The following is a 72,089-nucleotide window of genomic DNA, read 5'->3' on the forward strand; positions in this document are numbered from 1 at the left end:
GTGTTTGGTAAACGGGTACCCGTTGGGAATCAGGTCGGTGATGGGATCGATTTTCATATTCGAGTATGGGTAATGGATTACCAAAACCTATCCCAAACCCACCTCGTTGCCATCCCTAGCAAGAAAGACCACGTGGCGCCCCATGGCATAATGGCAAGACTATGTATCAGCACATAGCATCTTATTTAATTATGATATATGAATAATATGTATGGCTCACGGTTATGTATGGTAGTATTGTAACTCCCCGACTTTTAGGTATTGGTTATGTGAGATTTTTCTTGATTTCAAGGTGTACTCGATGAGTTGGCTGCCCTAGTCGTCGAGTAGCAATGGGTTGGTCCGCGTGTTTTAGTGATCTACTCGTCGAGTCCAAGAATGGACTCGACGAGTAGGAGCTGGAAGATGAAACCCTAAATCCCGAGGTTATGCACCCTATTTAAAGGATCATTGGCCTTCCCCATCCTCCCCTTCACAGCTTCTTGGCACCCTTAAACCCTAATCGTGTGTGTGTGTGTGTGTTTCTTTGGTGTGATAGAGATTTGAAGAGAGATCTTGGTGAGGAACACTTGGGGAAACAAGTAAATCGAAGCTAGGAATTCGTGGGAAGCAAGGATATACATCGGTTGACATTCTCTGGAAGGTATTAAGTTGTCTCTTTGGCTCATCTCATCTTTAATCTCTGTTTAGGTGGGTTTTCGGAAAGGCTTTTGTGTTTGAGCCAAGATCTGAAGCTGAAACTTCAGATCTGGATTCCCTTTGGTATCTATATCCATAAAGGTATCAGTTTCGGCAAGTATGAGCCTTCCCTCGAGTTTTGGACTTCAATTCAAGCTTATTTTTGTCATTTTAGGGCCTTAAAGCTTTGCATGCACGTAAAGTTTGCAGCTTTACGTGATAAGCAGGCCTTGGAAGGTTGGATATACAATCTAGAGTCTTTGCATGGATTAAAAAGCATCTGTATGGATGAAGGTTTGAAGGGACTCGGCGAGTGGCAAGGTCGATTCGGCGGGTCCGATGAAGTTGGTCGTGGGCTCGGCGAGTCAAATGAGTAACTCGACGAGTCCGATGAAGATTGCCCTATACTCAACGAGTCAGTGAGTGACTCGGCGAGTTGGTAAAATTAGGCAAGAACTTGGCGAGTGGTTGAGGGTGCTCGACGAGTTGAGGTCAACATGGACTGTTGACCTTGACAGTTGACTTTGACTTTAACCAAGGGTTGACCAGTTGACCTCTGGGGGTATCTCGGGAATTTATGAACTTTGGATGTGTTGGATATAGGTGGTGGCGTTGGTGGCGGTGATCCGAGAGTTGAGCTTTCTATTTCTATTCGGTAGTTGCAAGGTGAGTTATCCTCACTATACTTAAGGGTCTAAGGCACCAAGGCCGGTTGTAACATCCCAAAAATCAAGACCAAAAATTTCTTTTAAAAACATTACTATTCCATAGCATTAAGTCATTCAAACATACAAAAATGGGCTATATGACAAATCAGAGTATCTTTTCCAAAACACTTAGGGGTCGTTTGATAGTTGCTAACTAGGTTAGAACTGACTGAGTTAGAAATTGACTGGGTTAGAAATTCTGATTGAGTTACCTTCTGACTGAAACCACGTTGCTTGATTATATGTCTCACTATCTTTACTAAACGATAAAAATCACTATTTTACCCTTTTATGTGCAACACGTTATTTTATAATATTAATTTTCATAGTTCTATTTTTTTAATTTCCTATTTATCTTTTACCAATTTATTTTTGTAATTGTCATTCTTGTCAATTTGTTGTTTAATTAACTTATCATTTATTTATGAATGAAGAATCTAAATAAAAAATTGTCTAAAATCAAAGGACCATAAAATAAAATTATCCATAACGTCTCTTTTTGTTATAGCTACATGTCCCATTGTCTCCTTTGTATTTCCTTGAAATGAAATAAAATACTATTAACATGGATTTTATGAAAATAACATAAACATATGAGGGCTTTAATGAAAAATAAAAACTATTTATTTATTTACTTTTACTTCCTTATTATCGCCATATCTGGCTTTATTCCCAAGTTTTATCTCTTACCTGCAAGTGGGTGTGTTCGTGTAACAGGAAGTGACCAATGAGAATAATGACAAAATCAAAGATGAAATCGGCGATCATTTAGCGATTGCTTCATTATAAGGTATAGACTCAAGGTCTCGTTACTTTCTCTACCTAATATCGCTCTTTCTCAGTCTTCTTTGCTGCATTTTTTTAGCAGCATAAGGTCCTTTTTGGTTTTGTTTTGCTCCTAATTCAATGAAGAACTGCTTCAAGGACAAGGGGTAAAACGTGTAATTTGGGACCGACTGAAAGGCAAAACTCGGTCAGGAGGTTTTGAAATGAGGACCAAGTCATCAACTATTTTTGGACCGAGTCCTTTCTTTTGACCGAGTCCGACAATGAACAGGCAAAATCAAACACATCAACTTCTAATTGAGGACCGAGTCCCTCCTTCTGACTCAGTTAGCATCAATATCAAACAACCTCTTATTCATTTTATCAGAGTAAACATCCCATGCTAAACTTCATGGTGTGTGCCATGCGATCATCCCAAGCTCTTCATTCTACTATCGAAAATACCTGAAACCAAAACTGAAAACCATAAGCACGAAGCTTAGTGAGTTCCCCAACCTACCACATACCATACATATCTACTGATCCAAACATACCATATACAACTGTGAGCACATAACCACAAACTGGGCCCCCTCCCACTGCATTGGGCCTCCCCCATCATCGGACCCTGTCCGTCATCAAGCCCCGCCTGGCATCAGGTCCCACCTGGCATCGATCCCCTCTCGGTATACAGATTTGTTTCCCATAGACCCCGCCTGTCTCAGGGCCTCGCCCGCCATATACATACATATGATCAAATAATATAATGAAACATACATAAACATTCCCTAACCATACCCTGCTCTCAGGCCTCGCCTAACTTGGGCCCCGCCCCTGGTCTGCTACTGAAGTAGTGGAGCCCCGTCCACACTCCTACTAGTAGTGAGATACGGGCCCTCGCCCACACTCACATCATTCCTATCACAGGCCTCGCCCCTGCTATGCTAATATCGAGATATGGAACCCCGTCCATACTCATCTAGTGATGAGATATGGGACCTCGCCCACACTCACCTCCTTACTAGGCACATTCAAGTTTCACGAAGACAACAAGTATAATCTAACGGACTACATAAGAATCTTCCTCAGGAATACCCCGACATTAGACCCCCAGCCCGGAAGCATACTATTATCTAACGTACTTCGGGCTTACCCCGACATCGGACCCTCGGTCCGGATCCTATCATATCGACACATGCAAGAATCACAAAGACCTCTAGCATCCTAACATTTCTCGGGCCTCGCCCGACATCAGGTCGTAACCCGGAACATATATCAATAAGTGCCTAGGGCTAACCCCGGGTCTTCCTTTTATACATAAGCATAAACATGAACATGAACATAGTGGGCTAGCATTGTGGCCGTAGACCCATGCACATAGTTAAGAGACTCACCTGTATTACTGAACTCTGCTGATAACCCTCTGGCTGCTATCCGACAACTCCCCGAACTGCTTCTCCTCTAGCTCCCCGAGCTACTAATACCAATAACAACACTTAGCCTAACTGTCCTCAAGAAGCCAACTAAGTCAACTTTGGTCAAAGTCCTTCTCAAGGTCAAAGTCAACGGTCAGAGTTAACTTCCAGTTGACTCAACTCACCGAGTTGTTCTACCAACTCGTCAAGTCCATGCTCCTCAAATCCCAAAACAACCTCGACTATACTCGTCGAGTCTAACAACAACTCGATGTGTTCTCCTTCAACTAACATTCGGGACCATCTTCAACCGACTCGCCGAGTTGTAGAACAACTCGTCGAGTCCATCTTCATAAGCTAAGGAGATTGCCTTGGACTCGCCGAGTTCCTCCTTGAACTCGTCGAGTACCATGATCTTCATGCCCATTATGGACACAGACTGGTTGAGCCCTTCTTTAACCCCACTCATTGATCTGAATCACAAACAGAAGGGCTTGGGTTTGCGGCCCGACTCGTCGAGTCCATGAACTGACTCGCCGATTCGATCTTGTGAGATCTCTATTTTGTCGATTACAGACCATCCCAACAACTCCAACTCATAGATTTGGACTCCTTATGCTAGCATTGCACGTAAAGTTTCTAACTTTACGTACATGCAAGGTGTTATGGGGCTAAAACACTTAATCCAAGCTTCAAAAAAACCTAGGTCATGAAATGGGATCTTAGTTGGATAAAGCCAGCAACTCTGGGCTCCTAAAGCTCAAGAGTGTCTATATCTGTTGTCCAAATCCATCCTCAAGGGTTTAATACTCGGATTAACCTTGGAAATGATCCAAATGTGACCAAAAGCAAACTAGAAAGGGGATCTATCAATTGGAAGCTCAAGGTCTAGACTTTTTTACCTTCTAACAGTTGCCAAAATGATATGAAGGTTGGATCTACACTTCCTTCCTTGCTCCTTTCTTCCAAGCCTTCAAAATCCACTCCAATGGACCTTAATCTTCACCAAAAGCTCCAAAAATGAAGTTGGGTGGCTAGGGTTTTGGGGTTCTAGATGAGAGAGGCTGTAATGAACCCTAGGGAAGAGAATAAGATGCTTAAATAGGGTACCAAGTCCTGGAATTAGGGCTTTCCCAACCCAGACCAGACTCGCCGAGTCCACTCGCCGAGTTGGTCACTCAATCTGTGACACAGAGTCCACTTCGACTCGCCGAGTCATTCCTCAGACTCGACAAGTTGACCACCTTTTGACTTAGGATTTTCCTTTCCTTTCTTGGCCTTTCTGATTCTGGGTGTTACACTGTCCCTTTGGATTGTTATCTGGTTATGTTATGCTAGTATGATTTGTTAGATCGGTATCCTAGAGGGTAGGATAATATTATGTGGTATGTGGTTTGATCTGTTAGATCGATATCCTAGAGGGTAGGATAATATTATATAGTATGTGGTATGATATGTTAGATCGGTATCCTGGTAGATAGGATGGTATTATGCGTTATGTGGTATGATCCATTAGATCGGTTGTTGTCTATACACTGATATATGATTATTTGTTATATATATGCGCATAAGTTTGTTTGGCGGTTGAGGCTTATCTGCTTTGTGCGGAGGCCAATAGACCTGGGTATTCCAACCTGTTGGTTGTGGGCCGTGAGTATTCCATCCCGATGATGATTGGACTCATAGTATGTGGGCAAGGCCGGCCCAATGCATGGGCGAGTTGGGTTTCGACCCATGGCATCAAACAGAAGGGGGCATATTTTTATCCAGATATTAATAGTATATACATGTTATTTTGGCCCAAAAAGTAAGTCCAATTCTCCCGTCTAAGCAAAATAGCGTCCGGAGGCAAGAATGAAAGGCATGAACATCGAATTGAAACCTTGAGAACTGCAATTGTCAATCGTCAGATACCAATCCCTGCCTATGAAAATTGTATGAGTTGTGTGTGGAAATAGAGGAGTCGACACTTGACGGTCGAGGAAATATGAGTAGAAACACTCTAAATTGACGGATTTTTGAGTTCCATTTCTCTCTAAACCTGATGCTAATCGACTTTTTTCAACCTCTCCTCTAATTTCTATTTTTGAGTTCGATTTCAATCACCTCTCATTATTAAACTGATAAGACTGAGTTCGATTTATTTCAATCTGAAGCAAGAGATAACTAACAAAAGCATCCTCATCAACTGATTTTGGTAAGCTCTCTTCTCTTCAATAGATTTTGATTTTTCTTTAGAATTTGTTTCTTAATTTCTTTCCATCAATCATCACTTATGGACCGGTTTGCTTTAGCTTTTTAGGAGCTGGAATGTTGATATTTTATGGTTTTCAATGTGAAGTAGAGACAAGGAAAGAAAGGACTGATTTTTTATTTCTCTTTAACTGATTTGGGTGGGTTCTTTTCAGCTGATTTCGATTTTTCTTTCTAATTTATTTCTAAACATGTTGCCATTAATCTATCCTTTTTTATGGTTTGTTTTAGGAGTTGGAGCTCTGATTCGTCTCATGTTTGAACTCAAAATTTGTTTGCTTTGTATATAATATCTGTTGTTTGAAGTTGGCTTCAGGTAAATTTCCTGGTCATTGTGGTTTGCTTCTTGTAAAAATTTCTAAAGTTTATTTTTATACTTTTTTGTTCATGTTTCTGTGATAAAAATTTCTAAAGTTCCTTTCTATACTTTTTTGTTCATACTTCAACGATGTGAATTAGGAGGCATATTGTCTATTGAAGTTCTGATTTATGTTTATTTAGAAATATGGTTAGTGGCTACTAGTTCTTGTTCTTGTTTCTAGAAAGGTGTAAGGTTATTTTATTGTTGCTATTAGACAATACTTTTTTAAAAATGGATTCCTAATTCTAATTCTATGATTCGTTTTTCAGATATCATGACATCTTGGAAGTGGAAACGAGAAGAATGAATATGTTCCCTAATGTGTTGGTTACTTATATAATATTTTGGACGATGTCGATTATGTTTGCTTCTGTGAAAAAAGTTTTTCAAAATTGATGTTTTTAAAATAGGGAAATCTTCAGAAAAGTCCAAATATTTACAAAAAAGTTATACTTTAGTCCTAAGATTTTTTTTTGAACGAAAAAGTCCTGAAAACCGGCAAAAATTTGCAGTTTGACCCTTTTTGACCGGTTGAAACCGGTACCAAATTAATTTTGGACTATTTCGTAAACTAATCCAAAATATTAGGACTTTTCTGTAAACAAAAAATATTGGGACTTTTTTGTAAACAAAAATATTAGGACTTTTCTACAAACAGAACCCTTATTATTATTATTATTATTATTATTATTATTATTATTATTATTATTATTACTATTATTATTATTACTATTATTAAAAATATAAATAAGAATACTATTTTTTGAACTTGTTATTATTAATATTGTTACTAATACATATAAATGCATTAAATGAAAAAATAATATTAATGACATTGTTTAAGGGTGGATGTGGAGGAGATGGTGATGCTTTTAATATTGAATCGTGAATGTTTACTTGTATATTTTTACTTTGTATATGGTCATTTCATATTTGTTATTATTGTTTTCAATTCAGAATATTAATACTTAACAATTTGAAAGAAGTTGCATATTAATAGTTTAAGGTAGTAGAGTTTCTCACTTTGTATATACAATTGTTTAAGGTTGAAGAATTACTTTCCAAATCCAACAAATCCACTACAAACATCTGCATAGGTAACCCATATCAAAATTCAAAAGTATTAATTACAATATTTTGTTTAATAAAAAGTAATAGGAATAATTCAAAAATATTAATCAAAATTCAAAAGTATTAATCCAAAAAACATGTCCTATTACTTTTTATTAAACAAGATATTGTAATTAATATTTTTGAATTTTGATATGGGCTACCTATGTAGATGTTTGTAGTGGATCTGTTGGATTTGGAAAATAATCATTCTACTTTAATCATTTTTATATACAAAGTGATAAATCTTCTAGCTTAAACTATTTATAAACAATTTTATAAATACGCAACTTTCTTTTAAATTGTTAACTATTATTATTCTGAATTGAAAACAATAACAACAAATGTGAAATGACCATATACAAAGTAAAAATATACAAGCAAACATTCATGATTTCACTGTTAAAAGCATCAACATCTCCTCCACCTCCACCCTTAAACAATGTCATTAATATTATTTTTTTTCATTTAAATACATTTATATGTATTAGTAACAATATTAATAATAACAAGTTCAAAAAAAGTATTATTATATAAAATAATAATAATAATAATAATAATAATAATAATAATAATAATAATAATAATAAGGGTTTTGTTTGTAGAAAAGTCCTAATATTTTTGTTTACAGAAAAGTCCTAATATTTTTTGTTTACAGAAAAGTCCCAATATTTCGGATTAGTTTACGAAATAGTCCCAAATTAATTTGGTACCGGTTTCAACCGGTCAAAAAGGGTCAAACTGCAAATTTTAGCCGGTTTTCGGGACTTTTTTGTTCAAAAAAAAATCTTGGGACTAAAGTGTAACTTTTCCGTAAATATTGGGACTTTTCTGAAGATTTCCCTTTAAAATAAAGTATGTTTGCACTTCAAAAAATGTACAAAGACATCGTTTTTGGTGATTTTGGTAGGTTTTTGTTTGAATTATATGTTTGTTAGTAAAATTTACTTCATTTTGATTTTATAAGTTTTTATATATATGATTTCTCTATTTTACAATACATATATAAGGGCATAAATTTTTTATCTTGCCTCGGATAATAAAAAACAATGGACCGGCCCTGTATGTGGGCATTCCAACCTGTTGGTTGTGGGCCTGGGGTATTCCATCCCGAGAATGATTGGACCTATAGTATGTTGGCATTCCAACCTGTTGGTTGAGGGTCTGGGGTATTCCAAACCGATGGTTGACCGGATACATAGTATGTTGTTTATGATTCTATGTTTATTACTCTTAGTATGGGTATTTTGGGGGAGCTCACTAAGCTTTTGGGCTTACAGTTTTAGTTTATTGTTTCAGGTACATCAAGGGATCGCGGCAAGGCGAAGGCGTGATCGTACAGCTCCTCATATTTTGTTATGGATTCTGGGAAAAACTCTAGTATAGACTATTTGGAAACAAAATTGTAATAACTATTGGTTTTAAATGTTTTTGAAAAGTTTAAAATTGGCTTGAAGTTTTTGGGTGTTACACGTATCCAGTTGAAAGAGACCTAATGGGTAGGCCAGCACCCAGATATGCTAGGCAGTATGTTTATTGTATGGTATGTGGTATTTGGGGAACTCGCAAAGCTTCGTGCTTACGGTTTTCAGTTTTGGTTTCAAGTACCTCTAGTTTTCAAGTAAAGGAGTTCGGGACGATCGCAACGCATATACCCGTGTTTTCCGCAATATGTGATATCTGGGAAAGAACTCTGATAAATTTTTTATTTGAAATACTTTTCAATGTGTGAACCATGTTACAAATGTGTTTTAGTTATATTAAAAATGAAATTTTTGGTCATGAATTTTGGTATGTTACAAGTTGGTATTAGAGTCTTGGTTTGAGGGATTCGAACATACTTTTGGGTGTGTCTGAACTCAAACTGAGGAATTGGTATGAAATTTCTCAAAAGAAAATCATTATTATAAAAAAAATTCTAAGCAAAGAAAGGGGTGTGATGCATGCTATCGACCAAGCTCAAGTAAGTGGTTCCCAAAATACCAATACATGTTTGTTATGTGATATGATATGATTATGTGATTCGCATGCTAGATTAGAGCTAAGGATCCAGGAGAGATGCCTTTGTATGCTTATATGATCTTGTAAATTTGCATGCTAGAACTGATTAGCCAGTGGTAGGGTGGCTTGTTTAGGTTATACCTGATTGTATGAGCCTTCGAATTGCATGCTAGTACATATTCCTGATTAGAGGATAGAATGGTTTGATTGGAATATGTTGGTTAGTTTTTCCATTGTCCGAATGCTTCCTGCTTTGTGCTTTGTGGGACTCTTAGCAATGTGAGTTAGCTAATAAGTGAATATGCTAAGTCACATGTGGCACAAGCTGGATAATCTTAGAGTGATGGATTTGACCCTGTTGCACAACTCTCGTCTGAGTCCAACCGTTCTAGGGTTGAGTCTTTACTCGAAGGATTATCTGATCTTTGTTGCATGTGGATATATTCGTGAGGTAGCTAGTTGAATGGGAATCCTTCAGCAGCTGAGGATTGGGTGGGTTCGGGAACCTAGAAAATCCTAGGATATGATGCAATGGGTTAATAGTATGGTTCAGTGTGTACTGGTAAAATGGTTTGAGGAAGTGACTTAGAGGATTCAGTAGGATTGCTGAGGAAAGTATGGATAGGTGTGGAAGGTAGTATTAGGCCCGTACTGCTGAAAGTACAGGATCCATACTCGACTCGGTGAGACTTTTGGAGAATCTAAGAAGCTTATGGGAAGTGGATTCTTGAGTATGTTTTGATTATCAGTTTGTCGCTTTTCAGGTGGGAGATGAGCTCGCATGGAAATGGTTCAGGTACGGGTTCCAGCTCAGGTGCAGGTGCTGAGCGGATTAGCGAGCAGTTGCGGGAGTTCATCTCATCAGAGATTTCTCGCTACGTTTTGGAGATAGTGGATGAGCGCTTGGGCGTGTTCCGTGCGGAGATTATGGCTATCATTGGAGCTTGCACATTGACTTTCCAGGAGTTCCGTGCTTGTGGAGCTCCTGTGTTCCATGGGGAGAGGGACCCCATTGTCTATAGGAGGTGGTTAGCAGATATGGCTAATGTGTTCAAGACGAGTTTCTGCCCCGAGGAGGCAAAGGTCAGATATGCTTCCTGCCTGTTGAAAGATCAGGCACGTGATTGGTGGGAGGAGATCGGTAGTGAGTTGGGTGATGATGCGGTCGATGCTATGTCATGGGATGACTTCTCGACCAGGTTTTGAGCTGAGTTTGCACCGGAAATTGAGGTGCAACAGTTGGCGCGAGATTTCCTGGATCTCCGCTAGACTACTGAGACGGTGTCAGAGATCACTGCCAAGTTCCGGGAGAGGGCTTTATTGGTACCGCAATATGTAGCAGACGAGGAGATGAAGAAAGTGAGGTATCACACTATGCTGCGAGATAACATCAAGAAATTCGTGAGTATTTTAGGGTGCGAGACCCTGAATGATATGATCTCTAGAGCCCGAGAGTGGGAAATTGATTTGGAGCACATTGAGAAGAGGAGGTCAGATCAGGTGCATACTTTTGAGGGTCCCGGGAAGAGACCCAAGACTTCTGAACAGCATTTGAGAAGCTAGTAAGACCGGAGTCGGTGCAGCACGTGCGAGAAACTGCACGATAGAGTTTGTCACTCCAGGGGTTTGGGCTGCTACAAGTGTGGCAGGGGTGGTTACGTCAGCAGGGATTGCCCTCAAGGGGCAAGCCCGCTATGTTTTCACTGTGATCGGGTGGGCCACAAGAAGGTCGCCTGTCCAACGTTGAGGGGAGGAGCAGTGAGCGCGCCTGCTACGACTTCTTTGAGGATCACCGATGGACGAGATGGTAGGGAAGGAGCCCCAGCAAAGGGGAATTGAATTATGCATGTATGTATCTTTTGCCTTCTTTCAGTTTATTTATATATGTATTTATGGTTGTTGGAATCTTGCATCGGTTTGGGTAAAGAATATATCTGATTTATTTCCTTGCACATGTATGAGTTGTATTTTCAAATAGTGTCATATACCATTAGCATACCATGAATCTTTAGTGGTTTAGCGAAGGGTGTTTCTTTTATAATGGGTTAGGAGTGTTTAGTGTCATCTTGGTTTATGGTCAAGATCGGTTCGGGGGCATTATGTGGAAGGTTTGCGGTTAGGGTTCTACAGGGTGGTTACCTACCCTCGTCAGGATTCGGAGGGTGCAGTCATTATGCTCATATTGACTCATTGGGTCGTCAAGGGAAGTGGTTTACTACCAAAGTTTTGTTATGAGCATTGGTTAATTGGACTTCAAGATCTGAGTACGGTATCATTTCAAAGCATCTGGATTTATCAGTATTGCTGGGATTCAGAAAGTATTCATCTTGTCTTCAGAGGTTGTATGGTCTTGTAAGTTCGGCTAGTAATGAATCACTAGCATTAGTAAGCACTGGTTGTCACCGCATCGATCATTGGAAGGTAGGAAGGATCGGAAATCCTTCCATTTCTCGTGTGCCGTGGAGACTTAATCGCATCAAAGTAGGGGAGAACCGTTGAGTTACCCAGGACAAAAGCAAGCGTGAAATTGGGATGAGCTCGTATCCCCATCAGGAAAGGAAAGGTGGCCCGAGTGGCTGCCTGTATGGGGGATAATGTGAATTGGAAGTTCGGGAAACTTTCAGGGACCACATCTGATTGATGTGTAGTAGACTATGGGTAACCAGGTTGAGGTTCCATTCAGGACATGAGTTTAGTGTGGGATGTTAGACTGCGTGTGTGCTCGAATTTGGGTGTGTTCGGATTGGTAATCAGCGGTAAGACCATGGTCAACGGTTGAGTTAGCGTGAGAAGTGATGTAAGACTGCGGGATAGCCGTAGCATTCACCAGCAGCTAGATTTCATGGAAGGTGTTGTAAGACTGTGGGATAGTTGTAGCATTTACAAGCAGTCAGATAGCATGGAAGGTGTTGTAAGACTGCGGGATAGTCGTAGCATTCACCAGCAACCAGATAGCGTGGGGAATGTGGTAAGACTGTGGGGTGGCCCGTAGCATTAGTCAGCAGACAGCGTAGAAGTGTTGTAAGACTGTTGGGTGGTCTGTAGCATTCACTAGTTAGCAGGTAGTGTAGAAGTGTTGTAAGACTGCGGGGTGGCCTATAGCATTCACTAGTTAGACAGTAGTGTAGAAGTGTTGTAAGACTGCGGGGTGGCCCGTAGCATTCACTAGTTAGCAGGTAGTGTGGAAGTGTTGTAAGACTGCGATGTGACTCGTAGCATTCACTAGTTGGCAGATAGACTAGAAATGTTGTAAGACTACGAGGGTGGCCCATAAAATTCGTTAGTTAGCCCTTAGTATAGTGGTATAGTAAGACTGTTGGGGTGGCTCGTAGCATTCACTAGTGGTCAGTTAGTATGGGAGTGTTGTATGACTGCAGGGTGGCTCGTAGCATTCACCGGTCCCTACTCGACATTGAGAATGTGACAGATTTGTGATTCACTCACGGATTCCTTTAGATGATTTGGGCCAGGGCGGGCTAGCCGCACGAATGTGAGTAGGCCACAGTACGATCGGATTCGGGAAATGGTAGGTCATTGGAGACCAGACGTGATGTAAGACTACAGTGGTACTTGTATTATTCACCTTTCAAGTTTAGATTATTATTTCAAATCTTTCTAATAATTTTTTAAATCCTAGTCATTTTTTTCAATTTTTATTAGAATGATTGTATTCCTAAATTCAACCCCCTACCCTGCACTTAAATGATACAATGTCCCAATTTCATGCTAAAACAAAAAAAGGCATAAATTAAAAAGGAAGAACTGCAACGGACTCCCCTTGGGTAGTAGTGGCGAGATCGAATTTTGAAACTTGTGTGGTAAAGCTTGGACTTCTCGTATAATAGCTGGGAAAAGTACTGATGAACTTTCTTCTTGTGAGTGAAAATGTGTCAGATCAAAATAAATCAAAGAACTATTCTCAAAAAGTGTGATGAACCTCAAGTACGTCATGGGAAAGCAAAGTCGTGATGTGGTGTAGAACTTGAAGTCATAATGGTCGGGAAATTTAAAATCGCCATGACGTGGTAAAGTGTGCCACATCATGCTTATGGTCGAATGCATTTGCGATAAAATTAATTGCCACGACGTGGTGAAGATGTCCATGTCGTGGTGTGTTCTCAAAGAACTTTGTAAGATCTATAGTAATGCATCGCCTCTTCATGATGGTTAGGACCATTCCAATATTTCTTTCTATAAAAATCTTCAAAATGCTTCTATTTATCATCAAGTGGGAACCCCACACTTAGCCAAGAACATGGTCATTAATTGTAATCTTTACAAATAGCTTGACTTGTTCATCCATTAAGCTCCTTCACCGCTTCATGTACTTTCTTTCTTACACTACAAAATAAAATCAGAAGACTAAAGAAACATATGATTATTTGGTTAAAATAAAAACTTAAAACTAAAAACTAAAAATAAATCAAAAATAAAATAAAATGCAAACTCTCAAAACATCAGGTTGCCTCCCGAGAAGCGCTTCTTTTTAAGGAGTCATGAGTCAAACTCCTTTCCAGCTACCTTGAGTTAGGTGGAAGTGTAATCTCCCCGTTCTCAATCATCTTGAACCTTGCTCATTTGTAGGCAACCTTTCTTTTGAATAACTTTCTCAAACTTTCTGGCATTTTTAGGTTGACATCTTTACTATGCATCCTCTTGGGTTCTTTCTTCATTCTTGTATCTTTAGTTTTTGTCTTGTCTCTTTTCAGGTTTTTCTTGTCAAAATGAGGCTCATCACTCTCTTATTCTTTGGATTCAATTAGCTCCGAGGTATGATCTGGAGGTCTTGTAAAAGCAAACACCTCAAAAATCATAAGCGTTGAAAATGGAGGTATCGAATGATTTACTTATTCTTCTAATTTCTCTTTAGGTTCTTTATGCTCCATGAACTTTACGTTTCCTTGCTTCACAAGATTTTCCTTGGCAGAAGATGGGTAATGAAGTGGTGGTTGATACGACTCAACTACTAAAAAATCATAATCTTCTTTTATCGCCCATGACGTGGCACTATTGCCTCCACGTCGTGGCGACTGGATAGAATCACAAATCTTTTCTTCTTTTGCTTTTCCTTTGGGCGACTGTTTGGACTGTTGATCTATTGAATCAATAACCCCCATATGCTCTAATTTCTCCTCGTCTTCTATATAAACAGTCATGACTTGAGAGATTGGGATTGGATCAGTTTTTCTTGAAGGTGGATCCGGTAGCTTTTCTTGCACAAAATTTGTTAATTGCCCAACTTGTGTGTAGATGCTCATGATAGATGCTTGTTGATCTCTAAGTGTTGCATCATTGGCATCATGTCTTCACTGCTAGCTTCCATAAATCTAAGTAGCATTGACTTGAGAGCATGTATTTTGTCATATTGGACTTGTTCTATTTTGTAGAGATCATGTTTTAGTTGTTGAATTTATTTTGTATCTCAATCTCTCTTGTATTCCAATTCACAATCCCTTGTAGAATGGGATCCCCCACAAACTCCGCATCTATCTTGAATTGATCCACCCATTTTTGTGATCTTTTTACCATTGCGTCGAGCTTTGCAATTATTGAAGTGATAGCATCTTGACCTCCATCTTTACTTGATTTTCCTTTAGTGAAATCCTCCTTTGGGTTGTGCTACTCTCTTGAATGCTTAGCAAATTCTTCAATCAGAGCTTTATTTGTTTCCATATCCTTCTTTGGCATCGACCTTTGCGAGTCTAGAAGTTGGCGAGTGCACACATTGACTCCATCATAAATATCGAGATTTCTTGTTGCACATTGAAGTCATGTTGAAAGCAATGTTGTAACAATCTCTTGTAATGCTGCCAAGCTTTGTATAACGACTCCCCTTCTAATTGTTAAAAATTTTGCATGTTTCTTTTAAGCTTCGTCACTTTTGAAGGAGGGGTAAAGTGGTTTATGAACTAAGTCTTAAAATCAGCCCATATCGTGATTTCTTCAAAGGGAAGTGATTTTAACCATTCCTTAGCTTCACTCTTCAATGTGACTGGTAAAATTCAAAGCATCACCGCATCTTTACTCACGTTTGGTGCATTAAAATAATTTGAAATCTCCACCACCTCTTCCATGTGCTCGGAGGCTTCCTTGCGGTTCTTCTCATAAAAATGTAGATCTTTTAGCATATTAAAAATGTGCCCCGGAAGTTTAAACTTTGTAGTAACTGGGATTTTTGGTGGATCAAGCCCCCATCTGTTGTTGTTCCTCATATGTCGTTTGCACTCGTCCATTGTCATGGTTGTGATGTCCCCCATTTTTTTTTGCTAAGATAAAACTAGAAAACACACGTAAAACAAATAAAACAGAAATAAAATCAATTATAAATGTAATGTGACCACGACATGGTTGCTACTCTGACAGAAAAATAAAATAAATGCAGAAAAATAACTTTTTGTGGTTTTTACCCCACAAAAAGGACCGATTAATTAAAAACAATTAAATTATAACTAGAATAAGCCGTTCTCCAACAACGGTGTCAAAAACTTTGATGTGCACAAATATACCTATCAGTCTTAAATTTATAACCTAACAAATATTTACTAACTATGCACTTATAGGCAGTGTACCTAGTCATATTATAGAATAGCTCAGGTAAGTCGGGTGTCGATCATATGAAACAGAATTCAATTAAATAAACTAACTACTTCTAATTAAAATAAGAAACCAACTATGGTTTGGGGGGTGATTACTGATATTTCAAGATTAGAAGAACTTGAACAATCAACTAGCAATTAAGCAACGAAAAGAAACTAGCTTCAAGAATTAAAAGAATACTTCTACTTAGATCTGGTTTCCCTTTCTCATATGGTTGATTTCTAATGGATAGATTATATTTATTACCAATTTTCTAGATATTATGATCAAACATCTAGGCCTACCAATTTATGAATTAACAAGCAATGATCATACAATAGTTAAACACTAAATCGATACTAAGCACAATTTGGACTATGAATGATAAAAGTTACTTTCATACGATCAAGTTAAGCAACCAAGCACAAATTAAGAGTAATTATGCTATCTAACATAGTTAAAGTTACTAGATTTAATTACTTAATCTAAGATGTGATTAATCCTAGTTGTAATTATTTAATGATCATAAAAAATTATGAGACAAATTCATGCAATTAATATTATCAATTAACACACAAAATGTGAATTATAAGCAACATAAACTAGAACTAAAACATGATAGGGCTTGGATTTATCAAACACAAGTAAAATCAAATATGATCATTCAAATATCGACATCAACATATATGAATAAAGTTCATCTTCACCAAAAAAAAGTAAAATGTATTTAGCCTCTCAATTTAGCAGAAAAACACAATAGATCCATGTAAAATAAGCTAGACATAAATATGAAAAGCAAACCAACTAGATCAATGTTGAAATCTTCTAATTCTTCTTCAATCCTTAAGCTTCACTTGATTTTTGATATTCTTCTGGATTTCTAAGCATTTTTAGTCACAATTAACCTCAGAAAACCGATTGCATGCCCTTGATTTCGATCTAATGTTCGATATTTTATAATTGTCAAAATCTGTACAACATGTCGTGGTCTTTGAGTTTATCCCGTAATCGCCAAGGCATCTGATTAGTCGCCAACTTTCCTATCACCACTTCGTGTTGGAGATCACCACGACGTGGTCTTCAGTCCTTATTTATTCTTCTTTTATTTCAGCTCCTATTTTCTGCTGCCAGCTCCTCGTATGCTTTCTTTTTGTCCCGAGTAAGTCTTTCTTGCTACAAAACATATTTTAAACATAATAAACATCTTTTTCCCAAAACTAAACATGATTATAGCCAAAAGTATTAGAAATATGCATGAATTATATAGGTAAATATGCATACATCAGTTATCCTTAATATATCCTTGTTTTTTGATGAAGTTGTTGATAATGATTTCTTTTTGATTTCTAATAGATGTAGTAAAGCTAAGTTAGATTGGACTACTTGGCTTCATATCCCTTCTACTATTACCACGTAATTGATTTTTCTAGCTTCTTATTATTTTAATATAATCAGTCATTCCAAAAAACAATCATACATTATTCGAACTAAGGGTGTAAAAAATAGATATGGGGTCACCAATCCATAGGGACATGTTCCCAAAAAGTTAGTGTATTTGATAAATATCAGTATGGGGCAGGTCTGAGGGTGGGTTTAACCCACATTTGGGTGTGAGTTTAACCCATGTTTAGTTTTTGTGGAGGGAAAAGATGGATTTCATGAATTAGGTTGGAGGTAACCTCTTTCACATTGTTTGGCCACGTTAATATCCTTAATTCAAATAAATTAGATGATGTATATAAATTTATAACTCGATAAAAAAATCAATAATAATAATTTATAAAAAGTAAGAGATTGTATGTGGGGAATATTTTTATTCTGGTTTATGCTAGTCAAATCCATCTTATATAAAGTGACTTGACACCAAATCACAATTCAATGATTTTATAGAAAAAATAATTGATTAGTTATAATGAACACAATCCACTGAAACAATTCTATTTTATGTAGCAAATGTTATATAAAATTAGACAAATATTTGTGTATTAAGTAAGTTTTTAATAGGTTAAAATGTGTTTGTTGGTATTATGTTTTAATTATACATTGATATATCTAATGACAAACAACTTGTTTGTTTCATTATGAATCTTGTTCATATTTGTTACGATCAAACTGAATCCCAACATTTACATTAATTATTTACCTTGGGAAAACCAATATAGTCAAAAAAAAATAATTAGGACATTTATCGACTTATTGATGTTATTAACATTTATTCAACTATGGATAAGAATAACATTAAACTGTCACACTTATTTTAGGAACATACCAAGCATATTAGGATCATTAAACATATTATATCTAACTACGATATTGGTTTTGAATACTTTATCAGTTTTAATAAGGTATTAGGTTTACTAAGTGTTAGGCTTATTTTATAACAATGAACTCATCTGTTGGTGATGTGCTTATCTAACGTGTTAGGCCTATATAAATGAAAAGACCTTAATGTCATTGATGTTTAAACATGAATATTAACGGTCATTAACCAACTATATTTTGGACCTTTAATGTTGCAAAATTTTTGGTAAGTTTTATATAGATTATAAGGAGGGGGCATTTTCATTCAAATTTGAAAATGGTGAGAGCGTTAAATACTAGGTTTAGTATTACCTTATTTTAGACAAGCAAAGAAGGAGAATAAAATAAGTTGATTGATCCTTTGTCTATTCTTGCATCACATCCCACTAATGTACAATTATATCTTTTTTCAAGCTTTTAGTTAAATGTTTTAGCACCATTCATTGAGGATCACCACTTTGATCCACCTAAATTGAATTTATGGTGTATTTTGTGGTTTATTGTTGTTTAGGTGTGGATTCAATTTTTCCACATCCATTATAAAAAGGAAATTTCGTGCAAATGGTCATTCTAGAGGGTTTGGAGTTTGAAATGATGAGGATAGCGATTAAACATCAAATCAACGGATTAATATTGATAAATATGCTACTTATGATATAATTAGATGTGTGTACATAAATTTGAACTCAATGGATCCATCTTAAGTCATTAGGAATCGATTTGAAGAGTTTGACTCAGGTTAGATGAACTTCTAAAGCATTTCTTTTAGGTTTTACTCGTATTTGGTGTTGATGTCCAATTACACATACATTTGTTTCTTGTGTTTTAAATTACATATACAATGTAATTGTTTCATTTCACTCAAAATTGCTAACTTGATTGTTTTAGGTATGGTGGTCATTTGGTTGCTTCTAGTGCTTCCTTATGAATGTGTTAAGAATATCTAGAAGATGAAAAAGATTAATTAAGCCTAAGAAATCCTACTAATCATATGTGACATTAACTAGAGATTTTAATCCCTCTTACATTTATAGAAATTTTCGGGAGACTAGCTAGACATTTGAGGTAAGTACATTATCACATGGGCACAAGTCCCCTATTATAACAATTTAGTTGAAGTTTTTCTTGTATTATATATACTATAATATTTATTGATTAATTCCATGCAAAGTTTTATGAGAAATAGTATTTATATGATGACGTCTTTGAAATGTTTATGTAAGACGTTTATAATTTTTAAATCACGATATCAATGTATTTTAGAGGTTTGAGAGTAAAATGGATATCCCAACGGTGATCCTGTGAAAAGTTAGTGGGCTATATGAGAATATATGTAACACTCAAAATTTTCAAATAAATTTTTCATTTTTAAATCCATTCAAAACACAATTTAACATCTCTCATATCCAAATTAGAAATGTTCAAAACCCAAACATCAAAACTATTTGTCACATATCCCAGAATACTCAAAACGTAAAGCAACAAGACGGTGTGTACACTCATGTCGGCGCCTTCCTGTGATCCTGAGATGTACCTGAAACACATTTCACACAACACTGTAAGCATAAGGCTTAGTGAGTTCCCTAAAATACCACACACAAATAATTAGCCTCTTATGGCTATATCTCGATAAGGACCCTCCAGTCATATGTCTCTATGAAGACCCTCCGGTCTCACGACTCAGTTTACCCTCTGGTCCTATCACAATAAATACACAGAATAATATACAACATAAATCACAAAGACATAAAACATAATATCACATGTCTCAATATAAGCACATAAGACCCTCCGGTCGATAACACAAATAAGACCCTCTGGTCGCACAATGATTACCACTCAGGTAAGTATAGTGAGAAGACTCACCTCGTAAGTAAAGCAAGTATGTCTCGTACTCAAACTGTCGGTCTGGACTCCGCCTACATATATCACAATCATTTATAATTAACAATTTATATTATCACTCCAAGGATGTTAAGTTAACTCGTCTACTAAATCTCAGAAAGGGTGACAGACCATTTTACCCCTCCATGGTCTCCAAAGTCCACAACTTGACCAAACCCTAAAAGTCAACACTCAAGTCAACAGTCCATGTTCACTCAACTTGTCGAGTGCATCTATGCGACTCGTTGAGTTCCTTCTATTCTCAGAAAATCGGGAAAATTTGAGTCAACTCGCCGAGTTGTCTTACTAACTCGTCGAGTTTGCACAGTGTCCAGAATATTGGGGAAAACCATAGCCAACTCGTCGAGTTCATTCAGACCTTTCACTCATTCAGATGCCTTTAAGCGAGACTAAGGTCCCAAACTCTAGATCTAGCCCTCTAGGGCTGAGATACCATGTAAAGCTACAAGCTTTACGTCCATTCATGACATTTAGGGGCTAAGTTTGCCAAAACAAGGCTCAACAAGGGGTTTAAAGCATGAAGATTGGCCAAAGCTTGATAAAGCTTGAGTCTTTAGGCCTAAAGGGCCTAATAGTGTCCAAATCTGAAGTTTTTGCTTCAAAGCATGCTTAAAACCAATAATGACTCAAAAAGAAGCTAGAAATTCTCATAAACTCTCTAATGGAGAGATCTAACAAACAAGTGATCAAGGTAATAACTTTTTACCTTCAAATGACTGCTACAACTAATTGGATGCCAGATCTAAGGACTCTTTCTTGTTCCAAGCCCTTTACTCTTTAAGTTTATGGGAGTAGGGATGTTACAATATAACAAAGATCATGAATAGACACACGACAATTGTCATTTTCCATGTAAGAAAGAGTTTGGCTAATCATGGAACGGTGATAATATACATCAAAGCTTTAGTTTACATGAGAATTTGGTGTTGAGACTTCTCAAAGATGATTAGTTAGGAGTGATCAATAATGTATTTGAATCTGAAAGTACTATACTGTAATATGTGATCGGATCAAGATTAAAAAGATAAAGATGGGGTATAGTCCAAATTACGACTTCACATGAGAAAATGAAAATTACTGATATATATATATATATATATATATATATATATATATATATATATATATATATATATATATATATATATATATATATATAAATAAACTGATGTATATGATCAAGTTCGTTGTCTTGGTAAAAAAGAAACCAACTATACCTACGTAGATAAGGTAAGTTGAGTTGAATCTACATGGAGTTCGCGGTAAAACTTCGTGGTAAATATTCAACGAAAAAACTACCACTTGCAACTATCAAGGAAAAAAATTTAACTAAGATTTAAATAAAAAAGTCAGGAAGTTTGTATTGCAAACGATTACCAATGATAAATAAATGTTACTTTGGTTCAATGTGAGATGATTAAGACTCGAGTGTTTATTTCCCCTTAAATTCTATTTTATTTACAAAAACATAACCAATGTCAATTAACATGCAATAAAATCAATTGACATTAATGTAATAAAGTGATTGTAATTTTTACATTTGGCATAAAATTTAAAGCAATAGTTGCTCATGGTATTATAATAGAGAATTTAGTTACAAATCCTTCAAATGAGATGTTTGTCGGCAGGGTCGACTCAAGTCGATTTGAGGCCTTGGTAAAATAAAAAAAATAAGGTCATTTTTTTGCCTCTACATGCGATAACTTAATATCAAAAACTTTTTTATTTCTAAAAAATTATAAGTAGATATATAAAAATAGGTTCCACAAATTTAGAGGTATTGAGTTATCACTCATGTTGTCCTACCATTTGATACGAATTTATTTGTCGGAGGAATTCAATGTTAGAAATCATTCATTGTCCATGTGTAATGTAATGTGTATTTATAACTTGAAAATTTGAAATGGAGCAATCGACAAATTATGATTTTGGTTAATTTGTAACTAATATGAGTTTTATGAAGTTTTTGTTAGAAGGTTAAATGATTTTTTTATTTAACAGATTCGTTCAACAATCTTACCAAACAATATTTAAATCATTCATGCATCTTAACAATTCATCACTAAATCATTCCATTTCTACCAATATGTCATAACTGATTCCTTCACACGACTGATACTTACCTCGTTGTGGATCTTAAGACCAACTGGTGTACTTAGCACGAAGCCGCCCGTGGTCTAGTTGGCCACGAACCACGGCCGTGCACACCACCCCGGTGGTTCGTGGTGGGTCGTGGTCGTGGCCTTCCGTGGCCCGGACAACGCACTTAAACGACCAATGAGATCCGATGCAAAAGAATTCGACCGTTTCTTTGTGTAGCCGTTTAACAACGGCTAGATTTGTAAAAAAAATAAATAAATAAATAAACAATTTATTTACCTATAAATACCATACTTTTACTCCTTATTTTTTACACCATTCTTTTCTTTCTCTATACACAAACTACACACTACATCTTAACAACCAAAAATCATGGATCCCAACCAAAATACCCCTCCAAACTACCGAAATCGCAAACCCGATAACGCTTTTGCGTTAGACACAACACCTCGACAATTCCCGACGATGGAGTCACCTCAAGGCGGTTTTATCAATCTACTTCAAAGTGGTTCCCCTATCCAACAAACACCACTTTTCCAACAACAATATCAACCTTTTCCGGCTTTCCAACAACAACAAATGCAACAACAATACCAACAATTTCAACAATTCCAACAACTACAACAACTCCAACAACAATCGTCACAACAACAACAACCACCAAGCTCACAACCACCATTTTCGCCGGATTTTGTTCCGGAAACGCAACCTTCACCACCACCTCAACCAAAAAAGAAAAAAGGAAAAAAAACGGCCCGACCCACTACCAACCAAGAAAGGGTCCCATGGACAAAAGAAGAAGAAGAAGAAAAGTTAGCGGAGGCATGGGTGGCGGCTTCCGAAGATCCAATTGTAGGAGATAGCCAGACGTACGGAAGTTTTTGGGAAAAAGTCCGAGCCATTTTTTACGAGTTAATGGAAAGTCAAGCTCGAAATGCCGATCAAATTACGTCGAAATGGCGAGATATTCGATTAAAATGCACCGATTTTGGAGGAATCTACAACAATCTCCTAAACATACGCAAAAGCGGCTCGAACGATTTTGATGTTTTCAAGGCGGCCATGGACCAATATGAAAAAACAACGCCTACACGCAAAGCTTTTCCGTATATGAAGCCGTGGCTAAAATTGAAAGACTCCCCAAAATGGAAAGAGCAAACGGAAGGAAGTTCCCAATCTTCCGGTTCAAAGCGTTCGAGAAACCCCGATGGAACTTCTCAACAATCGGACGGCCGAACACACATCGACATCAACGACGATCCGATAGATCTTGAAACCGACCAACCTCTTCCTCGGCCCGTTGGAAGAAATAAAGCAAAAAAAGCGGCGTCAACATCTTCGAATTCTAGTGTTATGGATATGTTCGGCGATAAATTTGATCGATATGTGCAGCTTCAAGAAACGAAGGCCGAGGTGATGACTCGGATGGAACAAAAAATGATCGAAGCACAAACATCATTTCAAGAGGCACAAGAGACACTCCAAACAAAAACCGATATGGAAATCTTGAAAATGAAAGCGGACGACCTTGAGGGCGAAGACTTGGAACTTTTTCTAGCAATGAAAGAGTCGGTTGGAGCCCGACGTAGGCGTAGAGGGTAGTTTATTTTATGTATGGTTGGAATTTTTAGTTTTTTTAATGTTTTTTTTTTTTAATTTTTTTTAAATTAACTAATGTAATTTTTATTTTGATTGTTATTTTTATTTTATTTTTTAATTTCAATTAATTTAGTTTTTATTTAATGTAATTTGGTATTTTAATTTAATGGAAAAAATAGTATTAAAAAAATGTTTTTAATGTATTTTTGAATTAAATTTAAATAAAAAAATGAGGTGGAGTGGTGTGTTTAGTGGTAAGTACCCATGTATGTGGTAGTGAAATGTGGTGCTGATGTGGCACCCACCACATATGTGGTATGTGGTGGGTATAACGGATGGCCTAATAGCATTAGTTCATACAAAACAAAACAATTTATTAGATGGCTAGAAATACAAAAACAATTTTGTAATCAATATTACTAAAACACTATGTTAAAGGATATACTCATAATAAAAACTTCATAACAAACTAAATTATATGTTTTAAATAATAAATATAGTTAGATTAGGAAGGTTTATGATGATTTACAAGGGACCATGATCATACCATGAGGACAATGGAATATAATTTCTTATAAGTGCACGTCATATTGCCGTTTTTTGTACGCTCTATTTATCTCCTTCACCACTCCCCCACGATTCTCGAACTCCAGCAGCTTCTCTCCACACAAATCACACGAATCGGAGCAAATACAGCGATAATCGGAACAAGATGTCGTGGCAAGCATACGTCGACGACCACTTGATGTGCGAGATCGAAGGAAATCACCTCTCTTCCGCCGCAATCATCGGTCACGATGGGAGCATCTGGGCCCAATCATCCAACTTCCCTTCGGTCTAATTTCTCTCCATTACGTTTCACTTTTTACCTAGTTTCGCTTCATCTAACTCGTTTTAGGACGTTTGACTTCGATTTAACTTCGGATCTGATCCAAATCGTCGCTGTTTATTGTTAGAATAGTTGAATTTTTTCCGTGAGATTTTGCATGTGGTTGATTCGTTTGATCTGTTATGGACCTTGATGTGAATAGCTATACTGTTTGAGTTCTAGAGGCGCATGTGTTTTCATCGACGTTAAGGTGTAAAAACGCCGAGCCTCTGCTTATTTTGACCTAATTTATTTAAAATCAAATTCAACCAGTACAAAATCTTGACATGACGTATGATTGTAAACTTGATCTCGACATTCGATTAATTTGAATGATGTGAAATATCTGGATCGAAACAAGGCTGAATGAGAAACCATTATTGATTATTTGGTCACTATAAAGGGAGAAAAGCTTTTTGGATGAGAAACATCAACAACGAGAGACACATGACACATATTAACACCATGAAATCTTCAGATATTAGATTAGTTCGACTAAAAATCTGGTTATGGCAGAAACATATACAAATTCAATGTTTCTATATGCTTTTTTGTGTGGGCTTCAACCTTCAAGACATCACAAACCCATCTCTAGATGTTTATGATATGCCACTAACATTCATCTTTCATGCCTGATAATTTCACAGGTTAAACCAGAGGAAATAACTGCAATCATCAATGACTTCAATGAACCTGGTTCACTTGCCCCAACTGGTTTATACCTTGGTGGGACCAAGTACATGGTTATTCAAGGTGAAGCTGGAGCCGTGATTCGAGGGAAAAAGGTAATATCACTTCACAATTCACATCGATCTTGATTTCATAAATATCATATATAAAACACAAGGGTATATAAGTAATTTTGACTTGCAGGGACCAGGAGGTGTTACTGTTAAAAAGACGACAATGTCCTTGATCATTGGTGTGTATGATGAACCCATGACTCCAGGGCAATGCAACATGATTGTTGAAAGGCTTGGTGACTATCTCCTGGAACAGGGTTTTTAATTGATCTTTGGTATGTTTTTGTGTTTGCCCCTCTTGGTATTATTGATCTGTTGCATTTGGTGAGGGGTAGTTTGGTAAATTTGGAATATTATTTTGCAGGGAAGTGATACAATTTTAGTAATTAAAGTTGTGCAAAGATGTCCTGGAGTTGTAAGCCAGGTGGTTTGTGCTTGATACTTTTCACCTGTATTAAGTGTGATGATGGAAGTGGGACACTTGTTTAGTTCCTTATTTTTATTTTTTTAAAACTTTATGGAGTGATTTTTGATGGATGTTTTTAAATGATTTGGGATTATCTCATATTAATATGACTACACCTTTGCTTGTGTAACATTTTTTTGTGGTTTTATTCACCTCTTAATCCATTAATAATGGTAAAATGTGTGTTTTGCGTTTGAGCCTTGTGGTCCCCTATGTTAAAAAACATGATTTGACAAGACAGATTGTAATGGGTTTTAAAAAAAGTTGGATAAAAACTAGTATCCGATAAAAACTAGTATCAATCTCTTATGTATGTAAAAGACATGAATGTCTTTCTTATCGTCTTATTGTAAAAGTTTTGTGATTTTGTACCACATTTATCCTATATAGGCAGAATGTATAACACCGTTCTTCCTCGTAACAAAATCTGAATAAATATCTCCAATGTTTGGAGAGAGCAATGCAAAAAAACTATTTATTTTTATGTTATTAGGTAATATGCATTCAAGAAGAGCATGTTCTTAGTTGATTTAGTGAACATATTCTTAAAAAGTTAAAATCAATGTGTTAGGGAGGATGGAGTCCTACCCTCCTAACCCATTGAACCCACTCTCACATCAATTTTTTTCTTCATCTTTTTAATCCACAATACACGAAAATCTTATCTTTCTCAACCCACTCGATTAAAAAAAATATACAAAACAACTAAGGTATAAGTTTTAAAACATATGGTACAAGAGAAAATGAGAGAGAAAGTAGAGAGAGATGATGAAGTGGGTTAGAGAAACCAATTAACCAACCTATAGAAACGGGAGTGGTACTGTCGGTAACTCTATAGTTAATTAAGATTTTACCTTTGATTGTTTTGTATTTTTTTAATTGAAAGGGTTGAGTGGGTTCAAAAAGATAAAGTTTCCGTGTTTTGTAGGTTGAGAAAGATGAAGACAAATAAAAGAGAAAAAATGATGTGGGTAGTGGGTTCAGTGGATTGGGAAGAAATGACTCTCTCCTCCTTTAAGAGTATATATTGCAAGTTTGTTATAATGTTTTAGAGTAGTATCATACATACTTATAAAACTAACATTTTTTCTTGAATCTCATGCATTTGAAACCCTTTTTTTTAACTTTCTCAAACCACATTCATTTGAAACCCTATTTTTTAACTAATGTAACTCAAAAGTTTTCTTAATTATGATTTAACACTCAAAAGTTTTATAACTTATATTATGTTTAATTAGCATTAAGTGAAAAATCTACTATAAAAAGACTAATCTTTTGTGTCTTTTGTATTATATAAAATCTTACATGTATGAAGGATTTAAAGATATTGTGATTCAAAAGTTTTCATATAGTTGAAGCATTCACGATCCAAATATAATGATTTGAAGAAATTAGTTATGTCGTATCAATGGTAATTGTAATATGATTTTTTCTTTCAACCAAAACAAATGAAGCTTTTCTGTTCTTTCTTTATATCCAGTTTCTCATTTAATTTTTATATGTGATTTTTGTGTATTACTCAATCTTGAATGTGACTCTTAAAACATCAATGTTTTGCTTGGAATATCTTTATGATTCTTCTTTTTCAAGAAAAATATTTTGATTGCAGGTTAGTGAAGAATTATCATCAAGTTTCTATGGTTGAATGGTGTTAAATGAAGAAAGAAGATTCATAAAATGGATATAGGTTTTTTTGTTTGAGTAAAGTTAACGAATGTTAGTTTTTCTTTTGATTTAAATGTATGTTTATGTAACATTTTTATTTATATATTCAACCACCCAATGCTCTTATTTATTTGATTGTAGTTTTTCTATTTTGATTATGTTTATTTTCTATTGTTTTTTGTTGGATTATCCTACACAACATATTTAAAAGACAATATTTAAAAGATAACATAATTTTGAACATTTGATATATAATTATGATAGACTTATCATGATATGTTCTTCATATGAAAGTTATTTATCCATATTACTACGACAAGAATTACATATGACATTTACGAATATATATATATATATATATATATATATATATATATATATATATATAATGTGATTTGTTTAACATGTATATGCACCTATGTATGTTATAAATTTATAATTAAATATCTTTATGATTAATAATTGAAGGGATTAAAATGATGCATCAAAACCAATTATTTAGACGAATATAATAATAATAATAATAATAATAATAATAATAATAATAATAATAATAATAATAAATATACATTTCCAAGTACCGCATTCATTTGAAACTCACACTACAACTCAAGAGTTTTCTAATTTATGTATATTTATTAATTACAACTCAAGAATTTTTAACTTATGATTATTAATTAGTAATCACTAATAACTTTTTATTTTCTTTTCTTTTATAAGAAGTTTTGCTCATTAAAAACATTAATGTATTTGAATAGATTTGTGATTTAATATGGAGAGTTAATATAAATGTTATAATAGATGTTTTAGTGTTTTTATGTTATTAAAAGTTATAGTGTTTATTTTTCATATTTTTTATTATTCGTTATATATATAGCTTTTTTAATACAAATGTTATAATAGATGTTTTTCTATTTTTATGTTACTAAAAGCTGCAGTTCATATTTTTGTTCATACGTTTTGTTACCCGTTATATTATCATTCATTTGATATATTTTACACAATTTTAAATTGTTTAAAAAATTATCAAATAATTGTATATATCACAATGAATTAAAAATTAAACTATAATGTTTAATAAAACTAATATGTTAAGGGAACTGATTTATCCACGTTATGTTTTAATCCATCCACAGAAAAATAACGGATTTGACAATTATACCCTCATTCTAATTCTAGATACCAAGAGAGAAAATCCCAAGTCTGGAAACCCCAAACCACACACGACACAAAAACCCTTCATCCTCCTTCGGCGCTTCTTGTGTGATCTCTATTAAGCCTGAAGCTCGATGTTGAAAGATCGAGTAATCGGAAGATTAATGCCTGGAGTTTTGGCTCGATTGTTGATGGACAATGGAGTGATGATGATTGATCGATAATTACTAGGCTCACTTGATGATCGACCATGGACGCATTGTAGAGATGGAAGTATTTGGAGTGCTTGTAGAAGTGTTGTCGATGGTTGGGCGGCATTGATTAAAAATTTCAGAAGTTGTCAATTCAATTTGGGACAAAGGTCTAGAATGCACAATTGAACCTCTATGTGCAGCCACTGTAATATACATAAATGTTCTTTTCAACTTCAAACAGATCCAACAACTATTGCAACTTTAGTACAAAGAACCTTCAAATCAGCAAAGAGTTTTCAAATCAACCCCACACAACTAGCAGCAAGTTCCAATTTCAACTATTTTACAGATGGTCGTTTCCATTTCCGTGTATGAATATCTATTATTTCAACAAGTGCATCAAAACCCGACAGATGAAATGTAAATTCACGGTCTGATCTACCGGGTTGCCTCAATGCTCCATCAACTGCATCGATCATGTTAGTTACCCCGATTAAAACCACTTGTCCATTGAATCTAGGCCACCATTAACGCAAGAAGAGTGAACACAATGGTGGCTGTGCGTGCAAGATGTTTTCTCTCTCTTCAATATCAAGAAATTCATTTTAAGGGTATAATTGTCATTACAAATTTTTTTATGTGGATGGATAAAAAGTTTTCAGTGGATAAATCAGCACCCATATGTTAACTATATGTTTGCTTTACTACTAACATTTTGTTTCAAAGTAGAAATATTAAATAATAATTCGGTAAAAGTTATTATTTTAACTATATAATTCTATTGTCGCGCAACGCGCGGGGATTCGCCTAGTATTATATATAAGCCAAATAAATAGTTTAGTTCGTTCGATCATTTACGTTAGAGTAAATTACACTTATGGTCCTTATGGTTTGGTCTTGGAGTAACTTGCATCTTTGATTCTCAATTTATTTTTTAGTTTGACGGTGCAAATGTAACATCCCAAATTTCAGAAGTTTGATTTAAGAGCTTAAAGTGTAGATTGAAGAAGGGACTCGACGAGTAGGTATACTTACTCGCCGATTCGGAGCTGGATTCGAGTTATAGAATAAGTGACCGACTCGGCGAGTCTGGTCTGGACGAGAAAAGCCCTAATCTTAGGGTTTGCACCCTATTTAAAGGACCTTATGTCCTCTCCTCATCCCCCTTATCGGCCAGAAGCATCTTTAAGCGATTCCAAACCCTAATTTGAGTAAGAGGAGGAGGAAAGTGAGCTTGGGGCTTTTAAAAGAGAAAGATTTGGAGGATTTGTGTAACACCCCAAGTTCAGAGGTGCAAGTTCAAGGTTCTTAGTGTAAATAAGGAAGTTCGACTCGGCGAGTCGATGGATAGACTCGGCGAGTCGAGTCGCGGTTCTGGTCAAGTGTTAAGTGACCAACTCGGCGAGTCGGCGGCTGGACTCGGCGAGTTGGTGCTGAAAGGAGAAAACCCTAATCTGGGGATTGTGCCCTATATAAAGCACATTATAGCCACCTTCAGCCTCTTGGCTACCCATTTGAAATCCATAAACCCTCATCTCGTGTGTGTGACTCCATTAATGAAGAATTAGAGCTTGGAAGAGAAAATTGGTGTAAGAAGCTTGGGGATTTGGAGACCATCATCAAGGGGCTTGGGTAGATCTGTAATCTACTTCTGCTTGGTCACATTTCAGGGGTAAGGAACCTCCTCCTTGAGCTATTTCATTATTGTTTCATGAATGGTGGTTGATTTGGGATTCATTAGCTTGTTTGGGAGATATCTCGAGTTTGAGGCTTAGATCTGAAGTTGCTATTTCAGATCTAGACGAGTGATGTCCCAAAAGGTCCTAAAGTTCCTTTCTAAGAGTCATGGGTGAAGCCCTTTGTCTTGAACCCTAGCCCTAGAAGAGTTTCGGGCTTATATCTTCTTGCTTTCACGTAAAGTTTGCAACTTTATGTGAGGGTTAGGCTGTAGAGGAATGGATCTATGGATTGGAGTCCCTGCATGGCTTGAAAAGCCTCTATTTGGAATGAGAACTGAAGAGACTCGGCAAGTCACATGGGTGTACTCGACGAGTTGTATGAATATGTGAATGGACTCGGCGAGTTAGAAGAACAACTCGGCGAGTCTGTTGAAGATTGCCTTGGACTCGGCGAGTCTGTTCTTGGAATCGGCGAGTCTGGTCATGGAACCCTAACCTTTTATGGTTGAGCTGTGAATCGGTGAGACGAGGGATGACTCGGTGAGTTGAGAAGGAAGGGACTCAGAGCTTGTTGGACTCGACGAGTCTTGGGGCGACTCTGCGAGTTGAGTCGTGGCATGGGAGTTTCTGAGCATAGGAACTCGACAAGTCAACAGGTTGACTCGGCGAGTAAGGGTCAACCAGGAAGGTTGACTTTGACTGAGGGCCTTGACTTTGACCAAGGGTTGACCAGTTGTCTTCTAGGGGTATTTTGGTAATTATTGGTATTTATTGGATTGGTTATTTGGTAATGTTCCGTGGTGGAGTTCGTGTCGGTGGTCGGAGCAGCGTGATTTTATTCTTCAGTCGGCAATTTCAGGTGAGTTATCCTCACTATATCGACAGGGTCTAAGGCACCAAGGCTGGCCCTTTATCGGATGGGAATCCGGGTAGTTGTTTGTTATGTTATTGCTTTGCTATGTCTTCATCCTGCTAGTTAGGATGGTATATGTTAGGGACCTGGTTAAGGTCGGTATCCTGGTAGTTAGGATGGTATATGTTAGAGACCTGGTTAAGGTCGGTATCCTGGTAATTAGGATGGTATATGTTAGAGACATGGTTAAGGTCGGTATCTTGGTACATAGGATGATGCTATGTTAGTGACTGGTTAGGTCAGTATCCTGATTAGGATGTTGTTGTGTTATGTGATATGCTAGATCGGTTGATTAGTTGTGAACTGCTATATGATTATATGTTTATGTGCACATGGTTGTTGGACTGGGGTTGGGTTGAGGCGGGTCCTGCTTTTTGCTGTAGGCCAACATACCCAGGGCGGACCGGTTAGACCGAAGGCCCGACGAGCGGTCCGGATAGGCTGAAGGCCCCAAAAGGACGGACTAGATGTGCCAAGGCTCGGAGAGTGGACCAGGTGGACTGAAGGCCCGGTGCGGGCAGACCAGTCATACTATAGACTCGGAGAGAGAGTGGACCGGGTGGACTGAAGGCCTGGTGCAGGCGGACCAGTCACATTGTAGATTCAATATGCATGACTATTCTGTTTATGTTATGATATATGTATGGTATTGTGGTTGGTATTTTGGGGGTAACTCACTAAGCTTTCGGGCTTACAGTTCCTGTGTATTGTTTCAGGTACTTCAAAAGATCGTGGCAAGGCGAAGGTGTGATCGTACCGCTCCTCAGTTTTATGTTGATGTTTCTGGGATACTCTGATAATAAACGAACTGAAAACCTTTTTGTAATAACTTAATGAATATGGGTTGTTTTTGAAAAGTTAAAATTGGTTGTAAATTTTTGGATGTTACAATTTGACCACTAAGGAGCTGGAGGATTCAACTCTTTGGTTGTGAGCATCAGTTTGAAGGTAACAATCTGTCACTTTGCCTTTGTTGCTTCTAGATCTTTTCTTGGATGATGTTTTAGGGCCATTTTGGCATGTTAAGGATCCATTTCGAGTTAGAAGTCCAGATCTGAGGTTGCTACTTCAGATCTAGGCTTGTCTTGGTCCAAAAACCCGTAAAGTATCAGCCCTTGGTGTGTTGGTGAAGCATGTTTGTCTTAAAACCTAGCCCTAGAGTGTTTTAAGCCTATAGCTACTTGGTTTCACGTAAATTTTGCTACTTTACGTGAAGGGTGGGCCTTCGAAGAGTAAATCTACAGTTTGGAGCCCCTGCATGGCTCGAAAAGCCACTGTATGGATTAAGATTTGAAGCAACTCGGCGAGTCACATGGGTGGACTCGGCGAGTTGTATGAAGATGGGCAGGAACTCGACGAGTTGGAAGATGTGACATCCCCAAAATCACGGCCAGAAAAGACCGGTTTGTTTATGCTTTGTAAAAATCAGAGTACTTCATTTTATAAAAGTGTTACGGAATTTGTTCCCAGAAAAACATGGTAAATACGTTATTAAAACATTTTCGAAGAAACGTATTTATTTCATTTTAAAACTTTTGGGATGTCATCGTTAATACAGAAGCATAAACATAAACAGAACTTACAATTGTTTACACTAGTGATCTACATCTCTTTAAATTTCTCAGTGTAAAGTGACTTCATATCAACACATGTGATATAAATAAACTGAGTGGGTTAGGTTGGGAAACCTGGTGAGCACATAGGGTTTTCAACCCACAATAATATAATTATTATTTTTAAACATCAAACAATCAACCCAATTACCCATTCCCGTTATCCTCACATTACGTCCCTAAAACATCTAACACAAGGGACCTAGTCAAAGAACTATCATTGGGATGGACACTACTGCTAAGGGGGTTCCTTGGCAATGAAAGTCCTAAAGGCAACCATATGGGGGATGGAGTACACCTGGTGAGCACACAGTTCACACAGTTCGAATAAACACACAGTTCGAATAAACACACAGTCCGAATAAACACCTACAGGTTGCGAGCCTGGTAGTGTTCCACTGGACTGTCTAGAATAGTCCGTGGTCGTCATCTATACTCCGCTAGATGACTAGATCATCAAGAACAGCTATAATGAGGCCTCTCATTATTTTATTTGGTCACACAGCAACTATTACATCTACCCATGTTTTACCCAACACATTTTGTAGATATAAAATACATATACAGTTTAAATCATTGAAAACATGTATAAAACGTTCATCCAGCATAGATAACAAGTATACATATAATATACACACACAACACATAATTTATATAAAATACTTCATATCTATGTGTAAGCTGAAAGTAACTATGCACTCACTTGAAAGGTGGTGACTCAGCACTCGGACAGCGCTTCGATACTCTCAAAACGATTTTCCTTCGATAAAACCTAGTATCAATACCACTAGGGTTTAGTCTAACGATAACCGTGACAAATTAATTGTCTGACTATTATTATTATTATATAAGCGTTAATAACACTCAATATAACTCATAATAATAGTCCAAATAATTATTTTAAGGACCTAATAACATTCCTATAATTATTTGAAAGCTATATTAAAAATTGCGTAAGCGTAGCACACTTACAGCGAATTTTATCGAAAACCGGAACTTAATTGGAGCAGCGTTTCGAAACCTAAAGACTCCTTTTTCTCGGGACTCTGGGAGCCTCGGGGCTTCCTTAGGGTGCTAGGGGTTTTACCTAGGGCTTATGAGTGGTTTGTAGCACTTAGAGAGAGAAAGTAGTGAGAGAAGTATGAGAAATGGTGTGAAAATGGAGGCAGCCCTCGCAGCTATTTATAGGCTGCTGGCTTAGGACTACGTTGGGCGTACCGAGGGTACGCTGGGCGTACTCCTCGGATAAGATCACCAGCTCGGACCCAGTTGTCTTGCACTCATCGGATGGATCAGACCGAAGTTACGCGGGGCGTAATAGCGAGGCTTCGTGGCATGATCCGAAGCGAGATCTGATCAGCGATGGACGGCCCACAACGCGCCACGTCATCAATTCCTTATCAGCCTTTGCAAATTCGATCATAAACTTTAAAAATTCGTAACTTTCGCGTACGAGCTCCGTTTTCGACGTTCTTTATATCCACGCGAAGGTGGGAACGTACTCTACAATTTTCGTTTAGAATCCGTCGGCTAATTTTGGCTCGATTTTAAATTTTATATTATTAACAGGCCGGGACAGGATTGGTCCGTTAAATCCTCATAACTTCTTCATCCGACATCCGTTTTCGCCCATATTTTTCTCGTTACGCTACTCTTAACGAGATCTTCGATTCTCGTTTAGGTCGTGTCGGCTAAAAACCGCTCGATCTAATATTCGAATTTCGGGTTGTACATTACTAGTCCGAAACTTCGAAAAATCATAACTTCTTCATACGAAGTCAGATTTGGGCGTTCTTTTTATCGATGTTCTTAGTTTAACATATTCTAAGACTTTTGTTTAGATCTCTAAGGCTAAATCTCACTCTATCGTAAATTCACTATTTACGCTTCCCGGTGTCGTGCCGGTTCTATCATGAAACTTCGACGGGTCATAACTTCTTCGTTATAACTCGGATTTCGGCGTTCTTTATATGTACGGAAACCTTGTGACATACTCTACAACTTGAATAATCTTTTGTCGAAAAGTCATTTTCGACCCCTATTGCCTCTAAATTGACTAGCTCGGATCTACGGGCGTTACAGAAGAACAACTCGGCAAGTCTATTGAATATTGCATTGGACTCGGCGAGTCAGGTCGCAGAACCCCAACCTCTTTTGGTTAAGCTTCGGATCTGTGAGTCGGTTGGCGACTCAGTGAGTTGGTCAAGACAGAATTCAGAGATCGTTCAACTCGACGAGTCCTGGGGCGACTCGGCGAGTTGAGTCGTGTTATGGGAGATTTCCGAGTATAAGAACTCGACGAGTCGACGGGTTGACTCGGCGAGTAGGGTCAATCAGGAAGGTTGACTTTGACCAGGAATTTGATCAAAGTTGACTTAATTGACCCCGGGAAGACAGTTTAGTCTAAGTGTTGTTATTGGTATTGGTTGCTTAGGGAGTTAGAGGAGCAGCATTTCGGAGAGTTGTCGGTTAGCAGTCGGAGGGTTATTGGCCGAGTTCAGCAGTTCAGGTGAGTTTTCCTTCCAGTAGGAACGGGTCTACGACCACAATGCCGAACCGTCTAGTTAGCAGTAGTTTCCGGACTTCGGTTCGATGCAATAGTTCAGTGTGCTTGATGTCTTTGTGATTCAAACATGTTTTTGTGTTATGTGTTCCGGACTTCGGTTAGATGTAGTATGCAGTATATGTGTTTATGCTAGTAGTTATGATTATGCTATGCCATGTTCAGCCAGTTAGTCCGGACTTTGGTCTGATGCAGTTAGCCGGACTTTGGTCCGATGCAGGGGGCAAGGCCCCAGTTAGTTCGGGCTTCGGCCCGATGCATTTTCCGGACTTCGGTCCGATGCAGGGGGCAAGGCCCCGGTTAGTCCGGACTTTGGTCCGATGTAGTGCGCAAGTCCCAGTATGTGCTTTATATGTTATTGTATGGTATGTGGTAGTTTGGGGAGCTCACTAAGCTTTGTGCTTACAGTTTCAGTTTTGGTTTCAGGTACTTCCGCAAGCAAGGGGAAGAGCTCGGATTGATGACATGGCACACACCACAGTTGCAGTTTATTCCTGGGAGTTTTATTGATATTTTGATATGATATTAACTTCAGTTTTGAATTGATACATTTACTTATTTTGAGACATACGATTCATGGTTTTATTATCTAATAGTTGATGTTGCGATTTTTAGTAATATTAAAACAAAAAATTTTGGGTCGTATATTGGGTCGTTACAACAAATATGTTACATGCGGAGTCCAAATATGTTACATGGGGAGTCTTAACATTCGATCTTTTTTCACCGTTAAACCCCAAGATTGTCAAGATCGAATCAAAGACTGTTTCCGGGTTTGCAAGATCGGAATCAGGATCTTAAGACCCCATAAAATAAAACTTAATTTTAATTTATAATTTTAAAACATGAAAAATATTTCAAACATTTAATATTTCGTTCAAAAGTTATAAAAACTTCATAATATTAGTCATAAGCCACAACCTAAAATGATAAATGCTAAATTGGTAAAGGATAATGACATGAAGTGCCAAAAAAATAAAAGTCAATGAAGGTAGGATCATATCAGATTATGATCCTACGATCATACAATCTTACCTGCAATCATACCTTAAATACGATCAGATTCGTTTTTCATACATAGGATCATACGACCCTACGATCAGGATCGCGATTTTGACAACCATGGGTAAACCCCTTGCGTTAGGAATATTCGGTTTTTCACTTTGAATCTCTCTCTCTCTCTCTCTCTCTCACACACACATTTAAAAGCCTACATTCACAAACTAAACAATTGATTCACAAAAACATATGTTGAGCAAAATAATATAGAGTGGTACGAACCACTCTAATCAACATTGAGATATCAATCTCTTTACATGGTTACAAGATTACATGTGAACCCAAAACAATGAAATATCTATGTGTTTGATTTAAATCCTAAATGAGATGTAGAAATTCAGTCTCTGACAAATCAACGTTTAAACAAATGATTAAGAAATTCAAGAAAATCATCATAAGGATTCAATAGAATTTGCATAATCAATTTATCACACCAAGAATCCGATCAATATCTTCTAATAACATATTCAACCTTACAAATTGAGTCGAATTTTGCAAGCCAGTTTCTTTAAATTCCAAATGAAAACAACTCCCTCAACATAAACACCTTTGCAATAAGTGTATTGTCGTGATTGCGTCAATTTCTATAAATTCCAGTCTCACATCCCCGTACGCAATCGCAAAACATCGCCCATTTTTGGTCCAACAAACTGTGAATGCTCACGAACATCACATTGTTTTTAGTAACCTGATTGTTATGATTGTGTTAGGTGTTTTTGTTTATCTCGTGCACAAGCAGTTGGTAGAAGGGTTAGGCAAGAACAGAGGTATGGATTTGGAGGGCAGAGGAAGCGAAAAGGGTTAACAAAGTGTAGTTATAAATTTGTTAATGGAGGGATCATATTTGAGTTTATAATGAAGTATAGTTGTAATGTGGAGTGTTAGTGTTTATGAATGGATGCTTGTATACGAGATATATTGGGAGGTTCGAAGAAGATTAAGGCCAAGGCATTGACGTCAAGGAAGAAGGAGATGTATGTTGTTCTTACGCCTCATTTCCGAGTTTAACAAAAGAAAAGAAGAGAAGAGAAAATAAAGTCATGAGAGAAAAAAAGAGAAAGGAACGGAAAACTAATTTTTCTTTTGTGTTCCCGAGTTGGAGAGAAGTGGAAGGAAAATGAATCATTTTGTTCTTTCTTTCCAAATCCTCCCAAATCGGAAGGAAAGTTAGGAGGGAAAGTGATCATCTCATTTCCCTCCACTTCCCTCCTTTAATAAAACTCGGGAACACCAATTTCTTTTATTTTCTTCTCATTTCTACCTAGTTCCTTTCTTTTCTCTCGTTAAGTTGAACTTGGGAACGGGGTGTTAGGGTTATTAAAGGGCACTCAAAGTGAAAGACAACAATACCCTTGCGTGTGTGATGGGTTTAAACGGTGAAATAAGACAAAATGTTAGGCAAGGAGTAGGAACGTAACATATTAAAAACTTGTTGACCACCTAAATTAAAAAATAAATTAGAAAACAAACATACAAATTATTGCAAACCATAAAAAATGTTCATGTAAATTACTCTTTATTTTTTATAAAAAATAAACCATAAGGACCATTCTTGTAATTTACTCTTTACTTTATTATAAACCTCGCACACCATCATCTAAATTGTTGACTTCTAAGCAAATTTGCTAAACAAGACAAATAATGAACACCAATATTTTACTTTAATCTGTCATATTTACATACATATAATATTTTAAATCAATTATACTTTTTTCGAAATAAAGTGCATCTTTTCATAAAAGTAAACACATTCATTTAATAACAATAACAATAAAAATACAATCATATTAGCAGCCACATTGTTTCCATAAATCCCCAACATAAAATGAAACGTAGAGCTATACCCGGTATGGCTGTTAATCAGGTTAACCCGATCGGGTTTCAGGTTAAACGGGTCGGGTTAGTTGGGTTTTTCTAGAAAAAATATTAATCCGACACGACCCTAGTAAGGTACGGGTTATTCGGGTTCGGGTTAATCGAGTTTCGGGTTAGTATGGTCGGGTTAATCGGGTTAGTTGGGTTGAAGTTGAAATATAAGGTGAATTTATGTTGTGCCATTTTAATACATAATCCACATGTACAGGGACTTAAAATGTAAAGTTGGTATATGATATGAATTTTTGGAGTTTCTTTTACCATATTAGTAATGTAAACAGTGAATAAAATTGGTAAAACTGTTACAACACAATGGTATTGTATTAAAAGGAGAGGAAAGTTATATCATTTTATACATCTGTATATGTAGTAATTTTACTCTCTGGTTTGTTTAAATAAGAAATATGTATTAGTTGTAAAATCTCATGGGATCTTGAATTCATGTCATTCAACGCTGTAAAAAAAGTTCGGTAATAAATTCTTAATTGGGTTTAGGGTTGGTTTTTTCAAAACAATTCGGGTTAGTCGGGTTAACCCAAATAACCCGGTTAAGAGTTTTGACCATATTAAACCCGACCCTAGTTACCTTATTTGGGTTCGGGTCGGGTCGGGTTAATCGGGTTTGAGTTTTTTTTGACACCCCTAGCCATATGGGAGGATCTCCTGCAAAATGAAATATCAACTCATAATGAATTAATAATCATTGGTTTGCAACGATAGGGAAAGACAGACACACACAATAAAACTGGAAATAAAGAGAACATACTAATACAGAATTGGCGTGAGCAACTAGTAACACTAAAACATGAAATAAGTAGGGAAATAGACTTATTAAGGTAATTAAATTTTCAGTTTGTTCACATCTAGTGAACTATCTTTTTTTTATATACATCTAGGTAACAAACTTTTTTAAAAGGGTTCACATATGACCATTATGATCGGTTGTAACATGCTACATCCGATCATAATGTTCATATGTAAACACTTCTAAAAAGTTCTTTACCTAAATGTGTACAAAAAAAATAGTTAGACATATGTGAACATACCCAAAAAAAGGTAAGAGTAAATTACACGAATGGTCCATGTGGTTTGGGTAATTTATGCGTTTAGTCCCTAACTTATTTTTTAACTAGGATGATCCCTACTGTTTATTTTTGTTTCTCGTTTGGTCACTATCTTACCTAAAAAGACTATTGTGCCCTTTTTAATTTATTTTTAATTAATTTTCTTATTTATGTTTTTATTTTTTATATATTTAAAAAAATTAATAAACCTCACATATCTGTATATCATCACCTTAAACCTGAAACCATATATGTGAGGTCTATTATTTTTTAAATATATAAAAAATAAATACATAAATAAGAAAATTAATTAAAAAATAAATTAAAATGGCACAATAGTCTTTTTAGGTAAGACGATGACCAAACGCGCAACACAAATAAATAGTAGGGATCATCCGAGTTAAAAAAATAAGTTAGGGACAAAACGTACAAATTACCCAAACCACATGTATCATTTGTGTACTTTACTCTTAATGTTCACAAGGTAACTATTTTTTTTAGTAAATTACTAAATTCGCCCCTATGGTTTGGTCATAATTGCATGTTTGGTCCATAAAGTTTTTTTTTGCACTCGGACCATCCCTATAGTATGAGTTTGTTGCGTTTTTCGTCCCTGACATATATAAAAAGACCATGTTACCCTTAAATATTTTTTTCTAATTTACTTATAATAGATTATTTATTAATTTCAACATATTGGTCCCACCATCTCTATTCCCCAACCCTACCCTATCCTACCCCAACACCATCTTCTACGTTCATCTCCTCCCTAGCATTTTTCTAGGATAATGACTTAGGAGGCTAACTACTTCTTATCCTTGTTCATATATTGGCAACTTCTTCTTTTTGTACATATAAAAGCAACTAACTTGTTTTACATGTTCAAATTACACCAATATTACCGGCTAATACCTGTTTCAGCTGATGTGGCTAAATCAAGGTTTGGGTGGCATACACAAGATAATATGAGGCATCTATGTGGCATAGTACACATCAGTTCATTATATAAAGGGTGTTATATGGTTCATTTGTACGTTAAAGCCCTAGATCGACAATATCGACAATGGCTTCTTCTTTTGCTTCATCGGCCTCTTCTAAATGCAATGTTGAATTGCAAGCTGACCATCCATGTAAGTGCGACATGCCATCGCGTGTGAATATTTCAAGAACACCTGAAAATCCTGGAAAAAAAATCCGAGTTTGTCAAAACTCTGTGGTAAATATGTTTTTTTAATCATCCCTAACTTAATCTTTTTCTTCATCTTCTCTTTAATTTAACCTTTTTTATACTTTTCTTGAAGAGTGCAAGAACTCGAAAATGTAATTTCTGGGAAAGGCTGGAAGAGGATGACTATGCAGTAGAGAAGAACAATGATTTGGGACAAATCTACAACCTAACATTGAAGCTTGGAAATTTGGAAAACGAAATTAGTATATGCAGTAAGAAGTTGGAAGAAGATAAGAACTATGATTTGGTTTCCAGACAAGAACTGGACAAAGTCAAGTGGAAGTTGTTTACTCATAAAGTTGCATTGTTTGTGTTATTTTTCTTGTATGTTAAAGATGTAGTTTTGAAAGTTTGATGTGTTCTTTGTATCCTATTTGATGTATTTTGAGTAAATCATGTAGTTCATGAAGTTTTGTATGCAATGAAAGTTGGACGTATTATGACTAAAGTGTGTGTTTGAGTTAATGTAACATTGATGTATCATGACTAAAGTTTGATATATAATGAACTTGTGCAAACATCTAAGTACACATGTAATGTATACAAACATCTAAGTAAACATGTACTTAAACAAAGATGTTAAAGTACCTTAGAATACAAAAGATTTCCAAACATGCATGACCCAAGATGTTAAAGTACCAAACATTCCAAAAGATGTGTCAAGTTTGTCCCATTGTGCCAAAAGCTATTACAAGACCCAAGATTCCAAAACATGCATACCAAAAGTTATGCAAAAATATAAACAAGACATGAAATCAAATCTCCAGTGGGTGTTTGTATCACCCCAAAAATCATGACAATTTTTTTTTTATTTTATTAGTAAATCGTTAATACAATTTTTCCCATGAAACCAAGGTAACCAAGAGTTAGAAAAAACATTATCAAATCAGAGTAGTTTACATAATGCAGAAAACATGTGGTGTGTGCCCTGCAATCGTCCCGGGCTCTTTCATTTGAAAACTGGAGTACCTGAAACATAAACTGAAAACCGTAAGCACAAAGCTTAGTGAGTTCCCCAAAATACCGTAAACATACAACCACAGAATATCAAGCAACATACATATAATTGTCATGGGCTCCCCCGCATGGTCTTGATCTGGAATGCCATGGGCTCCCCCATGGTCTTTACCTGGAATGCCATGGGCTCCCCCATGGTCTGATATCCAAGTGCCACGGGCTACCCCCTAGGTCTTCCATGCAAGTATCACAGAGACAACTAGCATACCACATATCACATAACAACTATCATACCACATAATACATAATGGTCCAACATTGGTGCCTTCGATCCATGGATATAGTAAGGAGACTCACCTCGGACTGCAAAAGCTCACTGAAAAAATCCCTAGATGTTGCCCTGACGGCTCCTCAACTAGCAATATCAATAATACACCCAATTAACAATTGGGCTCCAATCCATAACCACAACTCCATACCTTGGGTAAAAGGACCATTTTACCCCCAACCTAGCCTTGACCAAGCCCATGACCCAAACTACAATATGAAAGGCCCAAGACTCATTAATCAACCAATGGCCCAATTTTGCAAGGTGGGCCCAAACTCCTTACATGGCCGTGACTTAAGGCCCAACCATTCTCTCTAGTCGAAACACTTTGTATCCCGATGGCCCATTAATAACTCAAGCCCAAAATACCATGGATTACTAGATCCATCAAAGGCCACTAATGACCTAATTTTCCAAATTGGGCCAAACCCCATACGAGCGTAAGCCCATAATTACCTTAATTATAAGTCAAAAGTCAAATTCAACGGTCCGAGTTGACCCAACTCGTCGAGTTGTCCTTTAACTCGTCGAGTTCTCCCATTAAATGCATAGATCGGGAAAATTCACATCAACTCACCGAGTTCTCCTCATAAACTCGTCGAGTTCGCCAGGAATCAAACAACTTAACGCTTTAAGCCGTTTTTATCGAATCTAGAAGCTTCCATTCTCAGATCTCTTCCCAAATGATGACTAGAAGGGTAAAGTTTCCAACTTTACCCTTAAAAAAACCACTACAATAAACCCAGATCCGAATCCTTGACTTAATAGAGTGAGGCTTAACCCATTAAGCCCTTCAACTCTCAAAACTTAGTCCCAAAACACATGTCTAACATCCCAAGGTTGGATTATCATGTAAAGTTTCCAACTTTATGTCCATTCATGCAAGAAAGGGAACCTAGAGCCCAAAATGGCTTAATAAAGGACTTAATGCATGGATGGGACTTAGGACTTAGCAAAGCTTGCAACTTTATGCCAGGAGAGGTCATAAAAGGGCCAGATCTAGCATAATACCCTTAAAACCCTTATCCTTTGGACAACCCAGTCAAACACCCAAAAAATCACACTAAAACATCCCACAAAGAGATCTAGAAGATAACAACACAAGGTTTCGAATTTATACCTCAAAAGGACTGGAAAAAATGGAGAGTTTCTGGATCCAAAGCCTTCCTTCCAAACTAAGCACCTTCATTCTTCAAACTCCTTCCAAATATCACCAAAAACCAACTCTCCAAGCTCAGCATAAGCTCACACACTCAACCTTGAAGGGTAACACACAAAATTAGGGTTCTCTGAACAAGGAGGTTGGTAAGGAGGCCAACAAAAGGGAGTTACGGTCTTTAAATAGGGTGCAAAACCCTAAAATTAGAGTTTTCTCAAACAACGTCCAACTCGTTGAGTTTTCCTATACCAACTCGACGAGTTGGTCCTTAAAAACACGTGCCCTAAAAGCTTCCAACACGTTGAGTTTATGGCATAAACTCGATGAGTTGGCCCTTAAAAAGGGAATTTATTTCCATAATTAACCTTCTAGATTCCGGATGTTACAACCCTCCCCTACTTAAATTATATTTCATCCTCGATATCACTCCTTATTAACACTCATAACAAAACAACCACCCTGATGATCATAAACAAAATATCAACGCACAAAATAATCTTCCCAAGGAAACTGGAATCAACCCTGGTAGATCGAACCTCAAACTCATGCAGAAAACCACCTTTACCTTTCCTAATACCCGCAATCTCAAATTGATCTGACTTCTTGACAACTTATCCCCTCTCAACCACTATCAAACTAATTCCACAATAAAACCAGACTAGGCAACATACTTCCAACCCAGATTATCTTAGTGCGTTGAAGGAACAAAATCACCGATCATATACAACTATAGAGCACTTATACTCGACAGAAGGCTCAGATAATCATTTGAGTAGAAGATTTGTCACTACAATGGTTAGACTCAGACGAGAGCTGCACAACAGGGTCTAATCAGCCACTCTTAGATTATTTAATCCAACTGCAACGACTTAAGAATATACCCCGAATAAAAAGTGACTCCACACACGAATCCCAAAATACTGAAACCACTCCGACTCATCCAGATGCCACTTGTTGCTTTCCAAAAGCAGCCGAGACCTCCCTGGTCCTAATTTATCTGACAGCTACTTGAAACAACGGACTCCTACCTGATTGTTGGGCTAAAAGACGCAAAAGCACACAGTAGCCCCACTCGATTACAGAAAGAAGATCTCGACTGACGAAAATTGCTCCACCACAACCCGCCATCAAATCCACTTCTTCAGATTCCGAACATGATGTGGTCCCTCCACAGATAGTACCATCCGAAGGCACAACATAATGGCTCATCCTGATATCATATTAGACCTATTCCTTACTCTTAAACTCTGCGATTGATGCCTTAGGCATAATGGCACCCCAAATCCTTATTGCATTGAAACAAAACCCTAAACAAAACGTGCGTAAAACCCAACTCAAGATTTTATCCAAAACTGATTCGATACCCCACTCATAACCCAACATCTATGAATCTACACCTGCATTTCACACCACATCCTTCTGGTTACCAACCCCTTTACCCAAACAATAAATAGGTATACCTAAACCATCTTCAAGACTTCCACTCTCGCACCTGGTCCAACCACCAAGTTCCCAAGAGTTCGACAACCAGGCCACCCAACCTAAACCTCTCCGCGTCACACACTAGTCACCCACATGCCCTACAACTCAAGATCTAAACACTTGACTCAACAGTCCCTACCGGTTCTAACCTAAATTTTCATAATCACCCGGGCTCGCCCGCGGACCCCAAAGACCCTCAACCTATAATAGAGAATAACTACCTGACAACCCGGGCCGACATGCCAAGGCACGAACTGATTCCCCCCCCCCCCATGTTTGTGACCATCACATAAATAGTCTATATCGAACCGATGAATGCTACGATCCTATCGCAACCTTACATTACTTCCATCCAACCATGCTTACCACCCATGGCCTCACCACACTCAAACCATCACCACATTTCACCTCCCGAGCCGAATCCTGTAACCCATTAGGAGTTTGAGTCACGTCTACGAATTCCCACTGCCTATAATCAAAGCGATGTCGACCTGCGATTGGGAGTTTCCTGAACTCCCACCAACTCAACCTTGGCCCACACAGCCACTTATTTCTCCCCCACTTAGATTGAACGATGCTTTATCACTTCTTAAACCTTATGGATCTGTGATCCATTTCCTTCAATTATGTAACATCCCAAAAATATAGTCCAAAATTTTCATTTTAAATCATAAATAAAACCATAGTAATCCCAATCATTTCATGAAAACATAAGTGAAAATATTTCAAAACACTATATCAATCACTGTATCTAAATCATATATCAAAATATCATAGTAAATCATCCCATGCTAAAAGTTGTGGTGTGTGTCATGCAGTCATCCCGAGCTCTTCCCTTGCTAGTGGAAGTACTTGAAACCAAAACTGAAAATTGTAAGCATGAAGCTTAGTGAGTCTCCCCAAAATACCACACACCATCCACATAAACACATACTACAAACATTGGGCCTAACCCGCTACATCGGGCCCCGCCCGACATCGGACGAATCCGGCATCAGCCCCGCCTGGCATCGAGCCTTACTCGGTATACATATATGTTTCTACTAGGCCCCGCCTGTCACTGGGCCCCACCCGCTATACACATACAAACAATAACATACAATCATGCTAGTACATAACAGTCAAACACAACACTATAACTGCTAGTCTCAAGGCCCCGTCTATCTTGTGCGCCGCCCCTACTTCGCTAATAATGAGATATGGAACCCCATCCATACTCGACTAGTGATGAGATACGGTACCCTGCCCATACTCACCTCCTTACCAGGCACATACAATTATGACAAAGACAACAAGTATAACTAAACATGCATTCCTTTATAGGGTACCACCCGACATCGAACCGTAGTTCGGAAACATACGTAATAACCTTCCTCAGGCCTCACCCGACATCAAAACGTAATCCATAAACTTATAAACTACATCGGGCTAACCTCGACATCAGATCTAAATCCGGTATACACTAACATACATAAACGGGTCGACATTAGTGCCTTCGACCCGTTCCTACTGGAGAAAACTCACCTCACAAGCTGACTGCAAAATCCTGCATATAAACCTCTCGCTGCTAGCTGGCAGATCCCCGAACTGCTGATCCCTCGACTCCCCGAGCTATCATTAGCAACATAATACTTAGTCAAAAACCGATAATCCTTCTTAGGGTAAAATGACCATTTTACCCCTGGTCAAAGTCAAAGTCAACACCCCGAGCCCATGTATTTAACCCAACCCTTTTATTATAAATTATTTTTAAAAAACGTTTTTGTGAAAATTCTCGGATTCTAGTTTGAGTCTGGATTCACACAAGAGCTCCTCTAATTCACTCAAACCAAAGCTCTAATACCAACTTGAAACGTCCAATTATTACAACCATTTTTTTATTAAGGTAAAACTTTCCAATTATCAATCCATTATAAGAAAACCATTTATTCCCCATTACATTTATTGAAGACAAGAGTATTTCAACGAATGTGAAATCCTCAATGTTGCTAATGAGTTTGTACAGTTCCGCATTCGCCTTCCCACGATCACTGATAGAACCTGAAAACATAAACAACTAGGTAAACACAAATCTTAGTGAGTTTCCCCAAGATACCACCACAAAAACATATAAAACACATGCATACTGGGTCCATAACTAACAATCTGGATTACCATGAGTTCACAACACGAGTATGGCTTGCCTTTCGGCCCACAACTCATGTCTGGCTTTCTCCCGAGCCCACAACATAAGTCTGAACTTCATTTCCAACCTATAACTTATGTCTGGCTTGCTCCCAAATTTGTCGGCTTCCGCACAAAGCAACATTGCCTCAACCCACTACCACCATATATCGGCACATAAACAATCAAGAATCAAGTAGGCACATAATACAAGCAAACGTCAATCATACAACTCTCTACCGCCTACTAGTCCTTTCACAACACACTGTCCCGCTACCATCCAACCTCCATGAAATGTGTAACCATAAGTAACTAGAGGTGAGATAGCCACTTGGACATATGATCCTACTCTAGAGCCACAACCAAAAAAGGAACATGCAAGAAAGCCTAGATCAAGAGTTATCAGGTTATCCTACATGACTACATACAACCCCTAGGGCACTCCACTATAAGATAACCAAGCTACTAGCACTCTAACCAACATACCATTATTACATCATCCTATCATATGAGGATATATACACAAATCTAGCAGATCACTATAACACATCGACATCCTATATACCATGATACAGATCTAACAAATCATCACAACATAACAACATACTATATACTAGGATACATAACCTAGTGGGCGGGTATTGGTGCCTTCGACCCACGTGTATAGTGAAGAAAACTCACCTGAATCGAAGAACTCTGAAACGCTGCAATACGATCCCTTTTTTTGCACTGCTTGCACCCGTGAATCCACTAACACCAAACCAGATAGAATCTTAATCAATAGCCCAAAATCCTCAAATTTGACCCAAAGTTAAACTTTGTCAAAAAGTCAACGGTCAACGAAAGTCAACGTCCAAGGTTGTTGAGTACCCTCGGCATACTCAACGTACGCCCAATGTACGCAGCATGTTCTCAATCCTCCATTAGGAACTTTATCCCTTAAGGCCTTTTATCCAGAGCTCAAATCTAGACTCAAAACATCATCTTAAGTTATAAAGTTTCCACCTTTATGACTTTCCATGGCTAGAAAAAGGTCCAAAAAGCTAAAACCTTAACCTATAAATCCATTAAGACATCATAACTCTTGCATGGAAGGGATAGATTGACCAAGATCACACTTTTATGGCTCTTAATAGCTCTATAATGGATAAAGTTTCCAACTTTATCCATTAGGAGAGTCCAAACAACCAAGATATAGTCTTTAAGTCTCAAAGGCTCCAAAAATGCATATTTCTCAACTTAATCCATTAAGTCCAAGTCTCAAACCTTCATATCTGAATCAATATGATGTTTAGATGGACAAAGTTTCCAACTTTATCCATAACAAGGTCACAAACTTTCAAGACCTAAAATTTATGCACTACAGTAACCAAAAGCTCATAACACCCAAAACTAGCTAGATCTAACAAATATATCATCAAGATTCAAACTTTATACCTCCAGAAGAAAGATCAAGGTGAAGAAGGTATGGATCTACAAGCTACAATGCAACCAACACGTCTCCAATGAGCTTCTTATTGTTCACGATGCACCAAGAACACTCCAAAGCACTCAAAAACTCAAGGATCTCTCAAATGGGGCTAGGGTTTCGAAATTAGGGTTAGAGAGGATAGAGGTTGAAGGTAATAAGTGTTTGAAATGAGTTAAGGTCTTTAAATAGGGTCCAAGACCCAAATATTAGGGTTTGCATCAGCCTTCCTGGTATGCCTAGCATACCAAGTTGAATCTCCACGATTAGCCATGCCTAGTACGCCCATCGTACACCCTGTACACCCAACATACTCGCCATAACCCAAAACCTTCCTAACTTCTAACGATCATAACTTCTTTGTTCCAACTCCATTTTCAACGATCATTATATCCACAAAAAGGTATTGAAGAGACCTACAATATTATCTATATATCTTGGACCAAACTTCTTGAACAAAAATCTATATTTCATGTAAGAAGCCGACCTATGACTTTCCCCTTTCTATCCTTCAGCCCAATACATAGTTCAAGGGTTAAATATCTTAACCATCATTACCTCCTTTCACAAGGACTAAACTTTATCTCCTTAAGGACCAAAGCCTTTACAAAATCGACTTTCGGGCCATGACCCATAAATGGCAGGAAACAAGATGTTATGTTAACAACCTCCTTAATCCTCAAACATAGAAAAATGCTAACCCTAGCTTCTCCTTGTGATTTTTGAGATTTTGGTTGTGGTGGCTTGAAGAAGAAAGGATCGCCTTTGGAGCATAGATCCAACTTGGAAGCTTCGTTTGTATCTTCTAGCAACATCTTTGGACATTTGTGAGTAACCAAGATTCAAGCTTTATGATTCCTTATTACTAGATCTAGGATTTTATACATGGTTATCCATGGTTAGATGAGTTAGAGTGTTGGGAATACATAAAGTTAGCAACTTTATGGGACCTCAGAGTCCCTTGGTGATTATATGTGGTGGATCTGAAGTTTGGGTGATGTTTGAGCTTATGCTTGAGGTTTTGACCTCATTTTCTTCATAAATGCCCTGATTTAAGCTCAAGTATTGCATTGGACATGTAAGAGCTTAACGCATCAATTTTTATGGTTCTTGGGATGTTAGGAAGCCTTCTAGAGAATATGGATTAGTGGCTTAATGGTTAAGGAGTTTTTTCATCAAAATGTCATTTAGACAATTCTAATGACATAAGACTGTGTTTGTCACACCGTGAGGATCGAAGGTTACAACTATTTTTTCTTTTAGTGGCTCACAACATGACCAATAGATCGTCACATCGTGAGGGACCATTGAGCGTTGAATTTTATTAACCGTTGACCCTTGACTTTTTTTATCAGTTTGACTTTGGGTCAAACTTGAAGGATTTGGCCTATTGATTAAGATTCTTCCATGTTTTGATGCTAGAGGGCCCGTGGGATCAAGTAGTGGAGAAAATGGAGTGTGTCGTAGTGTTTTTGGGTTCTTCTATTTAGGTGAGTTTTCCTCACTGTACCCGTGGTTCGAAGGCATCAATGTCGGCCTACTAGTTTTGGTTATCATTTAGTAGAGGGATGCCCTACGGACTGTATGTAGTCACATATGATAGACTGAGGACTCTTGATCTTGGCTTTCTTGCCTGTTCCTCATTTGGTTCTGGCTCTGGAGTAGGATCATTTATCTGGGTGTCTCTCTCACCTGTGGGTACATATGGTTATGCATTCCTTGGAGAGTTGGTTATGTATTTTTGTGTATCGGATGTTGTTGTGTTGTAGTTATATACTCTCTCTCTCTCTCTCTCCCTCTATTTCTCTCTCTCTCTCTCTCTCTCTCTCTCTCTTTCTCTTTCTATATATATATATATATATATATATATATATATATATATATAGGTTGTTGAACTCGCTACTCGATACCTGTTCGGCCGACTGGGGAGTAGCGAGTACTCGGGGAGTACTCAGATTCGGTAATTCATGTAGAAATATTTTTAGGAAAATTATATATGTCAAAATTATAATTTGATTGAAATATATAACAATATTAGATACATGTGAATACATAAAAACTGAAATACACACAAATGTATCACTTCATAAATAATTACTGAAAATTTAAGATCTATATGTAGTAATAATCACATGTGTGTGTTAAATAATAAACCATTAAGTGTATTATACATATTAATCTTGAAATTCTTGATTTTTTTTCTCTTTTTATGACAATTTTGACCATTTGACCGAGTTTGACCGATTTTGACCGAGTTGGTCGAGTTTGACCGAGTACGCTCGAGTTAGAGAGATTTTTGACCGATGTTGACCGAGTTTGACTTAATCCTAGTTTTTTTGCCGAGTTCACTTTACTCGCCTATGTGGAGGGTCGATTCCGACTTTCGAGAAATCGGCCGAGTAGGCCGAGTTTTGCAACACTATATATATATATATATATATATATATATATATATATATCATTGTGTGTTAGGATGCAACAATAGTGGTATGCTGGTTAGAGTACCAATAGGCTGATTATCGTCTAGTGGAGTGCCCTAAGAGCTGTATGTAGTCATGTAGGATAGCTCGAGAACTCTTGATATAGACTTTCTTGCTTGTTCCTTGTTTGGTTATGGCTCTAGAGTAAGATCATCTGTTCGGGTGGCTATCTCACCTCTGATTACTTATGGCTATGCATTCCATGGAGATTAGCTGGTAGTTGAGCAATGTGATGTGAGGGGTCTAGTAGGTGGTAGTGAGTTGTATGATTTATAATTGCATGTATTGTGTGCCTACGTGATCCTTGATTGTTTATATGTTGATATATGGTGGCGAATAGGGTTGAGGTGATCCTGTTGTGTGTTGTAGGCCAAGAGACCAGGTGCAGGCCGATTGTAAGCCGTAGGCATGGAAGCTCGGGAAGAGCGGTTAGGTTGATGCTCATGCCAACATACCCCGGATAATTCAGTCCGATGACTGTGGACCCAGTATGCATGCTTGTATATGTTCTGATGTGTGCAATATTTTTGGAGAACGCACTAAGCTTCGTGCTTATCCAACTGTTATTGTTTTCCAGATATCATCAGTTATCGTGAGAAGACGAAGACGTGACTGCACACATTCATCAACAACAATGAAGATTCCGCGTGCGTTATATCACCCTGATTTTCAACAAATGTAAATTGGAACAAATGGTTTTCTCAACATGAATTTTATAATTAAGAAGTTTTACCTTAGTAAAATGAAAATTTTTGGTTGTGAAAATATGACATTACAATATGGTTGTGTGGAATTATTGTTCTATTTTAGATGGTCATTTTTATGAATAACTCTAAGTTTTTCTATGACCTATCTAACAATTATCCAACAACTCAAATATCAAATTAAGACATGTTAGACATTATAGAAACAATCGATACTTGAAAACCTAAAATGGTTGCCCTTGTCTCCCCTCCCTTTGGTAGGTGACACAATACTATGAACCATGTTAGATTGTTAGTTGAGTTTGCTAGTGTCACTTTAAGTGGAAACCTGGTGATTGGTGAAGCTCTATTACATTACATATGTGGTGATAGAAAATGCAATCTAACATAAATGCACACATATGGGTGTAGTGATTTATACTTATGCACACAACCTGAATATACTTTGCTATTACCTAGAAACACTATAATGCATAGATAACTATCTTTTCGTGGATAGCATCACCAGTATAAAAAAAAGAACTTGTATTTTTAACTCAAAACTTTTCATTTTAACTTCAATCTACAAACAGGGTTAAATTTGGGGGGCCAAAGTAAAAACATTTATTAGTTTGGGGAGTAAATCGGGAAGAATGTAATCTTTGTATTTGAAGTTTTGGGGACTTTTGGCGGTCATTTTTATTTGAATTTTGTTTATTATTTTCAATGGCGTCGGTCAGTCAGCTACTCAGCTTAACTATTCCCATTTCCATTTTCTATCCGTTTCACTTTCACACACAAGTTGTGAGAAACCCTAATCCTACTTACGACGATGAAGGGCATGAAGTCACTGAAGCAGCTCAAGCTCTCTGTTCCTGCTCAAGATGCTCCGATTACCAGCTTCTTGTAAGTTTGCATACGATCTCCTTTTCAATTTTGAACTAAGCCACGCTGTTTCTATGTTGATTTGATTTGTGATTGTGTTCGGATCATGTGAAGCCCTAATTTGTGAATTTTTGGTCTAATGAACGTGAACGTAGTTACGCGTTTGTAGTGTCTGATATCTCCATTTGATATCATTTAAAGCCCTAATTGGTCAAAATTTTGATTTAATTTCAATAAACGTAGTTACAGTTTTGTAATATCTGATGATTATAGTGGATTCTTAGGACAACGAGCGGGACATTTCATGATGGGGATTTACTTCTAAATTTGAAAGGATTAAGACTCACATCTGATGATAAGGAAAATCGTGTAAGTCTCTCATTGTTAAACCAAATCTGATTTGTTAGATTTGATTTCCTTTAAATTCTTACCTCCATGATCTTCCAAAAAACTCAGTTTCACAGTTTCATTTTCGTATTTGTACAGCCCTCTGATGCCAAGGAGATCGATCTCCAATTTTCACTGGAAGACCTCGAGACAATCAAAGTCATTGGAAAAGGAAGTGGAGGCATTGTTCAACTGGTTCGACATAAATGGATTGGGAGATTGTTTGCTTTGAAGGTTGGATTTCATAAAACTCAGATTTCATAAATGCCTTCCATATAAATATAAGCTACACCTTTTAAGTGCATCCATTATGGTGACAGGTAATCCAGATGAACATTCAAGAGGATATACGCAAACAAATCGTGCAAGAGCTGAAAATCAATCAAGCATCTCAATGCCCTCACATCGTTGTCTGTTATCACTCTTTCTACCACAATGGAGCCATCTCTTTGGTTTTTGAATACATGGATCGTGGATCTTTAACTGATGTAATCAGACAACTCAAGACCATTCTTGAACCATATCTTGCTGTTCTCTGCAAACAGGTTAGTCATTAGTGAATCTTTTAACACTTTGCACCTCCTACCTAACTTGAGAGTACAAAGAGGGCATTTACGTCTTTTTCCATCTCTCACCTTGTGAATCTTTTAATGTTTATGACAGGTATTACAGGGTCTTGTGTATTTACACCATGAGAGACATGTAATTCATAGGGACATAAAGCCATCTAATCTACTTGTAAACCAAAAAGGTGAAGTAAAGATCACAGATTTTGGTGTTAGTGCAATGCTTGCTAATTCAATGGGTCAACGTGATACATTTGTTGGAACTTATAACTATATGTCTGTAAGTTGACTTTTTTCATACCTTTCTTAACGTTTACCAATTTAAAATCTTGTTCATGATATTAATTGTTTGAATTTTTAAGCCGGAAAGAATTAGTGGGAAGACATATGACTATAAAAGTGACATCTGGAGTTTGGGTTTAGTGATATTGGAGTGTGCTATAGGAAGATTTCCATATATACAATCTGAAGATCAACAAAATTGGCCAACTTTTTATGAGCTTCTGGACGCCATTGTCTCAAAGCCGCCACCTGCCGCCCCATCGGATCAGTTTTCGCCGGAGTTTTGTTCCTTTATCTCTTCATGGTAACTTAACATATTAAATATGATCATAATTTATAAAAGCTGTTTATCAAATTTATAATATATTTGTATGTAAATGTGTAGCATACAGAAAGAGCCTAAAGACAGATCATCAGCTCTAGAGCTTTTGAGTCACCCGTTTATCAAGAAATTTGAGGATAAAGATATTGATCTTGCTATTCTGGTAAGTTCTTTGGAACCTCCTATAAATTTTTCTAAATAAGTTATGTATGTATTATAATGATATCAGATTTTTATTACAAAAATATGTAATGCTATTATCTTTTGCATACTATATAATAGGTAATTCTAATATCATATGTTTGTGGCATGCTTTTTTGCCATTTATCTCATATTGAAAGTATCAACGAAGTGTATGCAAATGATTTCTTGATTGATTTGAACTTGATTCATTGTTGTTGTAAGAATTAGGATTGGGTCTGAATTTTTTAATATCTGGTTTTATAAATTCTGGTTAAAAATTTATTTAATAGCTAGACTTTTTAATATGTGTTAAAAAAACTGTTTGTAAATATATATATATTTTAAAAACCGGTTAACTAATATCTAATCTTTTAAAGAAAAGGCCTGGACCTTATAATTGGTGATGAAAGCCTAGTTATAGGTTTTCTCACATTCGTTATTATTATTAATAGTTGGAAGCCCAACTTTTTAATTGTTGACTTGGCCCACTAAAAGGCCCATTTAGCCGGATTTTATAATCAAGAATAAAATGTGTTTTTATGACGAGATGGTAAGCCAAACAATAACACTCTTTTATTTTCTGATGTGAATATTTTCGACGTTTTGATTTTTTAGCAAAAACCGAAAGCATGCGGAGAAAACGTATTTAAAAGATATCTAAAAAAGATAAAGATAAAATGATTTTATTTTTTTCAAGATACAAAAGGGTTTATAAGCTTAAATTTCATAAGAATATAAAATCGATATTAGGGATTTGAGGTTAAGGTGAATTTTCCATGCCTTCTTAGAAGAAAAAGAGAAATATACCTTTTTATAACAAGTAACAGGTAACATTTGATTCAATTTTTCATAAGAAAATAAAGAAACATAAAGTTCCTTTTAGAAAGGAACAAATTTCCATTCATGAGTCTTACCCAACTAGGTGTGAGAGGGTACTAAGACTTCTGGATATAATTACGTGTTGCATTGCTATAGCTCCTTATGTGGAGTTTGAGATAATGACTTGAAAGGGGTTTCATCGCTTTACATGGTGATTTTCAATAGTTGAGTTTTTAGTGTGTACTCTCTAGAGGCATTATTTGGTGCGTAAATGTGTTCTAATGCAAGCCACATATCTTGTGATGTAGTTCCTTGTCTGTGTTGGAAAAAGGCTTTGATATGGTGGATATGATTATGCGAATGTGAGCATCATTAGCTATCAATGAGAATAGCTAGGGTTGTCTGTGATTGTTTCTCCACTTCGACTTTTGGCTTCGAGCGTGGTATAAAGCCATTGACATAACCGAATAGGTTATTGGAGACAAGAAAGGGTTCAAGCATAGCCTTCCAAGACCCATAGTTTGTGGGTGAGAGGGTGAAAGCGAATTTGTGAGAATTATGAGATGTTTTCTCTTGAGAGGTGAAGGCAGCTATGGTTTAGGCTGTGTTGGTATTGCTGTCGTGGAAGAAGATCGACGATGGGTTTTTATTGAGCCATAGGATTAGGGTACTTGGCTTTGATACAAAGATAAACCATGATTTTTTTATTAAGTAAAAGATTACATATGCTACCTTATATATAATACTGAGAAATACAATTAGGTACCCTTTAATATAAACAGTGTATTATCTTGTACTAAACTTAGTCTAACATTTTCCATTTTAGGACTTCTTAATAAATTTCATTATATTATTGTTATATGTGCTTGGATAAATTTCATTATATTATTGTAATATGGGAGGACCTCACATCTTATTTATAGTAGTTGGTTTCAAACTACGCTGGGCGTACTCCTCGGGGTACGCTACGCGTACGAGGCTAAGCTGCGTGTATGAGGGGGCAGTTGTCAGCATCCGAAGCAAAGACCGTGGGGAGCAAGCAAGGGCTGAGATTAAGCCATGTCACTCTCCTCACATCAGCATAACCTCGACTTCTGAATTCCGTAATTTTCGCATACAAGCTTCGTTTTTGACGTTCTTTTTATCCATGTGTAGGTGGAGACGTAATCTACGACTTTTGTATAGACTCCGTCGGCTAATTTAAAATTTATTTTTGAAGTTATATTTTAACATATTTAGATAGGTAAAGTCTGTTAAAAACTCATAACATTGTCATATGACGTCCGTTTTCGTCCGTCTTTATATCGTTGAACTCCTATTAACGAGATCTTTAATTCTCGTTTAGATTGTGTCGGCTAAAAATCGGTCCATCTAAAATTAGAATTCCGGGCTGTGCACTGCTATGCTAAATCTTAGAAAAATCATAACTTCCTTATACGAAGTCAGATTTAGGCGTTTTTTTATGCACGCTCTCGATTTAACGTATACTACGACTTTCGTTTAGATCACTAAGGCTATAAGTATTTTATCGCAACCTCAATTTTTACGTCACACAACGTTGTGCTGGTTTTGTCGTGAAACTTCAACAATTCATAATTTTTTCGTTATAACTCGAATTTCAGCGTTTTTTATATATACAGAACCTTATGACATATACTATAACTTAATTAAGATTATTTATTCAAAATAATCTTCTATCAAAAAATCGTTTTTGATGCTTATTGTCTCTAAATTGACTAGACCAAATCTGCGGGCGTTACATTAAATGACCATACAACTTGCAAGACTTAATGGGTAGGCAAAGGATCACAATCTAAGATTTTAGAATTGGATCACAATCTAAGCTTTTAGAATTGGAATGAAGTATAATTTCCTCCCCCTTAATTATAGCAAATAACTTTTCAACCCCCGCAACTTCATGAATTGAAACCCTTAAGTTTTCTATAATTAACATTGCTAACTTGCAACACTAAACATAATAATCATGCTCCTGCTAACATGATACTTATTATAATAACACTTATGCTCCCACTAGCTTTGACATGTATCCAGAAATCAGTTGGACTTCTAGAAACCAATACTTTATTGACTTTCTTATCATAGTTCAGATTTTTGATACGAGATGCTTTGATAAGACTTTATCAAAATCATACACATTTTCTTAGACAACTCTCATGTGTGTCTAAACAATTTTAGAACTATGAAAAGGGATTCCGTAATCATAGTTTCAATTGTTTAGACCTTTGCTATTTCTCACAAGTCCATGTTAGTGTGCCAGTTAACCACACACGCTCCACTAACGACTTTGAGAATGCAAATATCACAATTGCTATCTATTTAAAATCACTTAGTGAAAGCGTTTCCTCACCATCATTTTCATGAATCGGAGAGAAACCTTATGACACTTAGATTTTATGGTGTATGTGTTCCTATCCATGTGAATTTGTCAAAACCATAATCACAAGACAAGGTTAGTGACAAATTCATATGGACCGAACTTGTTCAATTTTAATTTCAATGCCACCTGGTAGCACAAGGGCCTACCTTGTTTTCCAAGTTGTTATGCAAGCAACTGAGAACTCATAGAACTCACATGCATAGTCAACTTTAACCAGAATGGGCATAAAAACAAGATTTATGTCAGCACGATAGGTTATAAACCTCAAGTCGTGTGCTAGTGATAAGCTACAAGTTTTATTCGTGATTAGTTATTGAAACTCTTTCAGGATCTTTAAGACTCCTACTGTAATTTTGACATATAAGACTCTCTTGCCAAGAACCATTCCTTGATAGACAAATATTCAAGAGATAATGCGGATTCTTATCAAGACAAACACTTCACACAATTGGCCTTAGTTGGTCTTTGTTTAATCCAAAACATCACAACTTACCAATTTCAAATATACAAGAGTAGAAAACATTTTTCTTTACATTTGACAAGTGTTATAAACTTTCTTTAAGATATGTCACTCAAGTTACAGTCTTGGAGTATGACTCTAAGAATTGTTTTGGAACGAAATATGACTCATCTTCTTGATTTAACCATTTCAACAATTCATGACTCCTCTTCTTAGCCATAAGGATGCACTAAGATCAAATGTCCTTAGAGGATCCAATGTGATATGGTTTCATAATCATTAAGATGATCATAAAACATGATACTAAAGTACTCTCCCATCTTTTCAGATTTGAGAAATTTTTATCTTTCTGCTTAATATGATTCTTCTCATTCATTCTGCCATACATTGAAACTTTTCCAACATTTCAAAATTATACTTAAACTTGTAAATATAACGATATTTACTAACTTTAGTAAATCATGACGAATAGTCTTATTGATCTTTGTGGTGGACTTGACCAGTGCACAAGAATGTGTATTCGAACGCTTAGTCCTTCACTTGACTCACATATACATGTGAACAAGGAATTAGTCTTAATTTTCCAAAGATGAAAATTATCATTTATCATACAATACAACTTGCATGATTCCAAGTTTCTGTTCAATTGAAACTTGGGTGATGAAATTTTTTCCTTATTTGATAAATTTAGACACTACCGCAAAAAAAAGAATAAAATTCATATTTCCAATATTGCTAGAAACCAAGGTTTTAAATGGCGTGAGGCGAGGCGTGGTGGCAAGGTCAAGCCTCAAGCTTAACGAGCCATGGCGAGCCATGACGTTTTTCAAAGCGTGATGTAAGGCAACAATTTTGTATTAATTTAAAATTATATTACCACATAAATATAAATTTATATTAAATATAACTACTTTTTAGAAGTGTTAGATCAATAACTAATAATAAAAAGTTAACAAAAACCACAATACTTGTATCTCCGATTTGAAAAAACATAACAAAGAGCAAAAAACTATGTCTCAAACGAAAAAACACGCGCCATAACACGCCATGGCGTGCCATATCACGCCTTGCCACGCGCCACGCCTAACAGCAACGTTATCACGCCTTGCCACGCGCCATAACACGCCCTAACGCGCCATGGCGCGCCTTTTAGAACACTGCTAGAAACATACAAACATCATTTTTTCATAAAATAAAACTTTATTTTTTATAAAATGAGGAAAAAGCTTTTTCCTTACAATGCAACTTTAAATGAAAACTATGCTATTACATATTTCCTAGCAATCTATCATAACTCCTAAGCAGCAGCTCAAAAATCCAACCTTCGAACCATACGATTGAAATCCATCTTCGCGATCAGATTCAACATACTCTTCCTTTAAGTTTCCTTCCCTTTCCTTGATCCTGCCAAACATCAAAATGCAACCTAGTCACATCATGTATTAAGAACCAACAATTAGAAACTTAACAGAGTTAGATAGTGTACTTATATGAAGCAGAGTCAAACTTTTTGATTCTTCCTTCTCTCAGATCTTTCAGGTAGTCAGGGCAGCTTCGCAACCAATGCCCCTTCTCTTGACAATAAAAACATATAGACTCTTTAGGAATGGTACACAGGACTATCACAGACTTAGCCTTTCCCTTTATCTTTTGGTCAACCGGAAGTTTGAGAGGATTGTTAATGCCTATGGAAGAGAAAGATTTTCCGGACTTCCAATGTTAACATTGTCAATGCCCATGGAAGTTTGAGAAGTAGATCTTCCACCTAAATTTACTTTTCCAGTGCGCCAAAACATTTCTGATTCAGTAGCAACAAACAAATAAGTAAGATCAATAAGGGTCATGTCGTCGTCTGTCACATAGTAGTCCTTAATGAACTCACTATATGACTTAGGAAGTGACTGGAGAACCTAATCAACAACCAACTTCCTTGAGACTTCGACACCCAACATTCTCAACCTGTCGATATGTGACTTCATCTCCAAGACGTGAGAACACACATGTCTTCCATCTTCATGTTTCATTGCAAGTAGGTCTTGAGTGACCTTGAAATTTTCAAGTATTTGAGCTTGTGGGTCAGGGAGAATAATTGGAGGAGGTGGAGGAAAGGAAGTATGATTTCCATGATCCAATCGCAAGACATCATCTTCATTAGGAAAGCTTGTTCCAAGGGATTTAAGAAGACCATAATTTTCTGAACCAGACATCTACATTGGGAGAAATTCAAGTTAGTTGATTTAGGTCATTAATAAAACACCCAATTTGAAATATTAAGGCTAGGACCCAACACAATATTTTATAACTTGGAAAAGGGATGCCGTAATCCAAAGTACAAAATATTTGAAGGTAGGCGAATGACGATTCACCAATTTCCACCATGAAAAACGAAATATGTAGTTTTAATTGGATTGAAACTCTTAGATCTTTTGAGATTCATTGAACTTTTTAATGGCATGTTTAAATCTCGATTGTGCCCTCTCAAGTTTGTGATTGGGATGCCGAGGATCACAAACAAGGTGTGAATAACCATGCAAATTATCTTGGTATCCTTAATTTTATCATCAAATCGATGTGCCGGTTACCCACACACGCTCCACCGATCTATGATAAACCTTAAGTCACCATTTGCCACTCTTACTAGTCCATGTTAGTTTGCCGGTTACCCAAACACGCTCCACCAACGAGTTGGTAATGTACAAAGTGTAATTTTATGGGTTAGCACCAACTTCACATTTTCCTAAAGTAACTAAGATTAGGAATTTATAAAAGGTTTAGTTACTTTGTATTTATCATTATACTTATAATTAGAATTATAGTCCTTGTCCTACCCGTTCGGCTAACGACCCTTCACCAGTCAAGGAAGCGGTGGGTGAGAGTGGATACCCATTAAGCTGTCATTTTATAGGCAACAACCTTATCCCCCCTTATAGACCGACTTCGTGAATGAGGCCTACTAACAGTAAGACTGACTTCCTCTTATATATATATATATATATGTATATATTAACTTATAATACTATAAAGTATAAGAGGTGAATTTTAACTTTTAAAACTCTAGGGTTTGGAATTAAAGTGTGTGTGAGACTTTACATATTCCAAAACTTAAGGGCAAGATAATATATATATATATATATATATATATATATACATATATATATATATATATATATATATATATATATATATATGTATGTATGTATCTGTGTGTGTGTGTGCTAACTTATAAGTTTTGAAACTATTCAAAAAAAATTTCATTTCTATAACTTGTGAGTTTTAATGGTTTTAAAGAAAAAAAAACTTTTGGAATTCCATAACTTGAGGACAACTTATGGAGTCCACTAATTGGCATTTAGATCAAGAATTACATTAACAAACAATTTGCAAATAATTCCTATGATCTACTAAAAATCATAAGTATGAACATTCAGATCAATAATTTCAAGAATCATACAAACATATATAAAACTTGAAAATTTGATAATGACCATTGAAAATGGATTAGCATAATCATTACCACACCAAAAACAGGTTTTATAAGTCCATAGCAGTTTATGGTAATGATTCTAGTCTATTTCCAGTAGCAAAACTCGAAAGTCTGCACTCAGGGCCTCCTACTCGTTGAGTGCAAGAGCCTACTCGACGAGTACGATGATTTTACACTTGGACTCGTTGAGTCCCCCCATGGACTCGGCGAGTCCACTGAACAATGAACATATTTTCGACTTTTTAAAGCATTTTGCATCAAGTATAATGAAAACAAGCAAATATGATTTTCCAAAGTTCTCATCCTAACTAACATACCATGGGGTACTTGTAATATAAAACTTAGTGGGATGACATACATTTTTCTTATGGTTAATTCCTTGGAGCTTTAAGAGCCTAACACCAATAATGTGGATGCCTCAAGTGGAATCACAAATCACCAAAAGACTTTGGAAAACTTGAGAGAATAGTAATCACACTAGATATCGGCCCACTCTTGTTCACTCACACACTAGTGCCATTTCATGTGCCAAAGACCTCTTTATATAGTATGGAGGATTAAGATTACATTCATGTAAACCCTAATACCCATGACCTTTCATTTCCATAGGATCCATGAAAAAAAAACTCCATGGACTATCTATGCAAAGATTAGCCCATTCTAAATGAACTTGGCCCATTATATATATATATATATATATATATATATATATATATATATATATATATATATATATATATATATATATATATATATATACCTTAGTAAGCATTTACCACATTTTGAATTTTAAGAGGTACAACTTTTAAAACATCATATACAACCAATTTATGCATACAAAAAATACAAAAAATGTAATTGTTAACTAGTCAACAAAAAAGTCTATTACTCTTATATCGGTAGAATGGTCCTCGCTTGACCTGTTCTTTCTCTTCATTCACCTAATTTATAGTTTAAAACACTGAATACCACCTTTAATTATGAGTCAATGTTCAACTCCACTAGAATCGGTCAAAGGCCCGACTTCTCCTTTATCTTCGTCACCATTGTTCACCACCGTTATCTCCATCCCGCATAGATCTTTAAATTGTGGTTATTGAACCCGGTGAATATTGAGTCTTCTCATCTAGGTTGAATCAATGTTATTTCGATTATTCCAATCGAATATTCCAACTCCGCTTTCTCCTTTGCCTACTTCAGACGCTTAATCACTATGGAGTTAAAAAATGGTATAAAAAAATCCCACCCCACAGTCTCTTCCTCCAAATTCGGTATCGGGTTAGAGTTGCTACTCTTTTGCTTTTTATTTTATTTCTCTATCTATCCATGAAACCCATGATTACTTATCTATCTATGAAACCCATTATTACTGGTGTTGTTACATCCTTCCTCTCTATCTCCCTCTGTTTCTTTGCAAAAAACAACCACCATGAACTCCTTGGCCAAGTCCTAACAGTGAGCTATGAAAAAATGCAATTTTTTTAAGTTTGGTTCTTCTTCTATGTTCTTTCTTTGACTTTTGATTTTGTGATTTATTTTCTTTAAAATTTGTTTTAGTTGGACTTGTAGGTAAGATCCAAAGAAAAGAAGAAGAAACTTATTTAACATTCGCACATAAGGTGTTTGATGTAATTACTCAAAGAGTTATTTGTTTGTATTTTTTGTTTCTAACAGGATAGTAACCTCTTTGGAAAGAGGTAAGTTTTTTCTCTCTTTACTACAAACTCCAATCATGATAATCTCCTTCCAAAATGACCTTGATGATTATAATTTGTTGATTTGAAGTAGAGAATAGAAAATGTCTTTGGTCATTGCATCTATCTGATAGGAGTTGCATCATTTGTGGTGAATACATTATATGATATTATTGTTTAGTGGTGACTTTGGTCATTACAGATGTCAAAACGTGGTGTTTGGCAGCTTCAAAAATTTATAGTGAGCTAATGTAATCTATTTTCCCATAATTAATTAATGTACTTTACTTTTGAGATATTTATCAGCATTTTGGCCAACTGATACATCTCTCAGCAGGTTCACGAGAAAAAAATGGTGTTGTACAACTCTCTCTCTCTCTCTCTCTCACCTTCTCCTTTTCTCTAACTATGTGTGTGATTACAAAACCTGAAAGCAAAAACCTTTTTATTGATTTTTGTCTTGGGCTTTTTTGGTTACATGTATGATACAATATCTATCAATCTCTCATGTTTATGTTTTTTTTTTTCTTCTTACAGTCTATTTATTCCCCCGATTTCTGATCTATTTCACTTGGATCAAATTTCCCTATTCAAGTGGTATCAACCAATTGAGTGTCTTTCCGGGTTCTTACTTTATACTAATGTTTTAAAGTGGGCTAAACTAACTTTTTATTTTTTTTAAAGAAACAATTTTTTTTTTGCTTATATAGATTATGTCTTTGTTTGTTCGTATAATGGTCTTCAAAAGCAATTATGGTCTATATCTTATAATCCTTCTAAATGTGGTTGTGGCCCTTTTATGAGGTTGTGTGTTACACCCTTCTAGCTATAAAATTATAATTTTGTATTTCTTTTTCATTTTTTCTAAACATTATTGTAATAATTTGAAGGTGGACATGGTGTTCTATCTGATACAATACCATAGAAATATCTTTGGGATTCAATATCAAAATTGCATTCAAAAAAGCATAATTTGAAGGTATCTCCTATCATTCTGATTATTAGGTCTTTTAAATAACTGATATTTTTCAAACATTTTGGTGCTCTTTTTTAATAGAAAGATCATGTTGATGATTTAGTTTATATGAATGGGGAAATTCATAATTTGTTCGAAAATAAAACATGTTATAATCTTTTATAATTTAAAGTAAATAAAGTTCTAAGAGTTGTCAAGTAGGCTGTTCTAATAACCAAGTCATTGTATTTTAGAATTTCACAAAATAACAACTCATTGTATCCGTTTTTCTTTTCATCTTTTTTTTGAAAAATAACATTGTGTTCAATTCCCATTTGTGTAAAACTCAAAGTTTATGAGCATAAAAATGTTAATAATAATGAATTTGAGAAAAACTTGAAGTTTATTACTTGATATTTTAGTGAACTTTGATTTAAATTCGTTTTAAACTCATTTGTTTTGGCTTCCTGACAATGAGAAGCATTGATATTCTCTTATGGTTATGACTGATGTAGAGAAGATTTATTACATGATCGCTAAACTTTGGTGCTTAAATTGCTCAAAAGGATGATGTCAAGTAACGAGCAGGGTACGTCCAATGTGATTCTTGAGGTATAAAGATACAATTACTTTAGTAATATGTGGTTAAAACATATTATACTCTCACGACCATTATAGATCAAATATTGGATAGTATATTGTTGTTAGAGTACTTGGAAAGGCATTTATTGCAAGCTAAATTCCAAATTACTATATCATTTTTTTTCCATAGAGTACTAAATATTATATTATATCTAAAGTATAAACCTAAATCCTCCAAATAATCAATAAAAATTTCCGGTTAAGGCTAAATGCAGGAAATAGCAACATACTTTCGTTTTCTTTTGGTATTATTTTTCCCTTTATTAGATTATGTGATTGGTGAGTTATTTTTCTTATACATGTTATGTAATTCGAAGCAATTTTTCACATGGTTTTTTGTTGGGATTACACCAAAACAGGTTTAATGCAAAATATAGTGACGTAGTGTTTTTATTTCTATATTATAGCATTCTACTTTCTTCAAAGCTTTTGTATAATGTATCAATTTATTATCTCATGATGTAAGTAAAAAAAAACCATAGAGTTTTTTATTTGAATGGGCTGGTGTTTTTGCGTCTTGCCTCATTGAAAAAATGTAATGTTTTGTTATGCAAATGTTCGTTGACTCTTGTGGTCAGTCATAACATTTGTTGAATTTACTGGTAATATGTGTTTTACAAATTAAACATCAACATGCTACATATTTATGGTATTCGTTACATTCTTTTCATTTCATTTATTCAAGTTCCAAAAAGTTGCAATAGATCCATGTATATTTTCACAAAGAAATTATATATTTGTCTAAAACGTCAAACCGTGTTACAACAATCAATCATTGTTTAAAAAACCATGTCAACTACCAAGAACCCCTCCTTTAGTCTTACATAACTTTTAAGCAAAAGTCATTGAAGTTTACCATGGAATCACAATAATTTAATAATTGGTTAACCACTAAATGGAAAAGAAATTTTCTAAATCATTAAGAAAACTATGGTTATTTGATTTTCAATGACCACTAACTAAATTAATATATTAAAATCAACAAAGCCTATCAATTAAAGTCAATGCTCTAAGATTAAGAAATACTAAATAATCAAAAGTTTAATATCTATATATGAAGTATCAAACATATGATTTCCATCAATGAAAATAGTTTGTTAAAACCAAACAAATTACAAATTGAAATGTTTTTAAAGAGCATGGTTAGCCAAAAATATCAACACTAAATTTGGTTAAAAAAAAATTAGAGGTTACTACATAAAAAATATTCAATGTTATTTATGCATTTTGGTTTACTAAATGTAACTAGAAACATAATTTCAATGCCACATCACGTCACAATATGAATATATTAATGAATCCTGAAAAACAAAAGTTCAACAATGACAAAGTCTATACCTCAAAGTTATCAAGGGTTTCGTCAATATTTTTGTTTTCAGTAGAAATAAGCATGTGTTAAAAAAACAAATGATAAGTTTGCATATATAGGTTTCTAATGTTTTTATCGACTTAATTTCCAGTTAAAAATTTGATGGTGTTTACAATTAAACATAGAGTTTCCATTGACATCATGATCTATTTACAAGTCCTTGCAAAGTGCTACTTTGAGATCATATATTTGTAATGTATTTAGTCAAGGTAGATTTTTTATTTATCATTTACAAAAGATTTTTTTATTATAAAAAGATTTAAAAAAATATTTAAAATCATCAAATTAAGGTAATAAACTTTAAATATTCTTAATCCTTTTTAGAATTAATTCATACGTTTTTTTATTCATAAATATATACAATTTACTGTTATGGAGATTTTTAATTTGAACTATGGACAATAACCTGACCGCACTTGGGACGTTATGCCTAAAACCATTTGATAATGAGATTTTCAATTTTAACTATGGACAATTATCTCACAACATTCAAGACGTTATGCCAAAAACCCTTTGATAAGGAGATTTTTATTTTAACTATGGACAATAATCTCACAATACTTTAGATGTTATGCCAAAAGAACATTTGATAAATATTATCTATCTAAGCTTATGAATTCTCATAATGTTTATTTAATGTAACCGACTTTAAAAAATTATGAAGTAGTTTATTTATTGCCCCCACTTGAATCTCACTTGATGCTTATTATCAAAACCTCTCTTGAACAAATTGAGTTATTATGTTTTATGTTAATTGGTTTATTTAATGTCTCCACTTGAATCTCCTAGATGTAGAAAACTATTAGCGCAAAAGAGCTAATCGTCTCTACAAACTAATTTCACGAAAAAAATATTTGCACCCGACGCTTGGCGCGGGTAAACGGCTAGTATATATATATATATATATATATATATATATATATATATATATATATATATATATTAGTGTCCATATTTAATTAGTTCCTTTTGATCACTAAATTAATTCTAAATTAATTCTTGATCAATACTAATTAAATAATATGATTTCATATTAATATATTATAACTTATAATATATTAATAAACCATAGACATACTATTATCAAAAGACTATCCATACAAATTGTTCCGGTGAAGTGCAACCCAAATGGACCATGCTATTCTCGGGTCGAGTACAAACCAATAATAGTTATAGGTTAGACATCTAATCCAACAAGTCACCCCTGCCCCCACGAGTCGCCGACGAGGGAGTAGCTGCGGCGTGGAGAACGAAGGTGCAGAGGAATGATGTTCGTGAGAAGAAACAATCACACGAGAGGTACCAAGTCTCGTTTCTTCATCCAAAAGCATTGATCTCATCTCAGAAAAGGTGGGTAAAGGCTTTGAGAAGCGAATTATGCAACAACATTTTTGTATTTCTCCGGGAGTCCATTTAGGGCATGAAGAACAATGTTCCTATCCTTAACTTTTTAACCAAAACCTTCAAGTAAATCGATAATTTTCTTTATTTTGTCAAGGTATTCATGAAAGGTTAAGTTTCCCACCGTGATGTTTCTCAAATCATTTTCTAAGTGCATATTAGTGGACTCAACATCATCATAGAAGAGTGTATGTAAGTTCATCTAGATTTTACGAGTAGAAGCTTTAATGGAGTAGGCTGAAGTGATCAATTCTTGAGAAATAGAAGCAAACAGCCACAACTTGACCACTTGATCAAGTTCTTGCCACTCCATGTCTGCAAGTGGGGAGGAATTGGGGAATCGTATGTGGTGTCAATATGATCAACAACACCATATGAGATGTAGTGAGCATGGAAGAGATAACTCCATGGTTTGTAATTACGAGCTGAGAGATCCAAAAAGAGAGGGACATATGTTTTAAATTTTGTGATACCATATGCCTTATGAGTAGGTTTTGTAGAAGAATTGTTTTCACCAGTCATGGTGATGAAGAAGAGAGTAATAGAGAAAGAATGGAGAAGAAGAAGAACATTGACAGGAAGGAAGATGGGGACGTGGCTAGGGTTGAGAGTTACGCTCTGATACCATGTAAGTCAACGTATTTTCCTATAATGAATGATGTATTACTCAAGCGTATATATACAATAAACAATGGGCTAAGTACCTAAAGGGCCAAGACAATACATGACTAATTATACATGGGCTGAATACAATACAATATATGTTAGATAATTATGGGACCACATCATACAAATATGTAACGTTATCATTAAATCCAGTTATTATGGTAATAATATAAAATTTTGATGGACCAATTTATAAAATAATTACTTACCTTGTGGGTTGTGTTTCCGGTTTGACTCAAAATCCTCAAGATCCATTCTATCTCTTACATTAGAGTTTATATCCATCTATAAATATATGTGATGAGGAGCAAATCAACGCATGGAAATTCGTTTAGGGTTTGCTGAGGGATTTTAGAAAGAGCTTTTGAGATCAACTGGAAAACCCAACCCTAGTTAACAAGATTCGAAGATTATAATGAAATTAGGTATGTAAACGTTCTTTAAGCTATAACATAGCTCAACCATTAGAGATGCTCTAAATTCTTAAAGTTTTATATCATATGGTTTAAGTGAATAGTGTTAGACCTAAAGGTAGACACATTCAAAATACTTCAGGTGATTTGCTAATAAATTACATTTATGACATGTTATTTTCAAAGCAAATTAAATGACACAATACATCACCAAAGTGATTTCTTTTGAGAAATTAATTTACAAGGTTTTTTTGTGTATTTATTATTGCGGATACTAACCGTCCCAAAGGTAGGTTGATATTTGGGTGGATAAACACATATATGACACTAAACACGTTGACAATTTTTTAAGGGGTCATGCCATTAATAAGTCAATCTAAAAAGGGGCTTATTAATTGACATGATTTATTGTCAATGTTTATTGCTAAATTTTATTGTTTATGTGTTTGTTAATGCGGATTTTAATCGACCTAAAGGTAGATTAATATTTGGTCGGATAAACACATGTTTGATGATCAATATGTGACAATTTTTAGGTTGCATGTCATTAATAAGTCAATCCAAAGAGGGACTTATTAATTGACATGATACATTGTCAATTCTTATTATCAAAATTATAGTTTATGTGTTTATTAATACGGGTATTAGCCGACCCAAAGGTAGACTGATATTTGGCCGAATAAACATATATGTGGTGATAAACTCATAAACATGTGTCGATTTTTTGGTTCCATGTGAGTAATAAGTTAATCCAAAGAGGGGCTTGTTAATTGACATTATTTATTATCAATGTTTATCTCTAAAACAAGGTTATCTCTTGCAAATTAGTATTACTGTCCAAATACTTGATATTAATGTTGTGTCGATACCTTGTAAAGATGTCATAAATTGAATTTATTGATTACGATTTATGGATTAATGAGCATAAAAATAGATTTGCTTATTTTTGAATTGTGGTATTATATCTGCTAACATTGATCATAGTTATGAATTATCTACTTAATGAGATTAACTTTACGTAATGGAATGAGGGCATTATGTTAGTTCTCAATTGTATGGATATTGACCTTGCACTTAGGATAAAGCAACATTCTTTTAGGATGTTGAGTTTGGGGAAGAAACAAGGTTAAAACATTGTCCTTAAGGAGTAATCAATCTTGATTCCTATTATTGTCTTTTTGATAATATGCAGATTATGAATCAATGATCGATAATGTTATTCAATCTCCTATTCTGAATACACAAACTCAACAACCTCAACTTTGGAAATCCTATGCGTGGTACAACATTTTTCATTAATTTATTATCTCTTTTGGCTTCGAAAGGTGTCAATAAGTGCGCGGAGCCGGAGCCCGACATGTTCGCCCGTTGGGCCGAGTGTTCGCCCACTTCAGAGTCTTCGCCTTTAGATAACAAAAAGTGTCCACCCCTTAGGTCGCCAAACTACGACGAGAGTTTCTACTTTTGAAGCACCAGTCGTGTAGGGCAACCGAGCTAGGCCAAGTCAAAAAGGATTTGATGACTTCATATTAGGGAAAAGAGAGTGAGGGGAAGAGGGGGCAGCCCTCGGCCCGATGATACAATTCACTCCAACAGACAGGCATGGTTCTATAGTCAAAGCAACTTTGTCATTGTCGTGTACCCATCGGACGGCAGCCCTTTCGGGGGTTCCTTAGGGACCGATTCACTATGCGTAGATTGACTGAACGCAAAAAAACCTTCTACTGTCAGGCGATCGTGTTTTCACAGGATTTATCGTTACTTATGTCAGCATTCTCACTTCTGATATCTCCAGGTCTTGTCACCAAAAACCTTCCCTGATTGACAGAACATTTCGGTACTGACACTTGAAAAAGCTGCTTTCAACGTCTCGTCGCTTCGGTGAATCACTTGAGCCCTGATACATTTTTGGTGCCATGGAGCTAGACCAGTGAGCTATTACGCTTTCTTCAAAGGATGGATGCTTCCAAGCCCACCTCCTGGTTTTCATCGCTCGATAACTTCCTTTACAGATTAAGTGAGAGTAAATTTATCTTTCTGGTTTTGGGCAGATATCTATGAAAACTAAGTTTGGATCATAAGAAAGTAGCCAAATGGACTTTAAGATATCTATATATAACAAAAGGCTATATGCTCACTTATAGGAAATCAGATGTTTTGGAGATCATTTTTATTACGAATATGATTTTATTAGATGCAAAAATAGTTACCGATCCATATTGGGATACTTTTACATTTTAGCATGATAAGCCATTTCATGGAATAGACTTTGGTAGCTTCTTCCATAATGACAACATAATTTGTAGCATGGAATATGGTTGCATAAATTTGTCACGAGGCTACACATTATTGGTATTGAAAGACCAATAAAGTTGTGATAATAAGTCAACAATGTTATATTCCAACAACAAAAGTTCTATTAAGTCAAAACATATTGACATCAAGTTTCCTTCTAACAATACAATAGTGCAAAATGGAAATATATAACACATATGAATAAACTCCATAAAAGCAGCTCAGATCATAAAGGGATTACCTCCCTAGGTCTTTCATGAGCATACTACACACATTGATGTGATATTTGGTTTTAGTGAGAGTTTTATGGTGCTTTATGTGTTGTTTAACAACAATTATGTTTTTCTATACATAATTAAGAATTTGGTTAACTCCAATATTAGTTGCACTTATTTGAAGTTTGATTTCACTTCATGTTAAATAGGAACTCGCTGAAAATCTATTTAGATTTTAAAACCACACATCATATTTAATCTATGTCGTTAGTTATATGTGTATATGTGACTATTGATATGTTTAGTTACGTAAATTGTAACGAAGTCCGCTTTGATCCTATACTATTATGATTAGTGGACAAGATTGTTTAAGGGTACCAATATTATGATAACATTCATTAAAGCGCTTATACAATTATATGTACATTTATATATTTGTGGTCAAGTGAGAGATTGTTAGATAATTGTGGGACCATATCATCTAAATATGTAATGCTATCATTAAATCTAGTTTTTATGGTAAAAATATAAATTGTTGATGGACTGATTTATAAAATATTTACTTACATTGTGGGTTGAGTTCCTGGTTTGACTCAATATCCTCAAGATCCCTTCTATCTCTCACATTAGGGTTTATATTCATCTATAAATATACTAGGTGTGTGACCCATGTATTACATGGTTTTATTTAAATGAAAATTTAAATATAAAATTTAAAATATTTGAGAAGTTTGAATTTATAAGAAAAGTGAGAAAATTTTATAATTATAAAAATTAAAGTGTTTTTTTCTTTTAAATTTAAAACAATAATTTAGATAAACAAATAAAGGAAATTAATGGAATTTTAATTTAGTAATTTTGAAATTAGAAGGAAAGTCCATTAATGAAATTGATATGAATTTATTATTAGATTTAAATAATATATGAAATTTAATAAAATAGAAAAACCATAAAATGACATGTACGTGGAATAAAAATTAATTTAAATAATCATGAAATTACATGTGGCAAAATGAATAAGAATATGACATGTGCAAAAAGATCTTTATTTATTATATTAAATGTGATGATGACCAA

General features: G+C 35.9%; 2 protein-coding genes and 1 long non-coding RNA gene across 4 annotated transcripts; all 3 read left to right on the top strand.

Moving 5' to 3' along the window:
• Nucleotides 1-24,363: 24,363 nt before the first annotated feature.
• LOC145054718 (profilin-2) lies at nucleotides 24,364-25,978 on the top strand. Its single transcript, XM_079002978.1, has 4 exons — nucleotides 24,364-24,606; nucleotides 25,287-25,424; nucleotides 25,513-25,657; nucleotides 25,747-25,978. The coding sequence occupies exons 1-3, from the start codon at nucleotides 24,484-24,486 to the stop codon at nucleotides 25,645-25,647; spliced, it is 396 nt and encodes a 131-aa protein (XP_078859104.1). The 5' UTR covers nucleotides 24,364-24,483; the 3' UTR covers nucleotides 25,648-25,657; nucleotides 25,747-25,978.
• Nucleotides 25,979-52,306: 26,328 nt separating this feature from the next.
• On the top strand, nucleotides 52,307-55,768 carry MKK6 (MAP kinase kinase 6). Of its 2 annotated transcripts, XM_079002980.1 has the most exons (8): nucleotides 52,307-52,482; nucleotides 52,746-52,830; nucleotides 52,948-53,082; nucleotides 53,169-53,393; nucleotides 53,512-53,694; nucleotides 53,777-54,000; nucleotides 54,082-54,181; nucleotides 55,329-55,768. In XM_079002980.1, the coding sequence occupies exons 1-8, from the start codon at nucleotides 52,409-52,411 to the stop codon at nucleotides 55,356-55,358; spliced, it is 1,056 nt and encodes a 351-aa protein (XP_078859106.1). In that variant the 5' UTR covers nucleotides 52,307-52,408; the 3' UTR covers nucleotides 55,359-55,768. The 2 variants fall into 2 exon arrangements, with proteins under 2 accessions (XP_078859106.1, XP_078859105.1); XM_079002979.1 differs by lacking the exon at nucleotides 55,329-55,768 and having other exon boundaries at nucleotides 54,082-54,395.
• A 6,544-nt stretch (nucleotides 55,769-62,312) lies between these two features.
• LOC145054720 (uncharacterized) lies at nucleotides 62,313-65,279 on the top strand. Its single transcript, XR_013684888.1, has 2 exons — nucleotides 62,313-64,035; nucleotides 64,527-65,279. It is a non-coding gene; the product is annotated as an uncharacterized LOC145054720 (long non-coding RNA).
• The last annotated feature ends 6,810 nt before the right edge of the window (nucleotides 65,280-72,089 follow it).

This window comes from Lactuca serriola, chromosome 5, assembly GCF_051521515.1.
Source record: "Lactuca serriola cultivar US96UC23 chromosome 5, Lser_US96UC23_V15, whole genome shotgun sequence".
In the NCBI taxonomy this organism is placed as follows: Eukaryota; Viridiplantae; Streptophyta; class Magnoliopsida; order Asterales; family Asteraceae; genus Lactuca; species Lactuca serriola.

Excerpts from the sequence above, each read along its gene's own strand:
- LOC145054718 (XM_079002978.1), top strand. The coding sequence starts at position 24,484 with ATGTCGTGGCAAGCATACGTCGACGACCACTTGATGTGCGAGATCGAA. Across the intron at positions 24,607-25,286 it reads AATCATCCAACTTCCCTTCG|GTTAAACCAGAGGAAATAAC; the intron begins GTCTAATTTCTC and ends ATAATTTCACAG. Across the intron at positions 25,425-25,512 it reads CCGTGATTCGAGGGAAAAAG|GGACCAGGAGGTGTTACTGT; the intron begins GTAATATCACTT and ends TTTGACTTGCAG.
- MKK6 (XM_079002979.1), top strand. The coding sequence starts at position 52,409 with ATGAAGGGCATGAAGTCACTGAAGCAGCTCAAGCTCTCTGTTCCTGCT. Across the intron at positions 52,831-52,947 it reads CTGATGATAAGGAAAATCGT|CCCTCTGATGCCAAGGAGAT; the intron begins GTAAGTCTCTCA and ends GTATTTGTACAG. Across the intron at positions 53,394-53,511 it reads TTGCTGTTCTCTGCAAACAG|GTATTACAGGGTCTTGTGTA; the intron begins GTTAGTCATTAG and ends TGTTTATGACAG.